At 57.3% G+C, this 57,702-nt stretch overlaps 2 protein-coding genes across 11 annotated transcripts; both read left to right on the top strand.

Annotated features, from left to right (window-relative positions):
* The first annotated feature begins 273 nt into the window (after nt 1-273).
* Nucleotides 274-30,211, top strand: SHC2 (SHC adaptor protein 2). 10 transcript variants are annotated; one of them, XM_057540212.1, is made up of 13 exons: nt 736-1,228; nt 15,209-15,279; nt 16,982-17,042; nt 17,165-17,284; nt 17,752-17,841; nt 17,971-18,022; nt 18,110-18,236; nt 19,501-19,657; nt 20,306-20,363; nt 23,144-23,287; nt 25,101-25,453; nt 28,145-28,278; nt 29,499-30,211. In XM_057540212.1, the coding sequence occupies exons 1-12, from the start codon at nt 755-757 to the stop codon at nt 28,271-28,273; spliced, it is 1,836 nt and encodes a 611-aa protein (XP_057396195.1). In that variant the 5' UTR covers nt 736-754; the 3' UTR covers nt 28,274-28,278; nt 29,499-30,211. The 10 variants fall into 10 exon arrangements, 9 of the variants coding, with proteins under 9 accessions (XP_057396199.1, XP_057396192.1, XP_057396195.1 ...); XM_057540213.1 differs by having other exon boundaries at nt 740-1,228; nt 17,788-17,841; XM_057540218.1 differs by having other exon boundaries at nt 740-1,228; nt 17,788-17,841; nt 25,143-25,453.
* A 144-nt stretch (nt 30,212-30,355) lies between these two features.
* C2CD4C (C2 calcium dependent domain containing 4C) lies at nt 30,356-38,788 on the top strand. Its single transcript, XM_057540219.1, has 2 exons — nt 30,356-35,271; nt 35,884-38,788. The coding sequence occupies exon 2, from the start codon at nt 35,921-35,923 to the stop codon at nt 37,181-37,183; it is 1,263 nt and encodes a 420-aa protein (XP_057396202.1). The 5' UTR covers nt 30,356-35,271; nt 35,884-35,920; the 3' UTR covers nt 37,184-38,788.
* Nucleotides 38,789-57,702: the final 18,914 nt, after the last annotated feature.

A 57,702-nucleotide genomic window follows, 5' to 3' on the forward strand; every position in this document is an offset into this window, starting at 1 on the left:
CAACCCTTGAGGCCTTGGCGGACGGACTAGCCGGCAGGCCTGGGAGGCTCAGGCCCTGGAGTTCAGTTGAGCTGATGCCGGACGGGGCCCCCCAGAAATGGAGGAGGAGCCCGTGACCCTCCGGCCCGCGCCCCTGGCTTACAGCCGGGGAAAGTGAGGCCCAGGGCAAGGCAGCGTAGGTCCCGAGTCTGCACTGCGTGTCCTCGGGCGCACACCCCTTCCCCTCTCGGAGCCTCAGGTCCCCTGTCAGGAAATAAAGCAGGGCCTGATTTTCAAGTACTTCCGGCAGGAACAGTGGGAACGGAGGGGCTGAACTTAGGGTCTGGGGCGCTCTCCTTCCTTGACCGCGCCTCCGCCCCTCTCCGTACCTCAGTTTCCCCACGGCGAAAAGGGAAGAAAGGAGGTGATTTATAAGTCTCTCCCGCCTCTGTGCTTCTAGGAACTCGGGCGACGGGTGGGGGGCGAAGTGAGGGGTCGCTGCCCCGGCCCTGGGTTCGAAACTTCGCTCCCTCCCTGGCTGCCGGACCCGAGTCAGCGCTCGTTCCCTCGGCGGGCCTCAGTTTCCCCAGCCTCCCTGCCGGGCGCCGGGGCGCCGAGGGCCGGGGGTCCCAGGGGCGCAGCCCCCCGCGGCTGCGCGCTGGGCCGGACGGATGACATCACCGGGCCGGGGGCGGGGAGCGAGCGGGAGGGAGCGGGAGGGCCTCCTCCGCGCCAGGCTCAGCGCCCGGTCGGGCTCGGTCGGGCGGCCGCGGCCATGACGCAGGGTCCGGGCGGGCGGGCGGCCCCTGCGCCCCCCGCACCCCCGGAGCCTGAGGCGCCCACCACCTTCTGCGCGCTGCTGCCGCGCATGCCGCAGTGGAAGTTCGCGGCCCCAGCCGGCTTCCTGGGCCGGGGCCCGGCGGCGGCGCGGGCGGCGGGGGGCGCGGGGGCGGCGGGGGAGGCCGAGTCCGAGCCCGAGCCGGCCGGCTCGGCCGGCGTCCCGGCGCTGGCGGCGGCGGTCCTGGGCGCCTGCGAGCCGCGCTGCGCCGCGCCCTGCCCCCTGCCTGCGCTCAGCCGCTGCCGGGCCGCCGGGGCGCGGGGGTCGCGGGGCGCGCGGGGGGTGGCCGGGCCCCCGGACGCCGCCGCCGACGAGTGGATCCGCAAAGGCAACTTCATCCACAAGCCGGCGCACGGCTGGCTACACCCGGACGCCAGGGTCCTGGGGCCCGGGGTCTCCTACATCGTTCGGGTGAGTGGGCCGGCGCGACCCTGAGATCCCATCCTCCCCGGAGCCCCAGCCTGGGCACAGGGGCTCCCATCCCCCACTTCTTTCTCTTGGACACTCTGGACCCCGAGAGCCAGGTCTCTTTCCGTCCCTCCTTCTCTCCCCATCACCCTAGACCCCCATTGCCGCCCGCGCTCAGCGGGCCGCCCCCACCCGGGAGGCGCTGGGGTCCAGGTTCCCACGGCGTCACGTGGGGAGGGGCGGGGAGAGGGCGGCTGGTGGGAGGGGGGCACGCATGCGCGGGTTAAGCGGAGTCCCCCGTTCCGTCGGCCAGAGTCTGGGGGGGGATGACGCGGGTGGGGGCGTCCTGCTACCCAGACCCCCCACTGAAACCTCCTTCCCAGACAACAGAATCGGAGACCTTGGCTTGAGGTGGGGCGCAGAAGGGCCGGGCCCCGCTAGGCCCCAGGATTCGAGATGTGAGACTCCGGGAACTTGGAAGGTGCCGTAAGGGAACGGGTCTTTATTTGTCCTGGTTTTGTTATGAAACTTTCGGACGTACAGAAACGTGGGCCGAAGGCCGGCCCGTACTTGCACCCACGCCTGTGAACGTTGCACGCTCCCCGCTCAGCCTGTCTGCCCCTGTGTGTAGTTTTTGATGAACCATCAGGGGGCAAGCGGCCCGGGGGGGGAAGACGCTCCGTGAAATGCTTCCGCACGGACCCCCGGCCCACCAGGCCCCTGCCCATCCACAGTTCATTGTCATATCCAGGGTCCGGCAGTATTCACAGCGCCTCAGTCTGGTTTTTGGGGCCAGGATCCTGGAGGTCTGTGTCTTTGCAGTTGGTTGTTTTGTCTTTGGTTCTTTTACAACCTCTCCCCCCTCGCCCCCCCCCCCCCCACCCCGTACTGCGTTGAATAGTATCTCCCCCAGATTCATGACCTTCGGAACCTGTGAATATGGTTTTTATTTGGAAATAGAGTCTTTGTCGACATAATCAAGTTAAGATGAGATCACACTGGATTAGGGCGGCCCTATTGCGTAAGAAGAGGGAGATTTGGACACAAACGCACCGGGAGGGCCCACGTGACAATAGGGGGAGAAATGGAGCGATGCGTCCACAAGCCAAGGGACACTGAGGGTGGCCGCTCACCACCACCAGACACTGGAAGAGGCGGGAAGGACCCTGCCCTGAGCCCCTCGCCCCCAGGGAGCAGGGCCCTGTCACACCTTGATTCCCAACTTCCAGCCTCCAGAACTGTAGGGTCAGGGTTAGACTTCTGTTGTTTTAAGCCCCCGGTTTGTGGTGCTTTGTTGTGGCGGCCCCCAGTGGCCTTGACTTCCGTCCATGTGTGGTCCAGGCAGGGTCCACTGCATCCCGGAAGCCTGTTAGACATGCCGGGCCTCAGGCTGCCCCAAACTCTGGGTCTGTCTGTTCTCTCCTGGCGTCTTCTGACTTGGCTGTGGCCCCTTCTTTTGCTGAATCTCAGCTTCACTGGATTCAAGACTGATTTTGTAGTGAGATGTTTTGTGGGAGATGCCTTGGGCTTCACACCACATCCCCTCAGGGGCGAGCTGTGTCTGCCCACCGGCCATGGCCACGGGGATTAGGAGTGTTCAGAATTCAGATACTCGCGTTGTTGAGGTGCAGGCTGTTGGATTATTCCAATGATCTTGACGTTTTCATCGATGCAGCAAATATTTAATGCATGCCTCGCCCTGCCAGGTGCTGATGGTATGGTAGGAAATGGGAAAGATCTGATCCCTGCTCTTACGGGGCTCAGATTTCTAGAGGGAGAGGCTGACAGTAAATAAATAAGAGACAAACAGGGAAATGGCAGACACTGGTGGATGCTGTGCAGAAATTACAATCAAGTGATGTCAGAGCAAGAGACTGGTGGCTGCTTTTAGCCGGGCTGGTGGGCGAGGCGCCTCTCAGGAGATGACATTTAAGCTGAGACCTGAAGCCACGGCGGCCCCAGACGTGAAACGACTGGGGAGAGAGAGTCCGAGGCAGGGGCTCAGCGGGCACATTCGGGGAGCCGCCGGAGACCCACGTGGTGGGGCTGATGGAGGGAGAGAAGAGCAGGAATAAGATTTGGGGGCTGTCGGGAGAAGCTTGGCTTTGGATGGTTCTAGGCGGGGTCGCAGGGCAGCATTGGAGCTGAAAGGATCTTTCCTGTGGAAACGGGCTGGAGGTGGGGCTGGAAGGGCAGCAGAGACACCTAGGAGGAGGTTGGGGAGCAGTCGGGTGAGCAGAGATGCGATGGACCAGGGCAGCGTGGGGGTGGGGAGAAAGGGGCCACAGCATCCGTGTTGGAGACAAGCCGGCAGGAGTCGCTGGCTGATGGGTGTGGTGCCCTGACTCTGGCTGCCTGGAGAGGCGCGGCCCCCCGGGGCCTGAACCAGCCTCAGTGCCCTGCTCTTCCCCTGGGAGCCGCTTGTCTCCCTGCACCCGCATCCACCAGGTGTCCTGAGAGCCACGCAGTCCCCTCCCGGTTCACAGAGAAGTGTGAAGTCAAGGCAGGAGCAGCAGTATCCCAAATTACGCAGGGACAGGCAGGTCCGACCCTGGGTCCTCAGGAGGGGATGTGCTGTTCCCACGTATGTAAGGTGGGGAAACTGAGGCACAGAGAGGTAGGGCGGTTACATGGTGAGAATCCAGGACCAGACCCAGAGCTGAGGCTCCTTTCAGAGCCTGAACTCGCTGCCACCTGGCAACTACCAGGGTGGTTGGCAGACTAACGGCCCCAAAATCGTCCCCGTCCTGGTCCCGGGCCCCGAGGATGTGTCACCTCACAAGGCAGAGAGGACTTTGCAGGAGGGATTAAGTTAAGAACCCTGAGATGGGGAGGACCCTCGATTCCCCGGGGGGCCCAGCGTCATCCCAGGGTCCTTATAAGAGGGAGGCGGGAGGGTCAGAGGCAGAGAGAGACGGGAGATGCTGCGCTGCTGGCTGTGAGGCTGCAGGAGGGGCCACGAGCCAGGGATGCGGCGCCTCTAGAAGCTGGAAAAGGCGGGAACCGATGCTCCCCTGGAGCCTCCGGAAGGACCGGCCCTGCCCTCGCCTGGATTTAGCCCCGTGAGACTCCTGTGGACTCCTGACCTCTAGAACTGTAAGGGAATACATTTATGTTAAATTTGTGGTAATTCGTTACAGCAGCAAGAGGAAACTAATACAGCAGCTGACTCACCTACCTGATGTCACAGAACCCTCACAAAACCCTGTAATGGTCCCTGTTTTGAGACAAGAAAAGGGAGACTCAGCGAGCAGTGATGCAATCAGGGCACCTGGGTTTCTAGACACTAGTGTGGAGCCTCCAACCCTGAGATTTCCTACCCGGTTTCTAGGGGAGGAAACGGAGGCACAGCCACGTCAAGGAGCCCGGCAAGGGTGGTAGCTGCTGCGGTGCCTTTAGCGGCATCGCTGCAGTCCTGACTCAGAGCAGTTTAGACCCACGAGGACATTGATCATCTCACGTGAGAAGCAGCCCCGGGCGGGTGGTGGCTCTGGGGTTGGTTAATTTCACAGCTTGGTGACCTTGTCATGGATTCATGTTCTTTTCATCTATGTTGGGGTGAATAGTGTCCCCAACCTGATTTGGAAATAGGGTCTTTGCAGATGTCATTAGGTAAGAAGAGGTCCTCCTGCATTAGGGTGGCCCTGGACCTAGTGACTGGTGGCCTTGAGAGAAAGCCCTCTGAAGACACGCGTGCAGACGCTGGCCATGCAGCTCGAGGCCAGGGAGGCCGGAGGGCGGCTACAGCGGAGGTCGGAAGGTGCGGGAAGGAGCCTCCCCTGGAGGCTCCGGGAGGACCCGGCCCTGCGACACCTGGGTGAGAGGTGTCTGGCCTCCAGGACTGAGAGACAAGAAACTTCTGCTGTTTTGAGACGCCCAGCTTGTGGGGCTTTGTCACAGCCATCCCCAGAAACGCATGCGGCACCCTTGCCATGCCTTTCCTTTCTCAGATCAGTTCCTCTGTCCCCTCACCCTCCAGAAAAGAGCCCTCTTCCTGCCAGGTCCTCCTGTGAATAAGGATGCCTTTTCCAGAAAGCCCCAGACTGTGTCCTGTGACGTTCCCTAAACTGCCCGTGGGATTAGCCTAGACCAGTGCTGCCCAGAGGATCTCTCTGCGACGTGGAATGTTCCAGATCCTTGTTGTCCCATTGGTAGCCACGTGTGGCCACGAGCGCTCGAATGGGGTGGTGCAGCTGAAGAACTCAACTTTAATTTTGCTTCATTTTAAGCTAAGTTCAAGTGGTCATCTGGCACTCCGTCTCCCTGTTGGACGGCTCTGGTCTAGATGGATACTTGCCCCGTCTGTGGATCCATCCCGTTTCCTTCCATCGGGGCTGTTTCCACGCCGGGCACTTCTCCTTTTGTTACCGAGTCCAAGCTTGTACTGCTCTATGCAGGACAGGCCAATAAATCGAGAGCCGAGTCGTTGGGGCAAGGAATAGCGACTTGATCTGGAGAAGACAGTGGACTTGCGTCCCAAAGAGCCATCTTCCCTGAGAGAGCGTGCAGGATTCTTTCATACTGAAAGGGGCGGGACTAAAGCCAAGCACTTCCTGGTTCCCGTCAGCCTCCGGAGGGCAGGTGTTAATTTCTTCCTCCTGCAGGAGGCAGGATTCCCAGCGATGGGCCATTGTGTTTAATTTAAGCTTTTAGGCAACATCCCCGCAGTGATTAGTTTGTAATAGAATACAAGGTTTCTTCCCTATTACACTTTTACGAAAATTCTACTAACAAGCCCTTTCTGCTTTTCGAGGTGCCCTCACCGTGTGCTCTCTCAAGTTTCTAACGAGGAAGGCTTTGAATGGGGCACAGAGAGACCACGAGCTGCCCCAGGGGCCCAGGCCTGGCTGTCTCCACCGCCCAGTCTTTCCTGAAGGCTGGTCTCGTAGGTGGTGGTGTGTGGGGAACCTTGGGAGGTTAGCTGGGCTCAGGTGTTTTTAGCTGCAAATGCAGCTGATTCCTTGAAGGCAAGGGATAGGATGGCTCTAGGGTGGATTAATTCAATAACTTGACCATATCCCTGAAGCCCCAGGTCTTTCCATCTTTTCCACTGCTGTCTTCAGCATGCCAGTTTAGCTGTCCTCATGGTCACAAAAGAGCAGCCACAGCACCAGGTATCGCATGCAGAGCCAACCATGTCCACTGGAAGAAAAGGCCATCCCTTTCGTTCTTCTCCCCACACCTCACTGGCCGGAGATGTCAAACTCCATTCATGGCAGGGGAGGTGGGCCACCAAATTGGCTTGAACCAGTGCTGAGGAGAGTGTGGTGCCCAGACATCGGGGAACTTGTTATAAATGCACATTCTTGGGCTCCACCCCAGACCTGCTGAGTCAGAAACTCTGGGGTGGGCCTGGTGAACAATGTTTTACAAGCCTGCCAGCTGATTCCAACACCCACTCATGTTTGAGAACCACCAGCTTAAGCCAACTGCTTGCAATGCTGTTGAATTAACCACTGCTCATTTGTAACTAGTGTTTTGTAACCTCCACCCTGAAATGAACATCATATATATAACACCTACCTGCACATTTATTTCCCCCCCAAATCAATATGAGGTAATAAAACAGCAATAAAAAGGAGAAACACAGAGACAGCAATTCACAATAACGTAGAATATGTTTCAGTGTGTAAACGCGTAAGCTTCTCTAGGCGCCCAGCGACAGAGACAGAAGCCACCGTTCACACAACAGCTACAAACAGCTCTAGGGTTACTCTGGCAGCTCCAGTACCACCATTAGAGTTGCTGCAGGCCATGTGATTTTCAAAATAGCAGACAACTCTTGGTAAAGCCTGAACGACACTAAATGAAGCCTTCTGTTAATATACAAGATAGTTTCATTAAATTCGATGCGTATTAAAACCGTACCAAAATGTTAAGCATAGAATTACTATGTGATCCAGAAATTCTACTTCTTGGTATACACCCGAAAGAGCAGGAGGTTTATAAGTACATGACTGGCTATATGGGTGAGGTTGAGTGAGTGTGTGTGTGTGTGTGTGTGTGCATCTAGGGAGGAGATAAGTATTTTTCTCTTATGGGAATTGAGCAGGAACTCAGATATTTGCACACCCATGTTCATAGCAACACTATTCATAACAGCCAAAAGCCAGAAACAATCCAAGTGTCCATTGATGGATGAATGAATAAAACATGATCTAGCCACACAGTGGAATATCACTCAGCCTTAAAAAGGAAGGAGGTTCTGACACCTGCTACACCATGGATGAAACTTGAGGACGTGATGCTCAGTGAGAGAAGCCAGACACAGGACAGATACTGTGTGATTCCACGCACAGGGGGTCCCTGGGGGAGTCACGTCCACAGAGACAGGAAGTAGGTGGGGGGGGGGCCAGGGGCTGGGGGAGGGGTGGGGAGTCAGCGTTTCATGGGGACAGAGCTTCAGTTTGGGGAGATGGGAAAGTTCTAGAGGTGGATGGTGGGGATGGTTGCACGACAATGTGAAGGTGCTTAGTGCCACTGAATTGTGCACTTACAGATGGTTAAAATGTCAAATTTAATGTTACGTGTATTTTGCCACAGTAGAAAAGAAAACAAGCCAAAAGTGCCCTAGATGCTTTGAGTTCTGTGTAAAATGGTGTTAGGTTGGAGTCGTGGTGAATGTTAAGGGCTTTTCACAAACGCGAACGCCCAGGAAGATGCTCTGAAGTCCTTGGGGACCCAGGACCAGCGTCAGCGCAGGGCTCCCCAGATTTTGGAGGAGTGCACCCCACGATTTTGCAGGCTGCCCCTGAGTTTGTGTCGGCCCTCAGCTGGGCTCACGATGCTCGCGACGGGCTCACCTTGTGCGTTTTTGGCAGGGAGCATGGAGGCCAGCTCTGCCACCCTCTGTGCGTCTGGTCAGGAGGCAGGGGTGCCCGTGCATCCCGACGCGGCTGCTGGAAACTTTGATCGCTTGGTGTACGGCGGAGAGTGGCGTCCCCCCAGATTCATGTCCGCCGGGCCTCAGAATGTGACTTCATTTGGAAATAGGGTCTTTGCTGGTGCAATCAGGTTAAGGTGAGGTCCTCCTAGAGCAGGATGGGCCGTAGATCTAGGGTGACTGATGTCCTTCTCAGAAGAGGGAAATCTGGACACAGACACACAGGGAGAGGCCGCGTGCCCACAGAGGAAGGGGCCGGAGGGGTGTGTCTGCAAGCCCAGGCCTGCCGGCCTCCGCCAGTAGCTGGAAGAGGCAGGAAGGGCCTCCCTTGGGCCTCCAGCTGGGGCGCAGCCCTGCCTCACCTGGGTGCTGGGCGTCAGACCCCCAGGACTGGGAGACACGGAGGCTCTGTTGTTCGAGGCCGCCCCCCAGGAGACTAACGCACTCAGTTAAGGTGACGTTTCTCCCTGGTAAAGGCCCCATTTGTTTCCGTTTTAATCAATACATATCTGTGGGGATGTACTTTTTTTTGGTCAGACCTTTAAAAGGGAAGGGTAACATAGGTGTGTTCAAGCGTGCACGGCAGTCCGCTGCCGCCCGGGGCCCCCTCGCTGGCCCCCCCCCCCGAGTCCCCACCATCCGGGCCCCTCCGCCCAGAGCCCCGTGTGTCTGTTCCCCAACTGCATCTGGGGAGGGGACTCTGGCACTCTGCAAGCAGCCGGGTGCCCAATAAAGGTTCACTAACTCGGCTTAGCAAAAATGGACAATTCTGCCCGGATGGACACTTTTCATTTTGATAATTATATGTTTATTTTAATGGTTATTAGGAAACAATGCTAGGCATCAAACCCAGGTTTTATGGTAGCCATATGCAGTTTCCTCTTTTCTTCATGCACATTTTTTCTTTCTTTTTTTTTTGTTTTTGGTCGCACCATGCGGCTTGTGGGATTTTAGTTCCCCGACCTGGGGTTGAACCCGGGCCCTCGGCCATGAGAGCTCGGAGTCCTAACCACTGGAACGCCAGGGAATTCCCACTCATGCACATTTTCTTTTCTTTTTCTGTTTTTTGCTTTCTCCTTTTGGTTTTTGCACATTTTTTAAAAACTGAGATGTAATTCAGTGTCATAAAACTTACTCATTTAAGCTGTACAATTTAGTGGTTCTTAGTGCACTTGCAGATTTGTGAAACGCTCATTATGATCTAGTTCCAGAATATTCTCATGACCCCAGAGGAAGCCCCGTCCCCATGAACAGTCACTCTCCATCCCCTCCCTGTCCCCTGACAACCAGGAACCCACTCCCTGTGTCTGTGGATTGGCCTCTTCTGGACATTTCCCATCAATGGAATCACACACTGTGTGTCCTTCTGTGTCTGGCTTCTCTCACTGAGCGTGGTGTTCTCAGGGTCCATCCACGTGGTAGCGAGTGGCAGGACTTCTCTCCTTTTCATGGCCAAGTAATGTTCCAGTGTGTGGATGGATGACATTTTGTTTATCCATTCACCAGTTTATGGACTTTGGGGTTGTTTCCAACAGTTGCCTTCAGAAATAAACTCAGTTATGTTTATAAATGGAGTTTATTTAAAATGAAAACACTAAGTAGTAATGGTACAGGGCCTACGGCTCCGTGAGGGGTGGAGCGTCCTGCGGGGAGTGTGGTGAGCTGGGTGCTCGTCCTGTGTCTGCCCTGGTGTGCTGTGTGAACTTGCCTGGGTCCCTTTCCTGCTCTGCGCCTCAGTTTCCCCACTTGTAACTCAGTTTTCCCCTTACATCCTAGGGCGGGCTCTGGGTTGCCTCTGTTTCTGCGTTGGCAAAGGGGAAGGTGGGCTGCAAATCCACCGTTTGGGGTCCCCTCCCAGCCTTCTCTGTCGGTCTCCCCGGGGCAGCTGTAACAAATGACCACAAACTCGACAGTTAAAACTGCAGAAATGTATTCTCTCCCGGTTCTAGAGGCCAGAAGTCCAAAATCAAGGTGTTGGCAGGCTGGTTCCTTCTGAGGCTCTGAAGGAGAGTCTGTCTCCAAGCTTCTGGGGCCGCAGCCCTGCCTCCAGCTCCACATGCCTTCTCCCTGCGTGCCTGTCTCTCAGCCCCCCTCTGCCTTTCTCCTGTGAGGACGTGTGGCATCGGATTTAGGGCCGATCCTAAATCCAGGACCATCTGACTTTGACATCCTTAACCTGGTTGTATCTGCAGAGGTTCCCTTCCACTAAGGTCCCTCTCACAGGCTGTGAGGCTGGGCATGTGGACAGACCCTCCGTGGGCCGCCACCCACACACCACAGCTGGCCTTCGGAGACTTCGGGATCCTAGGTCAGAAGTCATGCTCCCTGGCAGGCCCAAGGCTGAATTTGACCTCTGCCTTTTTTTTTTTTTTTTTTTTCCTGTCTTCTATTTAAAAATAAAAATTCCTTGTCATCGTTTACAGATTGGGGCGTTTAAGGCAAAAGCCCTGGATTTCAGGTGGTCTGGCGACACTGGGCCCCTCTGGCCCCTGAGCGTGTAGTTTGCTGCAGTCCTCACCACTTCTTGCACGGCCGGGGGACACTCCAGAGCCCAGGCTGTGGGTTCAGATCCTATTTCTGCCACCTACGACCTGTGACTGCTAACAGGTTACAGAGCCCTCGGGGCTGTTTCCCGAGGGGTAATGTTGCCGCTGTAATGCGGGCTTTGGGTGGAGCGGGTTGACAGGTCATGTGCGCAGCACACTTGGAACAGGGCCCGACATGCGACAAGTGGCTTATCCGTGTCATCGCTGCCTGGCACTCGCTTCAGCCACCTGCTTACCTTCCCTGCCTTCGTAGCGTGTTCTCCACCCTCCAGGAAGGGGACCCGTGTTGCATCTCCTCTCCCGTGCAGTTGAGTTGCGCCCCCACTTCACCCAGGGAGGGGCTGGGGGCCCTGGGAGGATTTCAGTCACACGACCAGAATGAGCTGTACACTAGTTAGGGTGAATTAGACCCCTCACGCCCTGGGGCCCTGCAGCACTGACAGCCCACGCAGACGCATGCTCTGTTAGAGGGAGGGTACCTGCTGAGCAGGCAGCACCCACCAAAGCTGTCCACTCAGTGTGAGAGTCTACTTTGGGGGCAGGGGCCACAGCTAATTCTCTTCGAGGTTCTACATGTCTAACGCATGCCTGGCACATAGTCCCTGCGGACCTGTCTGTCTGTCCGTCCCTCCATCTACCTGTGCATCCATCACCCATCCATCATCCATCATCCTTCCATCATCTGTTATCCATCCATCCATCCATCCATCCACCATCCATCATCCATTCATCATCCATCATCCATCATTCATCCATCTTCCATCCATCATCCAGCCATCATTCATCATCCATCATCCATCATCAATCCATCCATCATCCATCATCCATCATCCATCATTCATCCATCCTCCATCCATCGTCCATCATTCATCCATCCTCCATCCATCCTCCATCCATCATTCATCATCCATCATCCATCATCAATCCATCCATCCATCCATCATCCATTCATCATCCATCATCCATCATTCATCCATCATCCATCCATCATTCATCATCCATCATCCATCATTCATCCATCCTCCATCCATCATTCATCCATCCTCCATCCATCCATCGTCCATCATCCATCCATCATTCATCATCCATCATCCATCATCAATCCATCCATCCGTCCATCATCCATCCACACATCGTCTATCATCCATCCAATGAAGGTGAGACACATCAGTTCACCTCCCTGCTTAAAGCTGTCACATGGCCCCCCAAGTTGCTCACAATGAAACCCAGCCCCTCATCACAGCTCCAGGGTCCCACATCCTCTCATCTCTCATTGCTCCTTGGTTCTCTGCTCCAGCCACACTGGAGTGAGTCTTTGGTCTCTCCAAGCTTGTTCCCACTTCTGGCCTGTACTTGCTGTTCCCTTTGCCTGGATCTTCACTTGGCTTGCTCCCTCTCTTCCCCTGGTCACTGTCTAGGTAACTTCTGCTGTGTTAACAAGCCATCACACAACCTAGTGCATGAAAACAACAAACACTTTTTATTTCCTGTGTAGGTAATTTCTGCTGTGTAACAAACCATCGCACAACCTAGTGCATGAAAACAACAAACACTTTTTATTTCCTGTGGTGCTGTGGGTCGGCTGGGGCTGAATGGTCTCCTCTTTCACATGGCGATTGGCTCCATGTCAGCTGGGGAGATGGGGGTGGGCCATGTGTCTCGTCGTCAGGCAGGCTACCCTGGCAGGGTCGCAGGGTCCCAAGAGCAGCAGGGGAGTGAGCTCTGGTGACGGGGGCCTGTGCCTGTCCGTGTGCTGCTGGCATCATGGCCAACCCAGGGCCTGGATGGGGGAGGGGAGGAGCTGGTGGCCACTTTTACAGTCAGCCAACGGCATCTGTAGAAGCAGCTGCTGTGTCCTGCTAGAGCTTGTCACCCACACACGTGCATGCGTGCGCGCACACACACACACACACTGTCCACACGTGCTGTGTACACGTGTGCTCCTCCTTGGCCCCCTTGTCCACACAAAAGGCACTGTGCCTTCTAGTCGGCGCCTTGCTCTTTTTACAACTGCAGACTCTTCCATTCGCAGTACCGCGATTTGTTTAGGTTTAGCAAAGATACAGGCTGCCCAGTTAAATTTAAAGTTCCCATGAACACGAACAATTGTCAGCATAAGCATGTTTTGTGCATTATTTGGGACATACTTACGCTGAGAAAATATTAATCGTTTATGGGAAATTCCAACCTAACTGGCGTCCTGGGTTGGACCTCACAGCCCTAGACGTGTCAAGTTTTGGGGTGTCTGCAATTTCTTGCTTATTCCTTCAGTGCTGCAAGCCCCGCAGGAAGGGAGGGGCAGGCGGCGGGGGGCAGGGCTGCAGAGCAGGGCCGGGTGTCGGGTCGAGCGCGGGGGGCAGGGCACCCTGGGGCCAGCATAGGAAGGCATACTCCGCACCGGGCTGTGGTGGCAGTAAATACCCACACACCTGCCCCAGCGCCAGTCCTGCGGGGGCGGGGGCCGGAGCCCTGGCGGGAAGGCAGAGTATGGCTCCCAGCAGCCGTCTGCGCACACATAGGGAGCCCGCAGACTGGTGTGTCTGTGGGATAAAGTCCTCAAAATGGAGTTTCAAGGTCAAAGCACGTGTGCGTGTGTCATTTTTTAAAAGCCGAGGGGACTTCCCCGTGGCACAGTGGCTACAACTCCACGCTCCCAGTGCGGGGGGCCTGGGTTCGATCCCTGGTCAGGGAACTAGATCCCACGTGCATGCCGCAACTAAAGACCCCGCATTCCAAAACTAAAGATCCTGCATGCTGCAATGAAGATCCTGCATGCCGCAACTAAAGAAAAAAAGATCCCACATGCTGCAACTAAAAGATCCTGTGTGCCGCGACTAAGACCCGGAGCAGCCAAATAAGTAAGTAAATAAATAAATATTTTTAAAAATTAAAGTAAAATTCACATAACTAAGTTAACCATCAACCATTATTTATTTATTTTCTTTCTTTTCTTTTTTTTTTGATTGCGTCAGGTCTTAGTTGCGGCACACGGGATCTTTCGTTGCGGCGCCCGGGCTTCTCTCTAGTTGTGGCCTGTGGGGTTTTTTTCTTTCTGTAGTCGTGGCTCGCGGGCTCCAGGGCGCGTGGGCTCTGTAGTTTGTAGCACGCGGGCTCTCTCGTTGAGGTGCGCAGGCTCAGTAGTTGTGGTGCACAGGCGTAGTTGCCCGCGGCATGTGGGATCTTAGTTCCCCAACCAGGGATCGAACCCGCGTCCCCTGAATTGGAAGGCAGATTCTTTACCACTGGACCACCAGGGAAGTCCCTACCATTAACCTTTTTTAAATTTTGTTTTTAAAATTTATTTTTGGCTGCATTGGGTCTTTGTTGCTGCACGCGGGCCTTACCCAGTTGCGGCGAGCTGGGGTCACTCCCCGCTGCAGTGTGCGGGCTTCTCATTGCGGTGGCTTCTCTTGTTGCAGAGCATGGGCTCTAGGTGTGCGGGCTTCAGTAGTTGTGGCTCGCAGGCTCTAGAGTGCAGGCTCAGTAGTTGTGGCGCACGGGCTTAGTTGCTCCGCAGCATGTAGGATCTTCCCGGACCAGGGCTCGAACCCGTGTCCCCTGCATTGGTAGATGGATTCCCAACCACTGCGCCACCAGGGAAGTCCCCCATTAACCGTTTTAAATCACAGTACAGTGGTATTTAGTACATTCACAAGGTTGTGCAACCACCAAATCTATCTAGTTCCAGAACATTCCATCAACCCCAAAAAAACCCCGTCCCCATTAGCTGTCACCCCCCACCCCCCTCCCCAGCCCCTGACAACCACGAACCCACTCTCTGTCCCTGTGGATTTTCCTGTCCTGGACGTTTCCCATCAATGGGATCATACGACAGACGCTGCACATGGCTGTCCCAGGTCCCCTCCCAGCAGTGCAGACAGCACGTTGGAGGGTGCTGGTGGCCATCGTCTGGCCACCCTGCTGCCCCCCCACCCCCGCCCCGGCTGTTCCTGCCTTCTCTGTCCCTCAGCACCGTCTCTTGGAGATTCTGAATTACCGAATTACCTTCCGTGGAAATGGTGATCTGGGCAGGGGTGGGCACACTCTCCCTGGAAAAGGTCAGACAGTCAAAGCTTTGGGCTTCGCGGGCCAGACGTCCTCCGTCCCGCCTGCTCGCAGGCCCTGTCCTGGGCCTTGGGGACACAGAAGTGAACAGGGTCACCACCATCCAGTCCTCCCGGGCTGACGTTCTAGTGGAGCAGAAAGAGAATGAACAGCAGACGGTGAAATGAGCAGCCAGGACTGAGCCTGGAGGAATCCACCACTTCCAGGGAGCAACTCACTTACAGTCAGGGAGGGCGCCTCTGAGGAGGTGACCGGGAGCCTGGAGCTGGGGAGGGAACCAGTCCGCAAATAGATGGGGCAAGGGACAGCTGGGGCTGGCTGGTGCAAAGGCCCTGTGGCAACCAGGCTGGGCCTCCTAAGGCCAGAGGCGGGGGCTGGAGCCCAGGGTGGCGGGAGGGGAAGGCTCGCTGGAGGGAAGGCTTGGGTTCCACGGTCAGTCCCCAGCTGGGCTCTGCTGGGCCGCGCTGACCCTGTGCTCTCTCCCCTCAGTACATGGGCTGCATCGAAGTCCTCCGCTCAATGCGCTCCCTGGACTTCAGCACTCGCACCCAGGTCACCAGGTGAGGCCCGGCTGCGGGGGTGGGGGGGTCTGGTGTGCAGCTCTGTGCTGGGAGTTGAGGGTGGTGGACTCGGCGACAATTCCCTCCCCCTTCCCGGATTGGGGAGCAGTGCTCCGCAGGGTCAGAGTGATCTGGGGCGGGGCACAGTCCCAGCTCTGTCCCCGCCTGCCGGTCACCCACGCTCTCCAGGCCCCAGATGATCTCCATAACCTGGAGACGACAGCCCATCCCTCAGAGAGTGTGTGGGTCCCACGAGGGGTGTTGAGGACGCCCCAGCATGTCCTGGCACCCGGGGGGGGCGGTGCTGCTGGCTCCCGGTTGAGGCTCAGGGCAGGGCTGCAAGGGGCTGGGAGCCCGTCCAAGGCGGCCAGGGCATGTCCACCGTCCCGGCTTCTTTTTGGTGCAGAGAAGGCATGGTGATGTCATGATGCTCTGAGCTGCCTGGACCTGAGTCATGTAGAGTCAAGGGTAAAACCAGGGCTGAGGCAGGAGGGGCCCACATTGTTTTGCATGTTGAAAACTGACTTAGTGCATCCACCAGAGACATTAAAAAACTCTATTGAGATATAATTCACATATCAAGCAATTCACCCAATCAAAGTGTACAATTCGATGTACTTTGCTGTTTTCGAAGTTATGCAACCATCACCACGATCTAATTCCATAACATTCCATCACCCTGAAAGGAAGCCGCGTTCCCATTAGCCGTCACCTGACCCCCTCCCCATCCCCTGACAACCACGAACCCACTCTCTGTCTGCGGATCTGCCTGTTCTGGACGTTTCCCATCAATGGAATCACACCCTGTGTGTCCTTCTGTGTCTGGCTTCTCTCACTGAGCATCGTGTTCTCAGGGTCCATCCACGCTGTAGCGAGTGTCAGGGTTTCACCCCTTTTCAGGGCTGAGTGATGTTCCCGTGTGTGGAGGGACCATGCTGTGTTTATCCGTCTTCAGTTGATGGCTGTTCGGGTGGTTTCTGCCTTGCGGGCTGTCGCGAGTTGAGCTGCTGTGGCTTTGTGTGGACGTGTGTTTTCGGTTCTCCAGGCTGTGCGCCTGCGGGTGGGACTGCTTCACATTTCGAGGAGCTGCTGCTCCATTTTACCTTCCCTCCTGCGGGGTGAGGGCTTGGTTCCCCTCACGGCACCGACATTGCTGAGAGCCTGCTGTGTGTCCTTCTGACCCTCAGGATCCTGTCAAAGTTCCAGCCCCTCCGCAGGCATGAGCCATTTCATAGAAGTCTCTCTCATTCTGTTTAGGGGGGTTGGTTCTGCCATTGTGTCTGGGGGCCCAGAGCAGAGGCCATCCTCTTACGCCACAGATGGGGATCTTGGCCAGCCTGTGGCCACACAGAACTTGGGGTTCAGGCTGAAGGGCTGTGTCAGCAACCCCAAATATGACCCCCAGATCTGTCAAGTGGGCTGTGGCTCAGAGGTCCGCTGGTCACTGAGAAAGAAAGAGCTGGAGGGGGAGAGCTGAGGGCAGGGGCACCTGCGGGGCACACGGGGTGGGCGGCTGGGAGCCCGGAGCCCCTGGTCCAGGCTTCCAGGTGCCCCAGCATCCCTCCCTCCTCTGAGCCCCTCCCCGCTCAGGATCCACTGCACCCCTTCCTCAGCCCATCGCCCTCTGACCCCCACCCTTCTCTGAGCTCCTGCTCCCTCCACTCCAAGCTCTCTAAGCCCCCTCCCCCCTCCGCCCACACAGGGAAGCCATCAACCGGCTCCATGAGGCCGTGCCTGGCATCCGGGGCTCCTGGAAGAAGAAGGTGGGTGAGGGGCCCATGGCCTCCGGGTGGGAGCGAGTGGGGGGCACATGGCCACGCTGGGGCCTGCCCCAGCCGGAGCCCCGCTGCGGGCCCACCTTCCTGGTGCCCTGTGCCCCCCGCAGGCCCCCAACAAGGCTCTGGCCTCCATCCTGGGCAAGAGCAACCTGCGCTTCGCGGGCATGAGCGTCGCTGTCAGCATCTCCATCGACGGCCTCAACCTCTCCGTTCCCGCCACGCGCCAGGTGAGCGCCGCCCGCCCCGCCCCCCAGCCTCCGCCCGCCCCGCCCCCCACCCCCAGCCTCCGCCAGCCCCGCCCAGGGCAGGGTCTGTGGACTCACCTAGGTGAAGCCTTGGAGGCGCGCTGGGCGGGGCCCTTGAGTGACGTGCAGGTGTTGGTGTGAACTGCGCACCGGGACACGTGTGGATTTGAGCACGTGTGTCTGTGTCGGGGGCGTGGTGACGTGTCTGAGCCTGGCGCCCACGTGTGCACGTGTGAGAGTGTCCGCCAGTGCGGGGCGGGTTTGTCCGCGTGGCCGTGGGTCTCTGCGTCCTGCCCTGGCTGCGGGGCTGCCCGTCCAGGGGGGCTCGCGGTCATCCTGGCGTCCTGTCGAGGGGATGGCTGCATCCCCTCGCCCCTGTCCTTCCGGCCCCCCTGTGGCCTTGGTCTAGTGACTGGCCCGAGCCCCTGTCTCCTCCCCCGACCCTGAAGCGGCAGCCCCGTGACTGGTGGTCTCTCTTCGGCCAGATCATCGCCAACCACCACATGCAGTCCATCTCCTTTGCGTCGGGTGGTGACACGGTAAGGCCGGGACTGGGGGTGGACTCCCGGCCCCTCTGTCCCCCCAAGCCCCGAGACCCCCTGCCTGTGCCCATCGGTCCCACCCCCCACGTTGCTGGGACTCCGCCATCCGCTGCCCTCTCTCCCCAGGACATGGCGGATTATGTGGCCTACGTGGCCAAGGACCCCATCAACCAGAGAGGTGAGGCCCGGTGGGGGCGGGTGGGGCCCTCGGGCTGGAGCGCGTCAGCCAGCCGAGGCCCCCCTGATGCTGCGCCACGACCCCCAGCCTGCCACATCCTGGAGTGCTGCGAGGGCCTCGCCCAGAGCGTCATCAGCACCGTGGGCCAAGCCTTCGAGCTGCGCTTCAAACAGTACCTGCACAGCCCCCCCAGGGTTGTCGTCCCCCCGGGAAGGTACCGGCCTGCCCGCCCCGTCCTCCCGCACCTCTGCCGGCCCTGCCCCTCCTCCCCGGGCTGGGATCCTCGTCCCCTCCCTGCTCTGTGCCCCTCGTGGCCCACGGCTCGGCCACCAGGACCCCATTTCCGCATCTGTAAAACTGGGATAAAAACATCCCCACTCCCGGCTGAGGTGAGGGCTCAGGGAACTGGTTGGCGGGTGGTGGCCGTCATACCGTCATCGTAAGTCTGCACGGGGGTGGCTGGCTCTTCTGCAAAGGGCCAGACTGCACGCCCCGCCGTCTCAGCCATCGTGGCGGACGGCAGCCAAGGAGGATGTGTGAGCAATCGGCGGTGGGCTGCGTGCCAGCAGAACTTTATTTATGGACACCCCAAACTCTGAATTTCATCTGACTTTCACATGTCATCAGATGGTGTTCTTCGGATGTTTTCTTAGCCATTTAACAGTTCTGCGGCGTAAAAGTGTAGAAACCGTCCTTAGCTCCTGGGCTGGCAGAGACAGGCAGTGGCCTGCGGTTGGCTATTTAAATATCTGGACGGACAGGAATTGGCTAGAATAGGTAGTGAATAAATGAATTTGTTAGAAGTCCGGTATGCACCGATGAGGGGCCGGCCTGCACAGCTGGACACGCCCCTGTGGCCTTCGCACGGGCTTGCACGCCCCTCGCACACGCACGCTGGGGGCGGCCTCAGCCCCTCTCCTCCCCGGGCTGCAGGGCCCTCCTCTGGGGCCCCCACTGCGACCTGCCGTCCCTCCCTGACTGAGCGGCAGTCAGCGGCTTCCCCTCTTTTGCTCTTAGGAACCACACTTGCCTGGATAAGCCTCCACGGCATAGATTTCGAAGGCGACATCCAGGGCCAGAGGCCGAGGGCGTTTTCAGTGCTGAGGGGTGTCGCCACCCTAAGCCGTGGCTTCCGGGTTCTGGGTGCAAGCCTGGCGCTGTGCCCTGGCTCTCTGGTGGGACTGGTGTGGGCAAAGGGGGCAGAGACCCGCTTTTCTGAGGCCCTGCTTGGTTCAGCCAAAGCGCTGAGACTCGTGCAGAATCCCCTCTGATGGACCGAAAGGGGCACCCAGGCCCTCCATCAGCAACAGTTCCTGGTGCCACCGCTCAGCTGATGGGGGGCGGTCAGGGTCCCTGGGCCTGGCTTGCCCGCCGCACGTTGCAAAGCTCAGCCTGGAGTCCTGGGCGCCCTGTCGGGAGCCGCCCCCCTCCCCCGTCACGTGCTGGGGCCTGTGCTCCCGCTGGCTCTGTGTCCGCAGGCTGACCGGGCCGGAGGATTCGGCCTGGGGGGACGAGGACGAGACAGAACACAACTACTACAACCGCACTCCCGGGAAGGAGCCGCCCCTGGGCGGGCTGGTGGACTCCAGGCTCACCCCCGCGCAGCAGACCTGTGCCCTCGGGGCCCTTGGCCAGGTCAGCCTCTGCGGACCTCGTGGGGAGGGCGTCCCGGGGGGGCCTGACCCCCAGCTCCTCCTCCTGCTCTGTTCTCCGTGATCCTAGAGGAGGGTCTCTTGCGCCGCCCCCGCCTCCTTCCTCCCTCCCCAGACTGCCCAGATCTGCTCGGCCCTATTCTTGACACTTCAGACGGGATTCCCATCGCAGACATTGAGGAAATGGGTACAGCAGTGATTGAATCAGGGCTTCCAAGGAGGATAATGAGAACGTACACCAGGGAGACTGACCACCCCTGGTCAGCAGGATGTCCCTGAGGGCAGGGTTTGGGCTGGGCCCTGACGGGTCAATAGGCGTTGCCCAGGAGAGCAGTGCAGGGAAGGACATCAAGGTGCAAGAGACAGCATGTGCCGGGGCAGGCGTTCCAAGTGGGGACGGCCCCTGAGGCTGCAGCAGAGGTGTGTGGTGGGCACGCGGGCAGACTGAGGCCAGGGAGCGGGGGATGGGTTCAGAGCTGAGCTTCGAATCTGGCTTACAGGAGGGTTGGCGTGGGAGACTGGGGTGCTGTGCTGTGAAGAGGGGGTGCTACAGGCCAATCAGGAGGGTTGCCGTGGGAGACTGGGGTCTGGGCTTGCACACTGCCGGAGGACCCCTTGCTCTCTTTTTCAGGGAGCATCTCCTGCTCGAAGAGATGCCCGAGGCCCGCAGTGGGACGTGGGCCCCTCAGGTACGGTCGGCTGCTCTCTGGACTGTGGGGGGCCCGGCCCTCCCCCTGGGTCCCCACCGCCCCTCACACTGCTTCCACTCTTTGGGTCACTCCACTTTCACCGGCGAGATTGTATTCACTCCCCACGCTCTTAGATTGACAGCGTCTGCTTTTTGTTTTTCTGTGCAGACCAGTTTCCTTGTATTTTGGGCATAGTTACTGCATCTCGTGGTTCAAAGCACCAGAGTATAAAAAGGCATCCAGTGAAAAGTCAGTCCCCCTGCCCCATTTGTTTTATCCACCTCCCTAATCAGGTAACCGCTGTTAGTAGTTTCCATGGTTTTTCCAGAATTTTGCATGCACATTCAAGTCAACTCAGACATACATGGCTTTCCCCGGTTTTTAGACGGTGGCGTGCTATCTCCCCCTCCACCTTGCTTTCCCCTCGTAACAACCCAGCTTGGAATCCTCCCCACATCAGGGCACGGCAGTCGCTCCCCTTCTTTTTTCACCACGGCATAGTCCCTGCCACGTGAAGGACCGTCCTCGCTCAGACATTTGGGCACTTTCCAGGTGTTCACCACGACAGCGTCTCCACCACTCAGCTCTGTTCAAGGGCCTCCGTAGAATCCGTGCCCGGGACAGTGGCCGCTGTTCCACGTGATAGAAATCACACAGCTGCCCTTTCGATTTACATTCCCACCAGGTATCATGAGCTTTTAACAAAATGGTAGAGTTTTCAGCCATTTAAATGTTAACGTTAGACAACATTTACAGTGACAGAGAAGGCTAAAATCCCCTTTGCCCCAGCTCCGAGGTTGCGACCTCACCCCCCTGGCACTTTTGTGTCTCCTTTCAGCCTTTATTAACAACAGGCCCCCAAAGAAGTCAGGACCCCGAGGCAGGCTGCGGACACCTTCAGTCTCTCTGGGGCTCTGGCTGCGTCCATGTGCTCTTCTGAACGGCTGCGTGCTAGTCCCCTGTCTTTGGAGTTGCTTATTGACGTGGCCCCCTCTTGATGGGTGGCAGACCCCTTGGCCCCCCCCCCCCCCGTGTGTCCCTCCCACGGATGCTGAGCTGTGGATGGAGTGCACACGTCAGCCACAGTAGGGAAGCTGCCAAATGACTCCCCGATGTGGCCGGGAAGTGTGTTTGCCCACCAGCCCTGCTGCAGCTGCCTGTTCCCTCACAGCCGTGCTGACATGTGTTGGGCCTTTTTTTTCAGATCTTCCCAAACAATCTGGGCATTTCGCTGCCGAGCATCAGAACCCTACTGGCTCCCGGTGCTTGTGGTTAAAGAAAACGCGTGGCATTGGGTACCCAGCAGGTGCCCAGCCGTCATCTGGCCCTGGTCAGCTATTTCTCTGGGACATGGGCTGCTCAGGCCTGACTCCCAGGGCTCACTAGCATTTCCTACCCCTGAGCCTTTGCACATGATGTTATCATGCCTTATCATGCTTCTTATCATGCCTTTCCCAAGTCTCTGGCCAAGAACTCCTACCAATATGTCAATGCCCCAGCTCCAATGCCCAGGAATTTTCTCTCTTTGGACTCCTGCAACCCAGGTTTCTTCCTTCCTACTTCACCTTGATTATAAGAGGCCGGGAGAATCTGTGCCTCCTCTGTGCAGACTGGGAAGCCTGGGCTGAGGCCCCTCAGCCCCCATCAACCACCCAGGGCTGGAGCAGCATCAGCACACATATTGAATCATAGCCAGAGGGTTTCATCTTCACCCCTACTTGTGAAGAAGCTACTCCCATTCTCTCCATTTTGCAGAGGAGGAGACTCAGGCACTGAGAGGTGACCTTACTTGCTCATGCCCACAGAGGGTGGAGCCAATGCATGAGCCCAGGTGTCTGCGAGGGTTAAGGGTATAATCGGCATAAAGCAGAGATCGCGGCTGCAGGCCCTTGGGCTGCATTTGGCCACAGTGTATTCAAAGATCATTATTTCCCTGCCAACGATTAAAAATGGAGACGTTTAGAAATGGATTGACAGTTCTGGGGAAAAAAAAGTACACACGTGTCCTTTGAACCTAGGAAAAGATGCTAAACCTTGCTCAAAATAAGAGAAATGGAAATTAAGTTCCCCCAGGATGCCATTTCTCACCTATCGGGTCAGCGAAAATCCAACAGTCTGATAATACACGGTGGTGAGGCCTTGGGAACAGGGCAGAGGCAAACTGGTGAGGATCCAGCAGATCTGGACCCAGGTGCTGAGGGACCCGGGGAGAAACTCCACCAAGGGTACCTTTTCATGGAGTTGTGGCTTTTGAACCATGTAAATGCTTTACACGTTCAAAAACAAAACTGAGAAAAGAAAAGAAAGGAAAGCCTAAAATAGAACGCAAGCAAACAAATGACCTGACCGTGTATCATGTTGATAACATAATTACAGGGAGAGCAGAATTTTATTGTTATTATTATTATTATTTTATTTTATTTTTGTTATTATTTTTTAAACGCGGAGATTTAACATAAACATTGGGGTTCCTGCCTTCCCTTGAAACTGGGAAGCTCTGGCCCCCTAGGCCGCTTTCCTGCCTGGCAGACGGGCGTGGGTGTGTGTGGGGGCGGCTGGGGGCGCGGCTCCCCGTGGACCTCCGCGTCCGCACAGCCCCCACGCCGCAGCCCCCACGCCAGGCTGGGCTTTTATGCGGGTTTTTCACTCCTGACCCTGCTGTGCAAAAGGGCGGGGCTTCCTTCCTGGAGGGAGACAGGTGTGGGTGGGGCTGCCCTCCAGGGCCCTTGTCCTTGGGCTCCCCCGGCTGACCCCACGCCCCTCCGGCTCCCCAACCCCAGCCCCGCCCGGGGATGGCTACGTGCAGGCAGACGCCCGGGGCCCGCGAGACTACGAGGACCACCTGTACGTCAACACGCAGGGTCTGGACGGCCCGGAGCCCCTGCAGCCTGAGGACAGCCCCAAGAAGGACCTGTTCGACATGAGTAAGTGGGGGCAAGCCAGCCTGTTGGAGGAGGCCGGGCCCCGAGCCGCCCGTGGCCTGATGGGAGATGCCCTGCGTCCTCCCCTTGGGACTTCTCCCCAGGTTACAGGGTTGGGGTGGGGAGGCGTGCTTCCTGTGGTACTCCCTCCTCGGTGGGACCCTCCCGTCTCTTGAGGGTAACCCAGCTCCCTCTCTATGGGGGAAGAGTGTGATGAGGGGCATTCAGGCGTCTCTTCTCTGTGGGATGCCTCAGTCTGCAGGGTGGGGGGGGGAGGCCTAGCTCCCTATCTCTGGGTCTCCCCAGTCTGATGAGGGAGTTTAAGTTCCCTGTTCATGTGACTCCATGGTCTGAGGGAGGAGGCCCAAGCCCCTTAAAATGGAAATCCCAGCCTAATGGGGGACCCGCAGTCTGAGGAGGTAGGCCTAATCCACATCTTGATAAAGTGACTAGCTGATGGTGGAGCCCATTCCTTCTTCCCTCTGGGATGCCCCAGCCTGAGGGAGGGCTCAGCCTGATGGAGGAGGTTTGGGTCCAAAATACCCTCCTTTCCCACAACATCAATTTTATTTATTTGTTTGTTTATTTATTTTTGGCTGAGTTGGGTCATCGTTGCTGCGCGCGGGCTTTCTCTAGTTGCGGCGAGCGGGGGCTACTCTTCGTTGCGGTGCGCGGGCTTCTCATTGCGGTGGCTTCTCTTGTTGCGGAGCATGAGCTCTAGGCGCGCGGGCTTCAGTACTTGTGGCTCGCGGGCTCTAGAGCGCAGGCTCAGTAGTTGTGGCGCACAGGCTTAGTTGCTCCGCGGCATGTGGGATCTTCCCGGACCAGGGCTCAAACCCGTGTTCCCTGAATTGGCAGGCAGATTCTTAACCACTGTGCCACCAGAGAAGCCCTGGAAATCTCTTCCTTCACAGTTTGCAAAGCCTCCTTACCCCCACCGACAACTCGATTTCTTGGCATTACAGTAGTGACATGACACCTGCACCTGCTGTGGCCCTGCTGGCTCCTCACAGCAATTTCAGATGGGAAAGGAGGTGCTCCGGGTGTGAACTCCTTCTGAGGCAGGCTGTCCCCTTGGGTGACCAGCCAGATGGTCCAGCAGCCCCAGTGGAGAAAGTGATGCTTGTTGCCAGGCGCCCGTTAGAAATCCTGGGGTTGCCTCTGATTTGCCCTCCTTGGGTCATGTGCTCATCCCCCAGCCAATCACTAGGCCAGGAGTGCGAGATGAATATGCTGATTGGCCAGGACTGGTCACATGTCCTGGGAGCGGGAGGCTGGGTCAGCTTCCCCTAGGTCACTGGAGGAGTCAGGGGGGAGTGATCCGGAGGGACCAGAAGTGGAAGGAGGGTGGAGGCAGAGCACAGACACACCAGGGCAGGGGTCAGGGCTGCGACTCTGCACTCCAGGGTGTTTGAGCTATGCGGCCACATCTCAGAGAGGGTGACTGGCTTGCACAGGGTCACACTGGTGCCTGCTGGGAGCCTTAGGAAACTTAGCAAGACCATCAGGAGCTTTTCCATTAGAGTCTGGAAAAGAAAGGGATGCCTGCTGCCTACCACCGAGGTGGAGCATGTAGTGGAGGTCCTGGCCAGTGCGGTCAGACGAGCTGCTGAAACAAGAGGCATAAACACTGGGAAGGAAGCCAGTGTAACCAGAAAGGAAAAAGAAGTACGTGTGCACATTGGAAAGAAAGACATGCTCGTTCTTTGCATGTGCTCAGAAAATCCAAGAGAATATATTGCGTTACTAATAGAACCAATAAAAGGTGAAGGAGCAGGTCCCCCCCCCCCCAGCCCAGGCCCCTCCCTCCCCGCAGGAGGCAGCTGCCCCCCGCCTCCCGCAGGGTCTTCGCCCACAGGACCCTTCGAGGATGCCCTGAGGCTGCACGAGTGCTCCGTGGCCGCGGGTCCGGCGGCAGCCCCCCTTCCCGTGGAGGACCAGTGGCCCAGCCCGCCGACCCGCCGGGCCCCCATCGCCCCCACGGAGGAGCAGCTGCGGCAGGAGCCCTGGTACCACGGCCAGATGAGCCGTCGGGCGGCGGAGAAACTGCTTCGAGTGGACGGGGACTTTCTTGTGCGGGACAGCGTCACCAACCCCGGGCAGTACGTCCTCACCGGCATGCACGCAGGGCAGCCCAAGCACCTGCTGCTCGTGGACCCCGAAGGCGTGGTAAGGTGGGCGCGGGGGCGGGGCAGGGGTGGGAGGGGGCTGGAGGCTGCGTGGGGGTGGGGTGGGGTTGGCGAGGGGGCCTGGGGCAGGTGTGGAGCCGGGCCGGGCAGGGAAGGGACCTGGCCTCTCCCCTCAGCCCAAGGCCCAGGGCGCCCGCCTTTTAAGTGCCCTTTAGGTTGAATGAAGTATTTTTCAGATTACAGAGCCCTTTACTCTGTTTTGCTTTATCAGGTATTTTAGAATTACAAAGTATTTTGCAGTTTTAGAAGACTTTTAGGTTTTACAAAGGACTTCCCAGTCTATAAAGCATTTAGAGGGGTTACAAAACCTTTTCCAATCTCAAGGCCTTTTAGGACTTACAAAGTACCATATTCCATCATTTGCAAGATGCACTTTTTCCCCCCACATTCTATCATCGCTAACGCATCTTGCAAACAGTGATGTCTTTGAGTGATAAATATGGTCGTTTCAATTTCTAACGTATCTCAGGGTTCACAAAGCACGTCTCCATTTACAAGGAGTTTCAGGGCCTTCAAGTTACGGAATTGCAGCAACCCTCTGGTACACACTTTCCTCTCATTTTGACATCTCTAAAGTCTTGATTTTTTTAAAAACCATCAGTTGCATCACTTTTATCATTACTGAACTTGGAGGTTTTTTCCTCTCCTTGTGGTACATAAATTGTGATGCATCTTGCAGCTGCCTTGAGTCAGTGAGGTTTGGCATATTCTGTAGCTCCTAAAGCATCTTAGGGTTTACAAGGCATTTTCCAATTTACAAGGGGTGCTAGGGTTTTGAAGGGTTTTCCATTGTCCAAGGGCCTTGGGCTTTGCAGGGTGTTTCCCTGGTGAGAAGGCGCGTGGGGTGTTAAGGGCTTTCTCAGAGTTTACCAAGTGCTTTTACCACCTCCAGCTGAATCCTCGGCGCCGCCCTGGGGGGCTGCGTGTGCTCTGTGCCCTGTACGGGGCACACTGGGGTGGTGATTGTGTGGCCTGGCCCAGGTGGGGCCATGACTCCCAGCCCCTGTTCTGTCAGTTCCCTGAGCCACCTCCTCCCTCGTGTCTCATCGCAGTGCTCACAGCTGTGACCTCAGCCTGGCGTGCTGTCAGCCCTCCCCCAGGCCTAATTCCCTCTCGGGTAAACAGATCTCCAGGATGAGAGACGCTATAGAAGCTTCAGAACCTCCTCACATACTTGGTTAACATGCAGGTTCCCAGGTCCTGTCCCCAGTGCCTGGGAAATAGGTGGTTTGCCGTGGGCCCAGGCATGTGCACTGCCAGCCCGCTCCCCGGGTGATTTGTGCCCAGCGAGTCTGGCATCGCCCATGAATGTCTGGCAGCTGGCGGCCAGCGGGTCTGTGTTGTATCCAGGTCTATACGCAGGATGCTAAGATTTTCTCATTCTAAGATGCAGGTGGCTTTTAGATTTGGTGGTTCTGATTTTCGGATCCATGTCTACAAGATTCCTGGCGTGTATTCATTTCCTAGTGCTGCCCTCCCAAATGATCACCAACTGGGCAGCTTAAAACCACAGAGATGTATTCTCTCCCAGCTCTGGAGGCCAGACGTCTGACACCAAGGCGTTGGCCGGGCTGGTTCCTTCTGAGGCTCTGAGGGAGGATTGGGTTCAGGCCTCCCCCTCAGCATCTCATGGTTGCCGGAAATTCTTGTTCTCTGGCTTGTGGACACATCACCCCAGTCACCGCCTCTGTCTTCTCATGGCCCCTCCCTGTGTCTCTGTGTCCAAGTTTTTCTCTTCTTAGAAGGACGCCGGTCACTGGATTTGTGGCCACTTGAGTAATCCAAGATGAACTCATCCTTTTTTACTTTTTTAAAATTAATTTTTTAATTGAGGTATAGTTGATTTACAATGCTGTATTAATTTCTGCTGTACAGCAAAGTGACTCAGTTATAAATATGTATATACATTCTTTCCTATATTCTTTTCCATTATGGTTTTCCCAAGATATTGAATATAGTTCCCTGTGCTATACAGTAGGATATTGCTATCCATTCTATATATAATAGTTTGCATCTGCTAATCCCAAACTCCCAATCCATCCTTCCCCCACCCTGCTCCCCCTTGGCAACCACAAGCCTGTTCTCTATGTCTATGAGTCTGTTTTTGTTTTGTAAAACAAAATTTGCATCATATTTTAGATTCCACATATAAGTGCTATCATATGATATTGGTCTTTCTCTTTCTGAGTTACTCCACTTAGTATGATAATCTCTAGGTCCATTCACGTTGCTGCAAGTGGCGTTATTTCATTCTATTTTATGGCCGAGTAGTATTCCGTTGTACCTGTGTACCACATCTTCCTTATCCATCAAGGTGAACTCATCTTAATTACATCTGCAAAGAGGCCTTTTCCAAACAAGAGCCCATTCACAGGTTTCAGGGGTTAAGATGTGGACATATCTTTTTTGGGGAGGCACCATTCAACCCGCTACAGGAAGTGTGGCCCCAGAGTGCTGGTGCTTTTGGAGCCTGTGTCCACACGTAGTTCTGGAATCCTGAGGCTGATTCTGTGGCTGAAGTCTCTGACCCAGTGGTTCTCAGCCTTGAGCGTGAGCTGTCGGAGGGCTCGTGAAGACGCAGCCTCCCATCAGCAGGTCTGGGGCTGGCCCGAGAGTTTGCCTCTCCGACAAGCTCCTGATGTTGCTGATGCTGAGGCCTGTGGCCCCGCAGGTGCGGACGAAGGACGTGCTCTTCGAGAGCATCAGCCACCTGATCGACTACCACCTGCAGAACGGGCAGCCCATCGTGGCTGCCGAGAGCGAGCTCCACCTGCGTGGTGTCGTCAAGCGGGAACCCTGAGCCAGGTGCGTCTGGCCCCGTGGGCTCCCAGCCCCCATTTACCAGATTTTTCTCACCTTAAACACTGAGATGCACATGCCACATAATTCACCCACAACTCAGTGGGTTTCAGTGTCTTCACAGAGCTGTGCCACCTTCCTCCATCTAATTCCAGAACATTCCATCACCCCCAAAGGAAACCTGTCCCCATCAGCAGTCACGCCCTGAGTTGTTTAGGGTAACTCTGTGTTTAACTGGGGGTAAAAATCCCTCGGAGGAGGTGGGTCTGGCGGGGCTGGAGTGTGAGGCGAGGTGGGTGGGTGAGAAGGTCCACCTGTATCCGTCACTTCCGGAGCCTCGGGAAGTCTTGAGTGGGCGAGGGACAGGCAGGTCTGGGTGATTCCAGGGCCTCTCTGGTTGGGGGTTGGGGGGCTGGGGTGAGGTGGGGGCCTGGCTAGGCAGGGGAGGATGCGGCCGAGCTGGAGCGCAGAGGGGCCTGGGTGGCAGCCGCACTCTTTGGGGAGCAGACAGAGGCAGGACCCGGGGATACAGGGAAGCTGGGAGCCGGGGGCTCAGCTCGCAGAGGGAAGGGGGTGGTGGAATTTCCCCAAAGGCTGAGAGGCGCTTCTGGGCCAGGTTGGGCTGCTCTCCCGTCCCCATGACAACAGTCTCTTCCTGCCTCCTTCCCCACTCAGCGCTGGCCTGCTCCCTGCCCCCAGCCAGGCCTCGGCCACCACTGCAGGCAGAGATAGGATTCCCAATCTGGGGCAGGGCTCCAGGGATGGGGGTGGCCTGTGGAACACCTGAAACGATCTGCAGCACCGTGGGGCCATGTGTGTGCACATGCCAGGGTCTGACCTGCTTCCCTTCTGCTCCCTAAGTTGTTTGTGACCTGAGAAGCAACACCGATGGCAGTAATAACAGCTGCTAACGCAGCAGCTGTTGCGTCCAGGCCCTGAGCTCAGCCCTTCTCCACATCTTCACTGACTCCCATGCACCGCTGACAAAGGCACTGTTAGTAGCGTTCTCATTTTGGGGCAGGAGCAGCCACACAGAGAGGTTAAGGGACTACCCTAGGTCACACAGCAAGACCATGGAGGAGCTGGGACTCGAACCCTGGCCCTCAGCCTGAGGCTTGACGCTGGCTCACTTTGCTGCCTTGTAACTGAGGTCTCTGACACCTGAAGCCGGGTCTCCGGTTGCTGTCTCTGCTGAGCCTTGACCTCGCCTTCTCTTTCTCCCCCAGGTTGTGGTTCTCAGCCTGTGGCTCCTGTCCCCGCTCCCCCCGGATGGCCCTGTTGTGGCCTAAGGGGCCCTCAGCCTTTCTCTGGACCCTGGTCGGGCCGGAATCGCCGCTGTCTCTCCTTCCTCCGCGTGGGTCTCTGGAATCTTCCTTCTCCAGCTGGCCCTGGGCTGGGCTGGGTCAACCCCGCCAGGAGACGGGGCCCACGACCCCTTTCTCCCACCGGGCCCTCTGCCTGCCGCCAGCCTTCACCTGGAGTGAGGGCACACATACCAAAGACAGAGCCTTTTCTCGCCTTTAAAGAAAATATATCAAAAAGCAGCCATCTATCTCGGAGCCCTGGCCCAGGTTCCTGATGGGGCAAGGAGGAGTTTCCTTTCCCGGCTGGACGTCAGCTCACCTCCCTGGAACCAGCGGGTCCCCAGTTCCCTGGCATGGAGATGGATTCCTGTCCTGGCCGGGCTCAGATTTTCCACCTGAAAAATTAGTGCACAGTTGTCTTTTGGGGGGAGAATCGAGGTGCTTTGGGCCCTCAGGCCAGGGCAAATGCTGATGTTGAAGTGGGGGGCAGCCTTGGGATGATGCGGGGTATCCAGGCAACCCCAAGACAACTGACCCTGGTGGGGGTGGTTGTGAGGCCCCCGCCCTCCCAGCTGTCAACCTGCACTGGACACTTGGACTCTGTTTGTAATTAAACCTGGGAATGACCACGGGGAGCGTGAGCCCTCCTGCGCCTTAAAAGGCCCTCTCAGGTTGGGGGTCTGGGTTCAGTCTCCTGGGGGCGAAGCCAAGGCAGCACCGGATTTGGCTTCCCCGGGGGCCGGAGGAAGAGGGAACCAGGCCCTGGCTGTGCCCCTGTGGGGGGAGGGGGTGTGGGGGGGGGCCGAATCCCCTGACACTTCCCAGAACCTCAGTCTTATCCTGAGATAAAGCACACTCCAGCTCCTCTGTTAAACATACCCCAGCTTCTCTTTGGAAACACTCTATCTCCCAAATGCCACAAACTTCTGTCCTTCGAGATACCCGCAGATATCTGGCAAAAAGCTCTTTGTTTTCTTCTCCAAATAGCTCCTAACTTGTCCCGAAAGATGGCCTGACTTCTCGGTCTCCCAACGTCTCTCGTCCTCATTTTCCTGAGAAGACCCCAGTTCTCTCTCAGGCCCCTTTATCGACCTCAAAGCCCCTACTTCTCCCGCATGCCCAGCTCCCTGCTCTGGCACCCGACTCTCTTCTCCTGACCTTCCCTCACATGATTTCCACTTCCCAGGGAGACCCCCATCTCTCCCCAGGACCCTCCTTCAACTCCTCCCACAAACACGGAGGCATCCCTCCCAAGGAGGCACCCCAAACCTCACCACATCCCTGCCAGGCTGGGCCACACGCCTATCCAGGGTCTGGCTCTGGGGAGGGGCTGTGCTTTGTCTGCTGTCAGCAGGCTCTGTCCCAGGCTGTGGGGGGACCTGGTAAGGGTGTGGGCAGTGAAAGCCACTCTGGTCTGCCTGTAACTAGGGGGGAAGCCATCAAAAGGCAGAGCCAGAAGGGGACTCTGATGCCATGTCTCTTACTTCAGAGACCTGGAGACAGAGCCACCAATCCATCCATCCATCCACCCACCCACCCATCCATCCATCCATCCACCCATCCACCCACCCACCCATTCATCCATCCACCCATCCATCCATCCACCCACCCACCCATCCATCCATCCACCTATCCACCCACCCACCCACCCATTCATCCATCCACCCATCCATCCATCCATCCATCCACCCACTCACCTACCCACCCACCCATCCATCTACCCATCCATCAATCCACTCACCCACCCATCCATCTGTCCATCCATCGTCCATCAGTCTACCCACCCATCCATCACACATCCTTCCATCTAACTTCCCATTCACCATTCATTTGTCCATCCATCCACACCCCCATCCTAATATCCTCTAATCTGCCTTCATGACCTCCTCTTGTCCACCTGCCAGGACCCCTGGTGGGTAATGGGGATGCAACGTGACCAAGACAGGCCCGCTCCTGTGGAGTTTGTCAAATGACATTAATCAGCAGGTCACTGCTAAGTGTATGATGACAACCATGGGAAGGAAAGTGCCCTGGAGCTTAGGGGCCCCAGGAAATCCAGGATGGTTTCTCTGTGGGAATGATCCGGAGGATGAGCAGGGAGGCCCCGAGAGAGGAGGAGAGAGATCTGGGCGGAAGGGATGGTGTGTGCAAAGGCCCTGGGTGTGTGGAGCACAGCTTCAGGAGACAGGAAGATGGCCAGAGTGGCTGGAAGGGAGATAGAGCGGTGGTGGAGTGGGGGGCACAGCTGGGCAAAGCTTGGTGCCAGAGAGAGCCGCTTGGGGCCTTTTGAGCACAGAGGTGATAAGACTCCCAAGTGGGAATTAAGCTGCGGGGGACAGGATGGGACTAGGAGGTGGCGGGCAGAAAGGACTGGGTGGGGGGTGCGGGGGGAGTGTCAGATTCTGGAGATTTGTAGGCCATTCATTCCTAGCTCTGGGTCCTCTGAGGCCCAGGCTTCCCCTCAGTCTCTATCTAGCACCCCACCCCAGGCATGTGCTAAGAACTGCACAGACTTGGAGTCCTGAACTTCTCCCCACTTTACAGATGAGGAAACAGAGGCTCCGAGGAATGAGGTCACTGCCAAGGCCACACCACTGGGAGGTGGCAGAGCCTGGATTCCAACCCCATCACCTCCCTCATCCTGCTCCCTGAGTCGGGAAAGCCAGGCCTGGGGTGCCCCACGGTGAAGGGGGCTGGGAGCCTGGGTCCCGCACAGCTGGCTCCTGCCCCATTCTACCTTCAGTTATTCAGTCAACAAACGCTGCTTGCCCCAGCTTTACCCTCAGGGAGACTTGGGGAGGGAGGCAGTAGAGACGGGGGTTCAAACTCCACTGTGCCGCCTTGGCGAGTAGCTTCCCTTCTCTGAACTGGGTGCCCTGTGGCTTGGGCCCCCCTTGTGCCTCAGTGTCCTGCTCTGTAAACTGGGGATGATGGCCCTCCCCCGACGCGGGCTACCCTGTGCCTTGTTGGGCCCGGGACCCTCCTGGGAGCTTGCAGACAGGCCTGCGCTCCCTTTTCCAGGGAAGGAGGCGGAGCTCAGAGGGGAGGCCGCTGCCCGGAGCCAAATGGGCACCAGGTGGCCCCTCTGGACGGGAGCTCAGATCTCTTTCAAGCCACCTCCTGGTGCTTCCTCCCAGCCACCCTTAGGTCTGCCACATCCCCCTCCGCATTCAGTGGGTCCCTGGCAGGGTGTTGAGGGTAAAGGCCACCCAGCATGAGGCGGAGGTCTCAGAGCAGAGGCGCCCTCTCTCCAGCTTGAGCCTGCAGCCTGCAGCTCCCCATCTCTGATTCCAAGAAGGCTGCTGCTGAGGGGGGAGTCCTGGGGGGGCTGCCACGCCCATCAGCCGAGGGTTCTGTGGACCGGGAGAGGTTCCTGTTTACAGAAAGGGACATGGAGCTGGGCTCGGAGCTGAGCTGACCAGCTGGAAGGGCCCCTCCCAGGGTGGGGTCCCCAGCGCCACAGGGCAGGCCTTCGGGACCTTCCCCAGGTGCCTTCCCCCACCCCCCTGCCGTGCCTCAGTTTTCCAAATGTGATGGGGTGGAGATAGGAGTGGGGCTTCCAGCTGAGCGGGGCCATGGTGGGGTCAGGTCCTGGGGCTCCTCCCCCACTGAGTCCCCTTCCTCACCGGTAGCAGCACCGCGGAACCAACACTTAACTCACACGTTTCTGGGCCCCGTACTAAGCGTTTTGCAAATAGTACCTCACCCTGTGGAATCTTCACTCTGACGCTGCAATTCAGGGGCAGGTGTTATGCCCATGGACTGCTGAGGACACAGAGGCACAGAGATTTGGATGCTTGCCGGAAGTCACACAGCAGGAATAGTTGGCACCAGGATTTGAACCCGGATACAAGGCTCCAGACTAGCGTCCTGAGCTACTCAGCGCAGAGACCAGCACAGAATAAACTCACTGCCCTCCTCCCCCAACCCAGCTGGGAGGAAGACCCCGCTCCCAGCGAGGCAAGGGTGTGTGGGGAGTGAAGCCCCAGTACCCAGGCCGGCCTGTCATCAGGACGCCTGAGCCGGTCACCTCGCCATCCTGGGCGGTGGCTCGAGGCCCCTGCAGGGAAGAGCATTGTTCTAGGGTCACCCTTCCTACTGTGGCACTCCAGGCCCAGCAGGGGTGACTGACATCAACCAAGTAATTGCTCGAGGGTATTTTTCATGCGAGCTGAAGTTAGGGTTCTGTTGGGCTGTGATGCAGGGCAGGCAGGGCAGGCTTCCTGGAGGCGGCAGTGAAGTGATGCATTCATTGGTATCTGCCTCCTTTGTCAGACTGTGTGGCCACGCCAGTGTTGCCCCCAGAACAAAGGGGGGCTCAATGTTTGTTGGGTGAGCAAAGTTGAGAAAGGCCTCTTGAGGGAGCCTCACTTTCCCCATCTGGACAATGGGACTCTAAGCCCCACCTCACTGCAAGGTCAAGTGGAAGTGTTGGAGGGGCCTCTGTCCAGCTCCAGCTCAGTCTGCCCCCCATCCCCCCTTCTGCTGTTGAACAAGCAGTCACTCCAGACCAGCCCCCATCCCAGCTCCAGCCACGACGCCGCTCGGGGACATTTCTGGAAGAGAGGAGGCTCCTGGAATATGATAATTAAATAAGGTCTAGGCATCCCCTTCTCTGCATCAGTCTTGGCAACACATTATCTTGCTGGACTTGGGACTGGTCACTCGGCCTTGGATTCCAGAAGAGGAAACTGAGGCTGGGAGGGAGGAAAGAGTGAGGAAGATAGGGGTTGGGGCCAGCAGATCACAAGGGTGGAGGGTGGAATCCCAAGACACGCTGTGGTCTCAGAGCTGCCAGGCCTGAGTCTCCTGGTCTTACCCTTGCTGGTTTATCCATATGTGAACTGCAGGGGGGTACTCTCTCCTTTCTCCCCGAATCACATTTTTCCTGTTACATTTTGTCATGGGAGCCACCAAACCTACGGTTAGTATTTACCTGTGTATTTCTGCATTGGCATCCTTCCGACCAGGACGCATCACAAAGCTGGCAGCTGCAGGCCAGTCACAGCCATGTCCCCAGCATCCAGTAGGTGCTCGATAAACATCTCTCCATGAAGGAGCAGCGCCCTGGCCGGCTTCTCGGGTGTCTGCACTGAGCCGCGTCTCAGCGGCTAGCTCCTTGTTTCTAGAAAGAAACCTTCACCTTCCTCATGTGCAAACTGGAGACAGCCATAGGACGTACCCACCGGTTTTTGTGGAATGAGTTGGGGGAAGGACGCTAAGAACCTGGAACTGAGAAAGTGCTTAGTAATAAATTCAGCTGCCGTTATTATTATTGCTGTTCTTTTACTCGTCAGCGTAAGTCGGGAAATGGCCCGCAGACGAACTGAGGCAGGGGCCTGGGGTTTCTAGGGGCGTCAGCAAACCGCTACCACCTTCCTCCTTTCCCCCACCCCCTCAGTCCCCGAGTTCCGGCGAGGCTCCTCGGTTCTGCCCGCCGGGGGCTGCGCAGACCGCCCGCCCGGTCCCCGGGGCAAGCGAGGCGGGGGAGGAGGGCGGCCGTACTAGGAGGAATACGGCGGCGCGGCGGCCAGCTGGGCGGTTTCCCGCCGCCGCTGCCGCCGGTGAATGAGTCCGACTGCGCTGCCGCTGCCGCCCGACCGAGGCTGCGCCCGCGTCCTCGCGCCCCTAGCCTTCGCGCCGAGACCCCGGCGTGTCCGCGGGCCAGCCAGCCTCGGCCACCGTCCCCGGGCAGGTGAGTTCGGGGCCCCACCACGCTCCGCGGGGGCTGCTAGGACCCCACCCCCACCCCCAGCCGAGTCCCGCGGGGCGGGGTTGGGGGGGAGGAGGGGAGGGGTCGGTTCGCCGCGCTGCCAGCCCCCAGACTCACCTCCTCTCCCTTCCCTCACCCCGGATGCCCGGACCCTCGGCCCGGGAGAAGCCACAGGTGGGTGGGAGCTTGGGGGGGCGGAGCTGGCACACCCCGGGGTCCACCGTACGCCCTGGGGTGTCTTCCCCCTGGACTGAGTGCGGACCCCTTTAGAAAGCGCTTTGAGAGCCTCAGAACGGGGGTGGGGGCGAGAGTGGAGCCGCAGTCCCCTGGGAGCTTCCCGAGAGTCAGCGCCGCCCCCACCTCCCGGGCCGGGCTTCAGCACTTGGAAGTTAAGCGCGATTCCTCCGGGGAGGGGAGAGGAGGGGAGAGGAGGGGCGAGGAGGGGCGAGCCCACCCTGCCGCTGTCCTGGGCCTCAGCGCCTTCTGACCCCGCTGGCCCCCTGCAGGGCTCCCCTCAACGGGTGCCGGGAACCCCTCTTCCAGCCCCCGCGTGCAGGGGTGCCTGCAGCTCCCGACCCCCGCTTCTCTTCCCAGGCTCCGCAGATCCCTCCAGGCTCCTGCCTCCGCCCCGATGAAGAAAACCAACTTGTGGTTCTTGGAGCGGCTTCGTGGGTCAGGGGAGAATGGAGCTACGGGGGGCGAGGGTGGGGACAGGGCCGCCAAGGGGCCGCTATACAGCAACGTGCTCACGCCCGACAAGATCCCGGACTTCTTCATCCCCCCCAAGCTGCCCGCCGGCCCCACGGAGCCGGAGGCTCAGGCTGAGCTGGGGCCCTCGACCTCGGAGCAGAACCTGGCCTCTGCCGCGCCCCGCCGCTCCCCCCGGAGCCCCCGGCTGCCCGCCAAGCTGGCCGCCGAGAGCAAGAGCCTGCTGAAGGCGGCCACCAGGCATGTGATCCAGATCGAGAGCGCGGAGGACTGGACCGCCGAGGAGGCCGCCACCAACGCCGACCCCCAGGCCCAGGGGGCCATGTCGCTACCTTCGGTGCCCAAGGCCCAGACGTCCTATGGCTTCGCCACACTGGCCGAGAGCCCCCACACACGGCGCAAGGAGTCTCTGTTCCATAGCGAGCACGGGGCTCTGGCCCAGGTGGGCTCCCCGGGCACCCGGCGCCGTCGGGGGGGCGTCAAGACCAACGGGGGCGATGGGGTGCCCAGGGAGGCCGGCGGTGCCCTCATGAGCCCCGGCCGCTGCGTCAGTGGCGGGGAGAGCGACACGGGGTCCTCGGCCGAGTCCTCGCCGTTCGGGTCCCCCCTGCTCTCGCGCTCCGTGTCGCTGCTCAAAGGCTTCGCCCAGGACAGCCAGGCCAAGGTGAGCCAGCTGAAGCACTCGGTGGGCCGCCACGGCTCCCTGTCGGCCGACGACAGCACGCCGGACACCAGCCCTGGGGCCCGGCGCCGCCTTGCCCGCAGGAGCACCCCGGAGCCCGGCCCCGAGCCCGGCGCGGCGCCCCGCGCGGAGCACGCTGTGCGCATGGGCCCGCGGGGCAGCGTGCGGCTGCTGGCGGAGTATGAGGCGGCCCAGGCCCGCCTGCGCGTGCGCCTGCTGGCGGCCGAGGGCCTCTACGACCGGCTGTGCGACGCCCGCAGCATCAACTGCTGTGTGGGCCTGTGCTTGGTGCCCGGCAAGCTGCAGAAGCAGCGCAGCACCATCGTCAAGAACAGCCGCCACCCCGTCTTCAACGAGGACTTCTTCTTCGACGGCTTGGGGCCGGCCAGCGTGCGGAAGCTGGCGCTCAGGATCAAGGTGGTGAACAAGGGCAGCAGCCTCAAGCGGGACACCCTGCTCGGGGAGAAGGAGCTGCCCCTGACCTCTCTGCTTCCCTTCTTGTAAAGGCCTCTGCGCCCCCTCCCGCCGGCAGAGGAGACCCCACCCCCACCCGGATCCGGCAGGGGAGGTGGTTTCCGCTCAGGCTGGGCCCGGCCCCGATGCTGCAGCCCACGTTGGGGGTGTCCTGGGTCATGCTGTTTTCCAGGGGTTAATTTTTCCAGAGGAGAAGAGAGGGGGCTGCCGGGTAAAAGAAAGGGTCAGCTTGCAGGGCTGAGTCCCCCTGTGCCCCAAGTTCCATGCCCCTGCCTCACCCCTTCCGGAGTTCTGGAACCTGGGCCAGGAGGCAGCTAAGGCCGATCACAGACTCAGAGGCCGCTGGTCCAGAGGCCCAGTCATATCTTCTCCTGTGCTGCATGAGTGTCCTCCTGCCCCCGGCCCGCCAGATGCCCCCCCCCCCCCGCCCCTCCAGAGATCAGGGCCAGGCCCAAGTTCTGCCCACGGTGCCACTCGGGACTGTGGGAGAATCCCCTCCTGGGGTGGGCTGGCTCTGGGCAGTCCTCGGTCCTCCCAGGCTCCGGAGGCGAGAGCCACGTCTGAGAGCCACTGCCTGGCAAAGACAGGCAGCCATGGAGGAAGTCCCAGAAGATGAAAATGGGGGCAATTGCTCCCCTCCTGCCCCTCGAGCGAGACAGCCCTCCTGTCAGCTGTTTTCCTCCATTGCCTTCTCTGCTCGGGCCCCTGCAGCCCTGCTGGGCGTCGGGAACTTCCCTCCCCTGGAGGGGTTGCTCAGAACGTGCCCAGAGAGCAGCGCCAGCTTGGGGGCCCCCCCGTTCCTCCCTGGCCTCTGCGGTTGGGGGCTGCTGCCCCTGCCCCCTCCTGTGCATTACCCGGGAAGTGATGCCCAGTGACTGATGGCCTTGACTTTTACTCCACTCGTGTACATAGGTTTTGGTTAGGGTGGGTGGGACAAAGGGGAGGCTGGGGAGACCCTGGTTGTGGCTTTTCGTGCTGCTAAGACAGCTGCATGGGTTTAATTGTGTCAGTATATGGGTCCTTGAATGATTTTTGTGGAGGTTTCCTGCTCAACGAAACAGAAATGATACAGTTTGAAGCAGGGGCCAGGCAAGGCCAGCTCTGACCCTTCACCTCTCCTGGGCTGCCTGCTGGGCGAGGATGGACCCGGCCAGTCTGTGGGGATCCTGGGGTGCCCCTCCCAGTCCAAACGTTGTCCCTCCTGGCTCTGGGTCTCCAGATCATCCTGGGGGAGGGGTGAAGGAGCATGTTTCCCTCCAGAGCCCCGGGGGGGTGGGGAGGAGCATGTGTTCCCTTCTGCACATGTGGTGAGACATACCTGTGCACCCTTGAGGCTGAGGACGAAAGCCCTTGGCACTGGGGTCCCTTGCTGTGCCCCCTCCAGCCTCTGTCCTGGGCCTGCTCCCTTAGGCCTTCTGCTCCGGGGGACCACCGGGCCAGGCCTGTGGGTGGAGGAGGCAGACAGCCCTGCATGGAGTGAGATGCTCAGACTTTCAGCCCCCTTCTCTGACCCTGACTGCTCACATCCCCTGCTTTCCTTCTGGGGGCCCCCATTTTATAGGCCCCTGCACTCTTTGACATCTGTGTTTGAAATTGACTGTGGGTACATCTTTAAGACATCCTCCCCCAAGTGTTTGTTTATAACTGCTGTTTTTAGTGCAATAAAGGTGTTTCAGGGATGCGGGGGTGGAGATCTGCTGGCTTTGCTGTTTAATAACAAGAGAGGAGTTTTGTCTTGAATTCCAGGGAGGGTGGCGGGAGCCTTCAGGATGAGTGAAGCCCTCCCCAGCCTTTTAGAGCCTCTCGGCCTCTCCTGCTTGGGGTGGAGGCAGGGAAGCGAGACTGCAGCAGGGCGGGGACCCCCAGGCCCTGTTACAAGGACATGTGACGTTCATCCTGCAGGTCTGCGTGAGAGCGCTGCTCTCGCCCCGCCAGGGCCGCCAGCATCCCACCTCACAGGTGCAGAGACCCAGTCTATCAGTCACCCACCCGAGGCAGCCTAGCCCAGAGCCGGGATATGAATCCGCGCCCTCATTGCAGCCACTGGGGAGAGCCATGCCAGGATCGGCCCCTTCCGCGCTCTGACCTTCTGGGGACAGAGACTGGACGTGCAGGGCCGTCGTCGAGGGGGACCCCCTCAGATGCCATCAGCTGCCAAAGCTGGAGTGCCGCCGCTGACCTGCCCCTCGCTCCCGTCTGGTCTGCCCCAGCCCCTGCAGTCAGACAGGAGGGCAGCCCCCACCCTTGTCACACACCCTGGAGACCCCCTGCCAGGGGCAGTGGGTTGGGGGCGTGGGAGCCGGCTCTGGGCCATTCACATCTGCCTTCGCACAGCTTGTTCTCTCTGCTTGGAATGCCTCCTGCCCCTCAATTTCCCTGCTCTCAGGCTCTAGCTGAGGTGGCACCTCGTAGAGGAAGCCTTCCTGGCCCTCTCTGCTGTGTGTTCCCTGTCCCACCTCAGCTCACAGGCTGTCTGGGGTCGTGTCTCTCTCCAACCCCAGGGCCGGCAGGTTTATCTCAATGAAAGGCCATCTCCAGCCCCAACACTGCGCTGGGCCCCAGGGAGGCTCCCGACGGTGTGTGAATCCATGGAAAGCCGTGGCCTGACCCTGTCTCTGGGTTCCTGCAAGGTTGCTGGGGAACCGGGGAGCTGGCAGTGGAGGGCGAGGGTCCCAGCCCTCCCCCCTTGCTCCCCCTTGAGGAACCGCCCGCTCTTTCTAGCTTGGGTCCGACCCTGCCTTCCCCTGTCCCCTGGGAAGTGGCGTCCTTTCACTCAGGGACCCGGGCTGGGGGGCAGGCCTCCCATCACGGAAGCCTGGGGGTCAGGCAGTGCCCAGGGACGGGAGGGCGTCTGTGCAGCCCGGGACTGCGCAGCCTTCGCGAGTGTGGGAGTTGCAGCTGGTGTGGGCTGCATTTGCTCTATTTGACAGGTGGGGAAACTGAGCCCTAGGGTGTGGAATCAGACCAGCTGTTCCCTCACCAACTTTGTGCGGGTTGGGGTCCTGAGCAGCCCCCACCTGCTGACAGCCTGCCAGATGAGCTGCACTAACCAGGCCTGGTCGGGTTCCAGGATGTGTTGCCAGGGCAACCGGGCGCCTTCTTGCCTCTTCCCCACCAGCCACTCATGGATGGGCAACCGGTGTGTGCGCGTGTGTGTGTGATGTATGTGTGCATGCACACATCCACGCGCCTCTGTGCACATGTGTAACTGTGCTGTAGGCCGTATGCACGTGTGTGTGAATGTTAGTGTAGCCACGTGAGTGTGAGAGTGCAGCCGTGTTTGCACATGTGTGACAGTGTGGGCATAAACACGTGAGTGCACGTGTGTGCTCGCACATCTGTGTGGATTGTGCACATGTTTCTGTGTGTGCACCCTGTGCATGTATGTAACCGTGTGTGCACAAATGTTGCTGTGTAACGTGTGGCTGTGCACACGTACGTGTGTTTGTGCATGTGCGCTTGCGCTGTGGCTGCCCTGTGCAGCCCCCAAAAGGATGCCGCCCAAGACATAAATGGACCCAAGAAGACCCCCTCCCTCCCCTCTCCATGCTGGTTCCCCTCTGGGAACCCCCTCTCCCACGTCCTCTCCCTCTACCTTGAGGTCTCAAACCACTGCCTCTTCCCCAGGGCAGCCCCCACCCCAGTGAGGTCAGACACCCCTTTTATATTCCTTGTTAGTGTCATACTCGGCCTTGTAATATTGATCCTATCAGAATAGTCTGTTGTTGCACCTGGAGCATCCCAGTGCTCAGCCCAGGGTGCAAATGAAGGTGGTGTCAGCACTCTCTCCTTCCAGCCCGGCTACCATCCAACGTCTTCCTACTCTCAGGGGGGGCTGTGGTCATCCAGGCCACCACTAGCAGTAGGCACCTGATTTGGTGAAGATCGCAAAACCATGCCCCTTTCTCAGAGTGGGGCCAGCACAGGAGACAGCAGAGCAAAAGATGAGGAGTCAAATGCCTGGCAATATGGTGGGCACCTGGATCCAGCTATGCCTGAAGTCCATTTCACCATTTCAGTTCAGAGGGCCAATAAATTCCCTTCTTTGCTTAAGCCAGTTTGACTTTTTTTTTTTCATTTGCAGCCAAAGATCACTGATACAGCATCTCCAGTCTGAGGAAGGAGGAACAGCACCGACCTGGGGTGCCCCAGTCTGACACGGGAAAGGGAAGCAGAGAAGGAAGACAGCATGGGGAAGGCCTGGGATTTGTATATCCCACAGAGCTGGAGAAGGTGGCCCTGGAGTGAGGGGGTGAGCTTCCATCAGGGCATTCATCAAGAAAGGCTTTGCAGAAGGAGCAGAATCTGAAACAGGGAAGGAGCGCTGGGGCAGCAGAGACATTCCAGGGGGCTTGGGAATCCAGCCTGCAGGAGGCCTCCATCCCACCCCACCACAGCCCTGATGCACTGCCCACCCTAGTCTGCCCCCTGCCTTCACCTGCTGCTCTGAAACCTTCCATGGTTCCCAGGGCACTACACCCTGGCATGGGAGGCCTGCTACGGGCGCCCTGCCCTGCAACCCATGCACTTTCCCGGCAGCTTGCGTTGTGCATGCACCTCCCCCGGCCTGGTGCGCCCCCCTCACTGGCACCCCATGTCTGGGGTCTGGGAATCTGAACCATGACAAGCGAGGGGAGCGTTCCACGGCGGAATTCAAGCCCCCGATTTTTCACTCGCCCTGTGTTCTTGGGCAAGTCACGTGGCTTGTCTGGGTCTCAGGCTCCCCACGCGGTCGCTGTGATGGGTCCAGGCGCGGCCGCAGGCGCAGGGCAGCGATGATATTAATCTAATCACATCAGGATTTTAATTACAGGCCCCGTCAGACCCACTGAGACCCGGGCTCCCCTGGCCTCCGAGTGCCGAGGGCCTCTCCCACCCCTCCCCCACCCCAGTGTGGGATTCAATTAAGCCTTTGTTTTCTTCTCAGCTCCTCCGCGGGTGGGAGGGAGGGGCTGCCCGCAGCCGGCTCTGCTGACGCGAGGAGAAAAATGACTTCAATAAAAAGGAGCCGCGGCGTGGGGAGCGGACCCGGGATGGGCACCCCTCCCCCGCGGAGCCGCCTGGCCGAGGCCGGAGTCCCGGCTCCACTGCGCACAAGCTGGCCTGGCTCTGGGGCCTCAGTTTACCCGCCCCCCCCCCCCCCCCGCCCACGTACAGGACGCAATTCGAAGCAGCGCCGGGTGCAGACCCCGAGCCCTCAACCCCGCCCAGGCTGCCTTCCCACTACTGGAAGTCTCCTCCTCCCCGTGAGAGGCCCCCGGCCCGCCTGGACCACGCCGCCTGGGTTTGAATCCTGACAAGTCACCGTCCTCTCTGTGACGCGGTTGCCACTCCAGAACCCTGTCTCCTGCCCCTGGTGGTGGTGGGGGCGGAGACGAGGGCAGACGCAGCACAGGCACGGCGCCCAAACCTGGCCCAGGGGCACCGCGGGCCTGGCCCAGGGCTGGGCGGTGAGGCTCTGCCTCATGCCCTCGGGCGGTAGAGGCTTTAGCCTTGCCCAGAGGGGTCTGCGAGGTGATCCGTGTCCCGCCTGACTGGACTGGCCATGCCAGGAAGACCAACCTTGCGTTTTAGGGTGGCCTTGGGTGATGGCATCAGTGGGCCTGGAGACTGAGGTCAGCTGGTGGGCGATGCAGGCATCACACCGGCACTGGCCCCCCGTGTGGGACCCGTGGTGCCGGGAGGGGCATAAGTGGACGATGGTGATGGCGAGACCCCCCCCCCCCCCCCCCACCGCCACGCTCCTCCCTCGGTAACCTGTGCAGCCTCTCAGGTGCCTTCAGTGAGGTGTGCGAATCCCTTCCAGAGAATGATCAAACCCGAGGGTGGCTGGGAGGACCCCCGAACTTGCAGTTGGTGTCAGAAGTGGAGACTGTGCCCTCTGACCTTCCAGCTTGGCTAACTCCCCACCCCCGCCCCAAGCCCTTCCTAGGAGCTCAGGGCCTGGGTTGCTATGGTGATGCAGAAAGCCCCCCTCCTCCAGCCACCTGACTTATGCTCAGTCACCCCTGCTTCTCAGCCAGAGGTGCCCAGCCCCCCACAGCCCACTCTGCCCCCCAACATTTCCTCAGCTCCCACAGCCAAGCCACAGAAACTCCTTCCTTGTTCCTTGAAGTCGGGGAGGCACCTAGGATCCTGGTTGCCCCCCTGGCTCCCCACGCTCCCTACGGAGACTCCTGGGCAAGCCCCTCCCCTCCCTGAGCTTCAGTATCCCCACGTGCAAAAGAGGCTGCTAAGCTCGACTCTGGGGGCTGGGCTGACGGCACCGTCGAGTCTTCAAGCGCGTGCCTGGCCTGCCTTCCAGTCTCCAGCCAGCATCCCCGACCTCTTCCTGACCCTCGGAATCCACAAAATGGTTGTTTCACACGTGTTTTGGGGTCTGTCGCCAGAACCCCTACCTGCTTCTTGGAGGAGGAGGCGCAGGACACAGAGCGGGAGAAGAAGAGCTGCGTGGATCCGAGGTCAGGAAGTTCTTAACCCCCGGGAACATGGAGGAGGCTGGTAGTTGGAGAGGTGGACCCTGCAGGGAGGGTGGACTTTGTCTTGAGGACAATGGGGAGCCTCGGGGAGCGAGGGGCTCTGGTTAATGTTTTAGACCCTGCAGCATCTGGGAGGAAGGGGCACTGTTGGGTGGCAAGGAGACCGGGCTGGGGCTGCTGCTGATTCCAGAGGAGGTGGGAGGGCGTTGGGACTGGGCTGGGCAGAGGTGGACAGGACACATTTGACAGAGACCAAGGATGCACAGCGTCCGGGATGTGCTGGCTTGGATGTGAGGGCTGTGTGGTGGGGGATCCGCGAGATCCTCTCTCTCTCGGCCCCATTCAGTCCTGCCCGCTAGCAAACCCAGCTCTGCCTTCCAAATACCCAGAATCGACCCTGCAGAGAGGGGACCACTGCACGTGACAGCGGGTGGACCTCAGCACTGAATGTTGTCCAGTGAAGGACACTCTGTGCAATTCCACAGGTAAGAAGTTCAAGAACAGGCAACATGAGTCTTTGGAGACAGAAGTCAGGCCACCTGGGGGTAGTGGCCAGGAGAGGTGAGGATGGCCTCTGGGGAGCTCTCACTGTCGGCATTTTCATCTGGGTGACAGTTGCTCGGTGAGTTTATTTATAAATGTTCACTAGGCTCATAAGGGCCAAGCATCCAGAATACATTTACAAAATTCCTACAACTCAACAACAAAAAGACACATGACTCAATTAAAAAATGGGCAAATGACCCAAATTGACACTTCTCCAAAGAGGATACACAAATGGCTAATACCCCATGAAAAGATGCTCAACATCATTAGTCATCAGGGAAATGAAAATCAAAACCACAGCAATACCACTTCACACCCAAAAGATGGCTGTGATCAGGAAAACGAAAGATAAGCAGGGTTGGAGAGGATGTAGAGAAATTAGAACCTTACAGCTGCCCAGGGAATGTGAGATTGTGCAGCTGCTACGGAAAACAGACTGGCATTTCCTCAAAAAGATACACATAAAATTACCATATGACCCGCAATTCCATGCCTAGATATACTCAGAAGAATTGAAAACTGTTCCTCAAACCAAAACTTGTGCATTAATGTTCATAACAGCATTATTCACAGCAGCCAAAAGGTGGAAACAGCCCAAATGTCCATCAACAGATGATGGATAAACAAAATGTGTCCCTCTGCACACGGGAGCATCACTCAGCCAGGAAAAGGACAGAAGCCCTGACACTCGCTACCACATGGATGGACCTTGATGACACGATGCTCAGTGAGAGAAGCCAGACACAGAAGGACACACAGGGTGTGATTCCATTGATGGGAAACGTCCAGAACAGACCAATCCACAGACACAGAGAGTGGATTTGTGGTTGTCAGGGGCTGGGGAGGGGGATGGGGAGTGATTGCTAATGAGGACGGGGCTTCTTTTCAGGGAGATGGAATGTTCTGGAGTTAGAGGTGATGGTTGCACGTTGTGTCTGTACTAAATGACACCGAATTGTTCACGTTAGAATGGTTTTATTTTATGTGACTTCAATTTTTAAAAAAGTTCACTGAACTTGATGTACTTACATTTACCGCATATAAGCTCTATTTCATTAGAAAGGACATGAAAAAAGCATTTCCCAGGACCTGCCCATTTCTTGCCCCCTCTTCGGCCCCTGCCCAAGTCAGGCCCCGCTATCCACGCCCACCATGGCGCCATCATAACCCCCACACCTCCCCACCCTAACCCCAACTGTTGCTCCCACGTCCACCCCATCAGCCCTTTCCATTTTCCTCCCCCGTCCCCCCCATTCTCCCACCGTCCCCTCCTATCCTCCTTCTCCACCATCCCTCCCCAGCCCCCGCCAGCCCTCCCGGACCTCCGCCGTCCCCTCCGCCCCGTCTCCCGACGCCACCCACGGCCTGTTCTCCCCGAAGCCGCCAGAGGGCGCGTGTGAGCAGCGAGCGGGGCGCGTCCCTGCTCTGCCCGCCGCCCTGGGGGGTCCCGCGTCCCTCCCGGTGAGAGTCGAGCCCTCCGCGCCCCAGGGCCCTGCACGGCCTGGCCCACCCCGTCCCCTCCTGCCCTCACCTCCTCCCTCTCCCTTCGCTCATTCCGTTCCAACCGCCACGGGCCTCCCCGCGGTCCCTCCCACCTGCCGGGCACAGGGCTGTCCCACGGCCGCCCCCACCAAACCCCCGCAACCCCCCGGCCAGGTGCGCCCTCGCCCCGGGTCTCCACAGGGCCCTCACCGCAGAAAGGCCTTCCCTGGCCATCCATCTAAGATGTACGCCCCCATCTTCCGCCCCTCTTTATTTTCTTCCTAGCCCCCCAGGAGGGCCAGGCTGTCCCCCTGCCATCTGTCCAGGCCTGTTGGGCACAGGTGCCCAACAAGTATCTGCTGAACTCACGACCCGGCGAGTGACCACCCAGATGCCACGATGCTGCACTTCTTGGAGAAGTCAGCGAGCAGGGGGCGGGGCCAGGCCTCCTCCCACCTTCGGAGACCGCAGCACACCCCGCCCCCCACCTCTGTGGCTGACGGGGATGCGCTATTTTTTACTGCCTGATCGGCTGCCTCGAGTGCTTTAATTGCACAATAATAAGGGCGGGCCATGGGCGAGGAAACCTAAAATTACACCGGCACGCGCAGCCCATCTGTGGGGGCCGCCCGGCCCTCGTGGTCCTTCACGCGTCCGCCCTTGACGCCGCCGCCGCCGCCGCCGGGGAAGCCTTCCCAGACCCTTGATCCAGGAGCCTGTGGCGGGGCGGGCTCCCTGTGGGCGGGGGCAGGCGCTGTTCCAGGCGGGGACAAACCGCAGAGGGGCAGCCTGGCCCTCCGGGGGCGCTAGGGAGAAAATAAAGAAGTGGGGGGAGAAGAGGGACCTGTTAGATTGATGGCCAGGGAAGGCCTTTCTGCGGTGAGGGCCCTGTGGAGACACGGGGCGAGGGCGCACCTGGCTGGGGGGGGGGGGGTTGGGGGGGCCCTGGGACAGCCCTGTGCCCGGCACGGCGGGGAGAGACCTGGGCTGGTTGGAGCGGAGGGAGCTAGGGGGAGGGGCAGGAGGTGAGGGCAGAAGGGTGGGTCAGGCCATGCAGGGGGCCGGCGGCCCTGTAGAGCCACAGCCCCAGGGCAGGGGTTCTCCTCCGGCCTCCCGCTGCCCCCTCACTCCACTCCGATGGGCTCCGCACGCCAGCATCCCCGCCCTTCGCTGGGCCTTTACCTGGCTGTGCCCCGGCCAGGCACCGCCCCTCCACACCACAAAACCGCCCCCTCAGCTCCGTCAGACTTTGTTCAAGCATCCCTTCCTGGTGGGGCTTCCTGATACCGCCTTACTGAACCAGCCGCCCATGCCACCTCACACCCCTACTGGCTTTCTCCCCTCCTAGCACTTTGTACATACAGGTATGCACAGAGTAGGTGCCCAATGTATGCTGAAGGTGTATGTGGATGAATATCTGACATCCAGGCCCGTGGCCAGCTCTTCCTGGAAGTGTCTGGATAGGGATCCAGTTCCCCCAACGGGGTGAGGGACCCCCGGCACCGCCTTCCTGCCCAAGATGCCCTCTGGGCTCACACTGGGGGCTCAAATAACAGAAACTCACTCTCACATTTTGGAGGTCACATGTCCAAGATCAAGGTGTCAGCCGGGCTGGTTCCTTCCTGGCGCTCTGGGTTCTGTTCCAGGCTCTCTCCCAGATTCTGGTGGTGCTGGCATTCTTGGGGTTCCTTGGCTTGTGGACAAATCATCCCAATCCCACCTCTGTCCTCCACGACCTTCTCCTCTGGGTGTCTGTGTCCACATTTCCGTCTTTTTTTTTTCCTGGCCACGTCTCTCAGCTTGTGGGAGCTCAGTTCCCTGACCAAGGATTGAACCCAGGCCCCCTGCATTGGGAGCGCAGAGTCTTAGCTACTGGACCACCAGAGAAGTCCCCATCAAACTCCCTATTTTTTAAATATTCTTTTTCATATTCTTTTCTATTATGGCTTATCACAGGATATTGAATATAGTTCCCTGTGCTATATGGGAGGACCTTGTTTATCCATCCTATATATAATAGTTTGCATCTGCTAATCCCAAACTCCCAGTCCTTCTCTCTCCCACATTCCCTCCCCCTTGGCAACCACACGTCTGTTCTCTATGTCTGTGAGTCTATTTCTGTTTCATAGATAAGTTCATTTGTGTCATATTTTAAATTCCACATATAAGTGATATCATATGGTATTTGTCTTTCTCTTTCTGACTTACTTCACTTAGTATGATAATCTGTAGGTCCATCCATGTTGCTGCAAATGGCATTATTTCGTTCATGTTCATGACTGAGTAATATTCCATTGTGTATATATACCACATCTTCTTTATCCATTCCTCTGTCGATGGACATTTAGGTTGTTTCCAGGGTTTGGCTATTGTAAATAGTTCTGATGTGAATATTGGGCTACATGGATCTATTTGAAATTTGGTTTTCTCTGGATGTATGCCCAGGAGTGGGATTACGGGATCATATACTAACTCTATTTTTAGTTTTTTGAGGACCCTCCATACTGTTCTTCATAGTGGCTGCACCAATTTACATTCCCACCAACAGTGTAGGAGGGTTCCCTTTTCTTCACACCCTCTCCAGCATTTGTTATTTGTAGACTTTTTTTTTTTTGAAAGGCAGACTGACACATGCAGTGCTTCATTTGCATGTGTCTGGAGTCTTGGAAACTTGACTACCCTACATTCTCCTACATATACATATAGACCTTGAGAGCTTGTTTGGAGGTTCTAGCAGGGGAACGCAGCTACTTGTATACCCTTGACCGAAGAACTGTCCTCCTCTATCGGGGAAGGTCGTCCTCTTCCACCGGGCTCACAGCTTCCGGAGGGACACACATGGAGGGGAAGGGGATTCCTGCCTAGCTGGCCACATTGGCCTCACATCCTTTGTAGACTTTTTAATGATGGCCATTCTGACCGGTGTGAGGTGGTACCTCATTGTGGTTTCGATTTGCATTTCTCTAATAATTAGCCATATGGAGCATCTTTTCATGTGCCTATTGGCCACCTGTATGTCTTCTTCAGAGAAATGTCTATTTAGGTCTTCTGCCCAGTTTTCGATTGGGTTGTTTGGTTTTTTGTTATTGAGTTGTATGAGCTGTTTGTATATTTTGGAAATTAAGCCTTCGTCTGTCGCATCATTTGCAAATATTTACTCCCAGTCCATAGGTTGTCTTTTCGTTTTGTTTATGGTTAAACTCCCTGTTTTCAAATTAGGTCCCATTCACAGGAGCTGGGAGTTGGGACATGAACCTGTCGGTTTGGGCGACACAATTCAACCACGACCCTTCTGGTCCTTGGCTGCCGGTTAAATCGGATTCTGAGCCCACCTAGAACTGCAGAGTCAAGTCTCTGGGGGTCCAGAATGCTGCATTTTGGATACTGTTTTCATAACATTTAATTTTGATATAATTTCAAACTTACAGAAAATTTCAAGATTAGTGCCAGAAACCCCTATAGACTCTGCCCAGATTCACCAATTGGTTGCATTTTGCCCCATTTGATTTGTCACATTCTGTGTCCGTAACTATCTGTACCTGTGTCTACATCTATTATCTATATGCATATATAGATATTTATACGCATTTTTCTGAACCACTTACGACTACATTAGAAGTATGATGCCCCTTCACCCATAAACACATCACTGTATATTTTCTAAAACCCAGGATTCTCTTTTATAACCCGGTGCAGTTCTCAAGATGGGGAAATTTCACATCGATACAATACTCATATCCAGCCCACTGTCCGTATTCAAATGTCACCAGCTGCTCCAATGATGCCCCACTGGGGAGGGCCTTGGTACCCGAGCAGGTTGCCATGGCAGCTGATGCTGGCAGCCAGGTCAGCAGGTGACAGCTTAGAGGAGCCTGGGCTGGACCTCCTAGGGAGCCAGCCTTGGCGGAGAGGGAAAGGGGAGAGCACCCCCTTCGCCAAGCTTGGAGATGGTACTGGCCCTGGGGTCAGAGTTTATAGAGCCTTGGGGACCACGCAGAGCGAGCTTCCTCTTGGTCCTCTCAGATCACTGGGCGGTGTTAAGACTTGAACATGTCTTTTTGGGGAGACACAGTTCAGTAGGACAAGGAGAGCCTAAATTCCTGGTGGCATGGGCTTTAGAGGTTAGGCATTGCTGGGCAAGGCGGTGGGCAGGCGTTCACATTGGGCATCTCCGAGCTGTCCCTGGCCCTGCAGGTCCCCTGCCATTGCCCCGTGCACACGATGTCCCCCCCTTGTGCCAACCCCTCATGCTCCCGGGGCAGACACTGACTGCCAGACTCTTGCTTGCTTGTGGAGGAGCCTGGCTACTGTTTGATGCCCACTCCCTACCCTGCCTGGGTGCTGGCATGAATCCTCATGGTGCCCCACCCCTTTGCTGGGGATTGGCTTGTGTGTGGACGTGTGACCCCCTTCTGGCCAATGAGATGTGAGGGAGGTGGGGGGCCAGCTTGTGGAGCCACCACATTCCTCAGTTTGTGACCCCCCCAGCGACATGGACTGATCCCTCCTGCTGCCCTCTCTCCGGTTCTCTCTCTTCTGCCTCCTTCTTCCACTTAGAAGGGCCCTTGTGATTACTCTGGGCCCACGAAGATAATCCAGGATAACCTCCCCACTTCAAAGCCAGACGATTAGAAGCTTAATTCCGTCTGCAACCTTGATTCCCCCTTGTCGTGCAACATGACATAGTCACAGGCTCTGGGGACTTGGACGTGGACATTTTTGGGGGGTGTTATTCTGCTGACCACAGAAAGTTTCCTTGCTCCTAAGAGGGAGGCCCGGGAAAATGGTCCCTTTCTGCCTGTGGCCACTGCAGCTTCATGATGAGATGTCTGGAGCAGCCGCAGCCCTGGTGCCACCTGATGATGAATACAATGCAGGAGGAGGCAGAGCCAAGGGAACCACAGAGCAGCAGAGCCAGGAGGCTATGAGGAGGGAGTCCTGCTGGGAGCAGTCCAGGAGCCTCTTTTTGGAGGAGAGAACAGGTTGCCTCATTGCTCAAGCCCATCTAGGTGTGTGTCTCAAAAAGACTACATTTCCCAGCTGCCCTTGCAGCCAGGTGTGGCCATGTGACTAAGTTCCACCAATGAGATGTGAGTGGAGGGTGGGGAGGGGAGTAGGAAAGAGGGAAGAGATGGAGGGGGTTCGAGGGGGTCCTGGGGGCTGTCACTTGGGTGTGGCCTCTTGTGAAAGTTCGTCAAGCTGCACACTTAGGAGAGATGCCCTTCAACACTAAAAAGTAGAAAAAGTACCAAGAGGGAGGGGCACAGCCTCATCTCGAGCTGGGCATGGACTGCACACACCCAGATGTCTGTGGGAAGAAACAAGCTTCTATTTTAATAAGCCAGCACCTTCTGGGTCGTGCCTGCACCCGTGAAACGAGACTCCAAATGTTGTCTGCTGAGGCCTGGCTTTCTCCCTGCCGATGCCAGCACCCTTTCCAGATGCTCAGGAAGCATGCATCTCACCCCGTCACCAGCTGGTGTGCAAGGGATCTGTGGGCCCTGGTTTGAGCTCTCTGCCTAGACCCTCAGCCAAACCTCCTTTCTGGGGTCTTCCACTGTGGGAGAAAAAGAGACTCTTCTCATCAGGGCCAGAGAAGTCAAGGCCAAGAGCAGTATCGTTTTCAGGAAGGACGAAGTTTCTTAAATATGAGTGGAGGACGTTTGCTATTTGAGGCAAGAGCAGATGGCAAGCATCCCATCCTCCTGTCCTGCCACGTGGACATAACCACACCGAGCCTCACCTACACGTCAGTCATTCTCTCTCGGGGGTGGTCCTGCCCCCAGGGGAGGCTGGGCCGTGTCTGGGGACATCTGTGGTCGTCACGACTGGGGCGGGTGTGTGTGCTCCTGGCATCGAGGGGGTGGGGGCCAGGGATGCTGTTCAACACCCACAGGGCCCAGGATGGTCCCACAGAGGATGATCCAATGTCCACAGTGCTGAGTGGAGACGCTATTATGTGTGAATAAAACACGCAGCGGATGCAGAGGCCCCACGCCACCTCCTTGGGCTCTTCTCAGATGCCAGTCACCGTCTGGGCCACCCTCAGACCCCCCAGCCTCGCCGGGTCCCCCTGTCGTCTTCACTGCCTGAGTGCGGGTAGGTGGGCCGGGCTGCCTTTCCCAGGGCCCCCAGGGTGGACTCTCGCCTAGCTTATGGACCTTCCGACTCAGGAGGAACTAATTTAGTCTCAGTGGAGGGGGGCATGCAGGGAGCTTTGCTGGTCTTATGATTTTCCCTCCCTACGTCTCCATAGGAACTGGAGTGCACTTTGAAATCCAGAGACAGAGGGTTTGGGACCCTGAAGCCTCATTTCTGCTTCCTCTGGCTCATCCTTTGCCCGAGGTGATGGACATTGCGCGGTCGAACCACCCAGCGGTGGGAAGGGCAGCGGGTCCCTTGGCTTCTGTCACAAAACTGCGTGAGGCAAACAGCCCCCCTCCCTAGGGTGTTGCCTTCAGAACGGGCACCCACGACTCAGCGTCACCTGGGCTGGGCCGGGCTGGGCTGGGCCCGGGCCACATGCCTGGGCCTGGCCGGCTGCCTGCCTCGCCGTGGTCCTTGTCTCATCCTCCAGCAGCCTCACCAGACACGTTTCCACGGCGATGGCAAAGGAAACACACCAGGCAGGGCTGTCCCTTCCACCTCATTCTGTTTGTCAGAGCTCGTCCTGGGCTGGAGAATTGTATTGTGCTTTAGAGAAAGACCCCAAAGTCATGTGACAGGGCATGGGGACAGGGAAGGGTTAAGAACTGGGGCCTTTGTGCTGTCCATCTCCCGCGGTCATAAAGTTTTGTAAAAGATGCCACGGTGGTAGATGAATTTAATTATTACAGCAAAATGCAATCTTGCCACATGCAAAAGGGTTGAGGGTTTTAATGTAGCTCAGATTTTCCTTCAGCTTCTCCCTCTCCCTTTCTCCTTGCTTTAGATGGCGTCACCCTGCGGCTCCAGCTCCCACCATGCGGCCCCTGCTCCAGCCCTTTCAACACCACTCCCGGTGGTCGTACTTCTGGATGCAGCTAATCTCTGAGTTGTCTGCTCACCCCATTTCACTTCTCAGATCTATGGGAACGGATTCTCCCCTGCATCCTCCTGAGGGAACCAACACTGCCCACACCTTGGCTTTGGCCCAGTGAGACCCGAGTCAGACTTCTGACCCCAGACCTGTAAGAGAATAAATGTGTCTGGTTTGAAACCACTACATTTGGGGCGATTTTTTACAGCAGCCGCAGGAGGCTCATACAATGCCACCAAGTGCCAGGCTCTGTGGGGACGCCGGGCCCCAGCGGGGACCCATCACTCCCCTCACGCAGCTCAAATCTCCAAACCCAGCAAGGGAACTGCTGCCGGGAGGCCCACGTCTGGGGAGAGATGTCACCACGGAGCAGGAGGAATGTCGGGAGAGGGGAACACACAGCCTTTGAATTCTGAATCCCTGTCACCATTTTGGCCATATTCACCTGTACTCTTATGGCCTGACATATTTCTTCAAATCAGAACATTGACCCATTTCTTTTAACTGAATACATGTGAGCAAAAAGAGGTGTATTGTCTCTGTAAATGGAAAACTAATACAACTTGCCATAGAGAAAGGAAAACATTAAGAAAGAAAAAAAAGAAAGAAGGTGTAAAAACTAGTGGATGAAATTTGATAATGGAAAACAGAGGGTTTGCCTGGTATCAAAGTAGCTCCCTCAAGATGACTTATTAATTTCAAGGGGAATGCCTTTACTTGACTGTGGAGAAGCGCGGAGTGACGCCCTGAGTCAGAGGATGGAGGTCACGTCACCAGCAACGGGACACCTGTGCTCTGGACACCACCCTCCCAGGAGGGCACAGCACCACAACTGCAGGATTCCTGCCAACACATACAACCTCTCACTGATCATGAGACAATATGAAAGAAGCCCAGGATGAAGGACCTCCTATATAATAACTGACCAGAACTCCTCAAAAGCATTCAGGTCATGAAAGACAGAGTGAAGCGTTGTTAGATTAGAGGAGACAAAGGAGACAAACATCCTGCTGCACTGGGACTGGCTCCCGGGCCAGGAAAAAAAAAAAGCTGTAAAGGACGTTACTGGGACAACCTGTGAAATCTGAACAAGAATTCTTGATTAGATAAGGTATTGTATCAGTGCTACTTTTTTCTGATTTTTGACAATCATGCTGAGGTGACAGAAGGGAACATCCTTGTTCTTAGAAACACACTGGGGTATTTAGGGGTAAAGGGGTGTGCTGCCTGCAGCTTGTCCTCAAACGTGCAGGAGAGAGTGCAGACAGAAGATGGAGCTACCTGCAAAATGTCACAGCTGGTGGGTCTGGGTGAAGGTCCCTGGGAAGTCTCAGGAAACTCTTGCAACTTTTCTAGGAAGTTTGCAATTATTTCAAAACAACTACAGAACAACCAGAAACGAGGTGTGTAAACAAACACCAATGAGAACAAAATGAGGTTATTAAATTCTAGCTTTCACGACCTGCCCCGGGCTTGGGCCTGCTCTCCCTTGGTTAAAAGGGATGAACAAAACTGGGGGAGGTTAAACTCTTGCTGAGACTTTCTCCTTGAGATTCCCAGAAGGACTGTAGAAGGGAGAGGGGAGTACTGTCTCATCCCCTTATTTGATGTTATTCATCGTGGGACTGTATCCCACTTAATGGCACCTTGAAGACACCAATCCGTGTGTCCTTGCTTTGGGAAACGTTCTTGTAGAAGGTGGGAGCCACGGAAGGCTGCTGAGTGAGGGAAGAGTTGTGGCTGGTCTCCAGGGAGAATAATTTAGACTCAGGAAGGCCCAGTGCATCCTTGATCTTTGGTCAAGGGCATTTCCCATCACCACTGAAGTTTGCAGATGCAGCTCCAGCTGGAGGCACCACCGCAGGCAGCTTAGCGCTGTATGCTGTGGGTACGAGTCCTGTGCAATCTTGGGCAATGACTGCCTCTTTGAGCCTGTTTCCTCCTGGGTGAAAGCGAAACGGGGATGATGATGATAAAATCCACCTCGCAGGAGGGACTGTGTGTGTTTGCAGGGGGCGCGGGGGCGGGGGTGATGGCGGGGCTTTAAGGAGATGCTGCGCGAAGACCTTGGTCCAATATTAACGCCCCGGCGGAGGGACCAACATGCCCTTGAGAGCAGCGGCATCTTGTGTCCGTCACTGGTACTGCAGCCTCTTCCCTGCGCCCGCGGAGCTCTGTTCCAGGTGCCGGGAGTCCAGGCACCTTCCCGCTGCAGCAGAGCCCGTATTCTAATGGGCTAACAAGACAACAGATATGTTAAAAATGCAGTACGTGAGGTCGTGATAAAAGCTATGCAACAGCAACAAAATTCCCGTAGATTTAGGTAGGAAAACAAGGAAGCTCTACTTCAGATGGGTGGTCAGGGAAGGCTTCTTGGAGGAGGTGAAATTTAAGGTGGCTCTTGGAGAACTCATTCACATGAAAATCAAGGGAAGGGTAAGTGCACAGATTGGTGTAATAGGGAAGAAACCTTGTATTCTATTACAAGCTAGTCCCTCCGGGGATGTTGCCTATCAGCTTAAATTAAACACAATGGCCCATCTCCGGGAACCCTGCCTCCCAGGTAATGAGCATGACACTAAAACACCTCTGTTCAGCTCCCAGGAAACCTCCTGACCAGGCCCACCTGAGAACGCTGCAGGAAGAAGACATTAACACCTCCCTTCCGGAGGCTGACGGGAACCAGGAAGTGCTTGGCTTTAGTCCCGCCCCTTTCAGTACAGAAGAATCCTGCGCGCTCTCTCAGGGAAGATGGTTCTTTGGGACGCAAGTCCACTGTCTTCTCCAGGTCAAGTCGCTATTCCTCGTCCCAACGACTCGATGTATTAGCTTGTCGTGCGGGGAGCAGTAGAAGCTTGGACTCGGCAACGGGGCAGCAAGGAGGCAGCTCCCCTGAAGGGTGATGGAGTAGGGCCGGGGCAGCGGACGGCGGGGACCCTGCAGACCCACCTGGGCCACTTGGACCCACTCACTCAGGACTCAGGAAGGGATGGGGAGGGTGGGTTTCAGTGACGCGTTGTCGCGTAGCAGAGAAGCCCCAAGTTAGCAACCTAAAACCGCCGTTTTTTACTTGCCGAGAGTCTGCATCCTGGGCTGGTCCCAGTGGGACAGCTGTCTGGTCCACGCAGTGTCTGTTGGGGCTAGAGTCCCCTCACTGTCGGGGTCTAGCTGGGCACCGACCCAGACCTCGGTGTGGCTGCTTGGGCTTCCTCCCAGCGTGGGGGACGCAGAATGGTCAGCCTTCCTCCCCGGTGACCCCTGCAGTGGGCAGAAGCAGGAGCTGCAGGCCCAGGACCTCACGTCTGCCCCATTCTGCTGGCCAGAGCGTCCCCCCCCAGATTCAAGGGGGGTTTGACTCCACTGCTCCACGGGGGAGCTGCCAGATGGCACTGCCGGCTCTGGAGACGAGCCGCCCGCCGCACTGAGAGAGAGCCTGAGTGTCGGGCGGCATCCCTGGGTTCCGGCCCATATTCTGCCTCTGGACGCCCAGTTTCCTTAGTTTGAAATGAATGGATGTATTTCGTGCTTCGCAAAATCAGGGGTGACTTTCTCTGTGGGCCCTGCTGAATTTGGAGTTGTTTAAAAAGAAATTGGGTGGAGGTAAATTGTGAGACAGGTGAGGGGTGACCCAGCTGCTCATGTCTCTCCTCCTTCCCCTTTTCTCATGTGACCCTCTCTTTCTCTTTATTGAGGGAGATTTCAAGCAACTGCTGGTTTTCTAAATTTTATTTTATTGAAGTATAGTTGATTTACAATGTTGTGTTAGTTTCTGCTGTACAGCAGAGTGACTCAGTTATACACATATATTCTTTTTCATATTCTTCTCCATTATGGTTTATCAAAGGATATTGAACATGGTTCCCTGTGCTCTACAGTAGGACCTTGTTGTTTATCCAGCCTATATATAATAGTTTACATCTGCTAATTCCAAACTCCCAATCCATCCCTCCCCCACCCCCCTCTCCCTTGGCAATCACAAGTCTGTTCTCTATGTCTGTGAGTCTGTTTCTGTTTCGTAGACAAGTTCATTTGTGTATATGTGACCGTCTCTTATTCCATCTATTCATCCATCCATCCTGCCATCCACTCATTCATACTGTAAAGAACACCCACGAATAAGATCGTCATCAGTAACTTCCCCATCTACAACCCCACAGGCAACACTGTCCTGAATCCTTTACACGGTCGCTGTTCTCTCCCTCTTAAGAGCCCATCACGTGCACATGTGCCCACGTGGACGTGCTCTTTCCTCTCGGCTTTGCTCCTGAGCTGTGTCTGTGCTGCTCTGTGGCCGTGGCTCATTCATGGTCCCTGCTGTACAGGACCCCGCTGCTCAGGTCACCAGTCTCCCATCCGCTCGCCTGTGAGTGGGGTCCTGGGCTGTTTTCCGCTCTTTCCCACTACGAATGGGGCTGGTCTGAGCAGCCTTGCTCGGGTCTCCTGATGGATGTGCTGGGATCCATCCAGGAGTGAAATTGCTGGGCGTTAGGGCAGACCAGTGTTCAACTTGATGAGATGATGCCAAATTGGTTTCCAAAGCTGGACCAAATCACTCATTGATCCATATCCTCTCCAACATTTGAATGGTTGGCCTTTAACATTTCTGCCAGTTGAATGGATGTGAAATGTGATCTTACTAGTCTCTGCCTTCACTTCCCTGACACCAGGCACCTGCTCCTTTTTTTCTTTTTTAAAATTAATTAATTAATTTTTGGCTGCGTTGGGTCTTTGTTGCTGCGCGCGGGCTTTCTCTAGCTGTGGCGAGTAGGGGCTACTCTTCGTTGCAGTGTGTGGGCTTCTAATTGCGGTGGCTTCTCTTGTTTTGGAGCACGCGCTCTAGGCGCGCGGGCTTCAGTAGTTGTGGCTCGCGACCTCTAGAGCGCAGCTCAGTAGTTGTGGCACACGGGCTTAGTTGCTCCGCAGCATGTAGGATCTTCCCGGACCAGGCCTTGAACCCGTGTCCCCTGTATTGGCTGGCGGACCCCCAACCATTGCACCACGAGGGAAGTCCCTGTTGTATTTTT

The sequence above is a fragment of the Balaenoptera acutorostrata genome, chromosome 2 (assembly GCF_949987535.1).
Source record: "Balaenoptera acutorostrata chromosome 2, mBalAcu1.1, whole genome shotgun sequence".
Lineage (NCBI taxonomy): Eukaryota > Metazoa > Chordata > Mammalia > Artiodactyla > Balaenopteridae > Balaenoptera > Balaenoptera acutorostrata.

What these genes read in the sequence shown, in the direction of transcription:
- SHC2 (XM_057540209.1), top strand. Translation starts at nt 755, where the DNA reads ATGACGCAGGGTCCGGGCGGGCGGGCGGCCCCTGCGCCCCCCGCACCC. An exon ending in GGGGCTCCTGGAAGAAGAAG is followed by an intron (nt 17,043 to 17,164) that starts GTGGGTGAGGGG and finishes TGCCCCCCGCAG; the next exon opens with GCCCCCAACAAGGCTCTGGC. An exon ending in TCGTGGACCCCGAAGGCGTG is followed by an intron (nt 25,454 to 28,144) that starts GTAAGGTGGGCG and finishes GTGGCCCCGCAG; the next exon opens with GTGCGGACGAAGGACGTGCT.
- C2CD4C (XM_057540219.1), top strand. Translation starts at nt 35,921, where the DNA reads ATGAAGAAAACCAACTTGTGGTTCTTGGAGCGGCTTCGTGGGTCAGGG.